The following is a 72089-nucleotide window of genomic DNA, read 5'->3' as shown; positions in this document are numbered from 1 at the left end:
GATGATTCAAGCACCGATGCATTGTGGTATTTAGTGCACAATGTTTTTTTATTTTATAAAAAACAAATTTTCCATGGTTCACCATGTTATATGCAACATCGATGCTTGTATGGATAGTAAAGCATCATGTGTTTGCATATTTTAGACAAACCATCCAAAAAGCATATGCTAAAACATCTTGCCACCCACCTCCGCTAGTGGCCTCCACTATAAATAGATTTTTTGGCTATTTTTATAAGGGCTTCCTTAAAAACCTCTACTAAAAGGTCTCCCCCTTATAGTGCATCCTTCTCTTCCTTGTGTGGATGGAATCCTACTTTAGGGCCTAAGGTGCATGTTTCTTCCCTTGGATTATGTCTACAACATTGAGAGCCATGTTTAGGGTGAAATTATTAACCTTCAATGCCTAAAATATTTCTTTAGTGCTTAATGATAGTTTTAGGTGTGAAGTAATGTCTAAGGCAACCTGACCTAGGTCTACTTTTAAAAAACATATAATAGAGCCCATATCCCATCTTAAAGATTAAATAAAGCATATAAAGGTCCAATCTAATGGTTCATGTCCACATCCCTTCAGCCTAAGAAGCTCCATGTAGGCCTTGATGCCTCAATTTCCTCCCAAAACCATGGTTAAGGTAATGAGATTCATACTAGTGTTCAAAACCTTCTAATAGTTACATTATTCCATGTAATAGGGAGGTGTTACTATCATGACAATATGTGTGGTTCTTTGAGGCACTATTCTTGGAATTGGGTGCCTGCACGATTTCTTTACGTACTAAGGCTAAATTTTCCTCCCTTGACAATTTTTAATGCCCCATGACCTACACTCTATGCTCAAAGCCTTATAATAATGTCCATATTGGAAATTGAAGGACGCATATCGCATAGAGATATCATAAGTCTTGGTTTGATAACTCATTGATGGCTCTTGAGCCTTAGAAGTTATTTTCAGGCATAATGAGAAAATTTCTTCACGTGACCTTGATCCATTTATTCAAATTAATATTTACTTCCCCAATAATCTAATTGATTCTAGGATTATGACTAAGAGGAAAAGGATACACATGTGAGGTCATTTGTGTGGGTTCATGGTGTAGTTTGTAGCTACAGATGCATGACATCTCCCTTAAACACTAAAGCGTAGGTTTCTTCTTACAACCATTTTGAGGAATGATTGACCCATAAATTGTGCTAAAAAATTGTAGTGGTGAACATAACTCCACTTAAAGGCCAAATATCCCCTTGATATGTCATTTTCTTTTCTTATATCTTAATTCTTATAATATTAACTTATGACACAAGACCTAGTTTTCCACTTGCTATATATAGGAAATTGAGACCTATATCTAATTATAAATACTTGATATCATAAATATCCCCACTAAGATGGTAAGGATATGTTTAGGAGCTCATTTTTAGTGGATCTAGGTGTCATTCCTGAACTTTGATGCTTTGAAGCTTCCATTATAATGTAAGGTATATATTTCCTCCTTCATAAATGTCTAAAGAATAAATAATCATTTACATATTATTGAAGTCCCTTAACGGAAACCATATCAATAATATAAGGAAGATATAACCTTGTTAGATATTGTGTGGTATATTGAAGTGTTTTTCATAGCCATTTATTCCAAAAGTATTAATTTCGGGTGCAATCATTACACTTGTAACACCCTCCTCCCACATCTACCCAAGAAGCTGGCCTGTCAGGGTAAACATGCGATGAGAGGCCACTATAATATGATTCGATCTCCTAAGTCACATTAAGGAAGTGGAACTCATGAAAACACACCATACAAACATCCAACATCATTAACAGAACCCTTAAAAGACAATTCAGCCACTCAGATAGCATGTCCCTAGGTCCCACTATTGTTTTTGGTCTCTTGGGCCATACTCACTCTCATGCTATGGTTAAGGAAGTGGCCATCAACCCAAGGTCTCTCTCATAGGCCTACCTACTAGTGACTATGGAACAAAATGGTCAGTGCTATTCTAGGGACTCCAAGATTTGAGCCACTTTTTCATACCCAGAGCCGAGGTCACTGCCCGAAATTGATCCATCTTTTCAATTCAGTAAAGTAATAGGAAAATGAATAGTAATAAAGAAAATACTTGTTCAAGACCTTGATTGGATCACTACTATCCATGTCAGACATTTCGTCAAACATATCCTCAACATGTAACCTACAAGTGTAAGCAATAGAATTAAGTGTAGGGATCTCATACTTATCTGAGAATCACTATGAACCATTGTTCCCTCAAGCCATTTTTTGCATTATCATCTATTAGGTCATAGACACATTATCCATTCACATACAAGTAAAAACATGTTGAGATCCATACATAACTCTTGTCATAAAATGTGCATATAACCAGCATAATAGGAATCGAAATACAATAAACATGACAACTATCAAATCCATAAATACATCAACACATTTACACATGGAAATCAAGGAAATGATTCCTCAATGAATGGAATGAACCAAGTGGAGATGGGACTACCACATTCCACCCAACTATAGAATGGATGAGCCAAATCTTTCTTCAGCCATTCACCCTTATGTCATATTCCAAACATGAATGCGGGGTCTTATAGAACAAGTCAATAAAAACTCATCCAGGGCTTCCAGAGGCCATCCACCTCAACCCATCAAACAATTATTCAACCTCATGGTTGGACATCACCAAAACCATTATCAGATTGGTCTCCATCCAAGCCTTCGAGGACTTCCCGAGCATTTGTTCAAACCAAGGCTTCCAGGACTAGTAACTCAAACCATAACTGTCACAGGGCTTCTAGAGTGTTTGTCCAACCAAGGCTTATAAGACTAGTAACTCAACCCACCAAGGGCTTCCAGAGCATTTTTCCATCCAAGGCTTCTAGGACTAGTAACTCAACCCAAACTATTAGAGGGATTCGAGATCATTTTTCCAACCAGGGTTTCCAGGAACGAATAACTCAACCCAAGATAAGGAATCATGAGAACCAACCAAAAAAAATCATGAAAGTAAACCCAAAATCATGATGGTTATCCAGGAAATGGCAAGGCTAGGCAACCCACTATCAATCTAGGCAACCTCCATACCAATGACAGATCAAAACCAAAAATCCACATGCATATGCCATGCATGCTGGAATGAGTGAAGAACCCATACATGAAACTCGGTACCTACAATCAAATATGATGTAGCTACTTATCTCAATGCCCTTTTGCGCTTTCCTGCTCTTCCTTTTCCTTCTTGCTCCAAGAATACAAATATGACACACCCTCTAAGAGTGTTCCAAGAAAACTCTAAGTCTCTAAGAGTATGAGAGAGAGAGATCCAACACTGAACTGACCAAGCCTTGCCCACAGATATTCAGATGCCTTTTTATTAATGAGACCTCTATTTTCTTCTTTTTCCATTAATTTCCTTTAATTCCTCCTCACATGGAACATGTGACCTTTCACCTTCCTTTTCTCCTATTTTCCATTATTTTCATGAATACATGTGGTAAAATGCATTTTTTCCTCTTTAATTCCTTTGCCATTTCATTCACCAATTTCCTTAGCCATGAAGAACCAAATGAAAGAAACTAGGATGTCCTGCCCACTATTCATCTTGGAATATGTGTCCCATCATACGTAGTATTTATATATTTTTACATGGATCTTTCACTGGGGCTGTAATAGAACCCTCTCCATTGGGGGAACACTGTCCTCAATGTTCAATGACACCTATAATGAACAAGACTGTTGGAAGCAAAATACATTGCCCATGGAGCTTTATAACATATCTCGTTGTAGTATTTACAATGACCACTGTTGAAACATGACAAACATGTTTTTTACTGGAGCTTTATAGCACAACTCATTACAATATTTACAATCCACATATACACATGCACATTTGCTTCAACCAGCAAATAACCAAGTCTACGAAACCTTATAAATCTAGCTTGATACAATATTTACAATAATATACACGTATACACATTTTCTCAGCCAGCGAGTAAAAGATATGATGCTTGCATCCGCAACAAGGGAATCCATAGGATCACACGTCCACCCTCAAGTAGGACCAGGATTCACCTCCTTCGCAGGAAGTCCAGAATCCACTGCAAAGTCCTATTTTCATCCAATGTCCAATGCTATAATCCCGCGCCACTTGTACTCTCAGTGAATAGTTACCATCTCATTTTTCCAGGGTGCACCTCCAATGTGCATGTGATTCCATATGGAAATTCTAACGACCAAAACAAATTCATCTGTGACCTTCCTTTCTCTACTACACAGTCCCTTGGGAAATTGGTCACCCCTTCTATGTAGTTTTTCACCCTCCAAGTTCCACTGGCACCCCCATCTCAAGTAGTCCATCCCTTGGCAAGGCTTCCTCGCATCAGAATATGCCAAAGGAAAGGCATATACCTTCCTCAAAACCATCATATCACTCATAGCATGCCCATGGAAAGAAATGGACACTACTGGGTACCAATGTCCTATAATGGTCGTGTTCTTGAAGTCACTTACTAGCATACTACTACCTATATCAATTCTTTTGGTGCTGCTACTAATTCTTGTAGTCGATTTCAAGCACTCAACCGAATATGTTCATACATTCTTGTGCCAAGCACATAACTTCCATTAGATAAAAATAAATTGAAATAAATTCACATCATACCTCATTGGTATCTCGTCAATAAGGTACATTTGTGATCTTGTTTGCTTCCTATCACAACAAGTTAGACTAGCATATTTGACCGAATCAACATGTATAAAAATAACAAATCAGGTTAGCTCAAAACATATCCGTCAAAATCATGAATCACATGTAAGAATAATATACCAAAATCATAGATCAGATGTAATCATCATAAGTCATAATCATAAACCACATGTTCAATAAAGCTAAAATAAAATATCGATACTTATCCTTCATCGATCCTTACTTCTTCCTTTGTTATTTCTGTACACACACTAGATTAGTTGCCACACCCAACATATGCCTAGTGCCTTCTCCTCAACCAGGTGCACATATTCATAGTGTAAATCACACCCATACAACCACACACAATGTATACATCATGCAATACATGTGCCTACACCTGACCCACAACACATACACCTACAACCAGTTTATACAATACAATACACATGCCAACATCCAATGCATAAGACAATACACACACCTACACCTCATGTAAAACATAACACAAATACATGTCTAGAGTGCAACACAATGAATGCATATGCCACGATACCATGACTACACAATACACATACATAGTATCGCATGCTCGCAACACAACATGTACGACATGCACTCAATCCCACACATACACTAGTACCACATGTACCAAGAACCACCTGCACAATGTGTGCACAACATCACATGTACACAGCACCACCTCCACAACATGCACACAATTCCATATGCACATTGAACCACTGTAAAATGTGTACACAATATCACATGTATACAGTACCACACACATGATATGTACACAATGCCACATGCAAGTCATGTACACAACACCACCTACACACAACGCCACTTGTACAACATGTACACAACACCACATGCACACAACACAACTTGTAAAATCATGCACACCACACCATATGTACATAGCATCACATCTACAACATTCACACAACACCACTTATACATATAATTACATTTCCAACATGTACATAGCATCATTTGTACACAACACTCCATATCCAACATGTGCACAACACCATATGCACACAACAATGCATATCCATCTTGCACATAGTACAATATGTACACAATACCACATATCCAACATGTACATAGCACCATCTATACCCAACACTCAATATGCAACATTCATACAACACTATCTGTACTACACCATGTACATAACATTACATAATCAACATGTACAGACATTATATATACACAACACTACTTGCAACCAACATCACAGATGAAAAATGTACAACATATAAAACATATCCACAACAATACCACACATCCAAAACCACACCGTGTTTACCAAGAAACATTGCTTCCAGTGTCCTATCCATGCTTGTCCCAACATGCCGCATACCACACTACTTTCATTTTTCTGATGTATCCCTTGATATAACCTGTTCATAACATAGACATAATATAATCACATAATATCACCTCCTAACCATTGTAGGATTTTTATACATATCAGCTAGCTCTGATACGATGTAGAAATTCCCACTGTAGATTACCTGGTAATGCAATGTACTAAAGAAAAACACTTGATCTACTTCTACAAACAATTTAGCGGAAGCTTAATTGAATATGAGCAACATCAATAAGAACACATATAACTGACAAGAAGGAATGAATCACACATAACACAGAATATATGACCCGGGGAAAGCCTTAGCCTAAAACCCCACTATCTGTATTATCATACATAGGATTTATACAAAGCCTTAGCTCTCACACAGCTAGCCAGCTCTCAGTAAAATCCTCACAGATGAAGGTGGAAATACATCAGGATTACACAAAGCCTTAGCTCTCACAGCTAGCCAGCTCTCAGTGTAATCCTCCTGGATGCTCACAGGGAATCAAGACTTCTCCTAAGCCTTCTCCTCTTCCCTCCAAGCCTCCTATTTCCTTGCGCAGTTTTTCCTGGGTGATCCTCCTGTTACCAAATGTAACACTGATCTCTCACACCAATCTCACACCCTGTAAAACTACACAATCATGAAGGAACCTTAATCCTTCTGCTTGGATGATTTTCCTTTATAGGAAAAATATTCATCTAACTGATACAACATTGTCCCTTCTCTGATCTCAACTGGGTCTCTGTTTGAACTGACATGCATGCGTTATCCATGAGTGACTACTCGATTATTTGAAATACAGTAGTTACATGCATGCAAGCATTAGCTAACTGAATTATCACTAATTTAACAAACTGTTAAATTAATCTAACTAGACTTGACTCAGTTAACTGAGCCAACTAATTATAACTCAATATTACAACTCATCCTTATCTCTTTGACTAATGGATAAATTCCTCAATTAATAGATAAACTGTTGCATGTCCTCACATAGACTTCAAGTTTGTTTTTCCTTAACTAATTAACTCAAGATGAATTAATTAATTAATTTTCAAACTACTGTTAATATCAAATTCTAATTTTACTTCATATTTTAGTCCAGGGACTGACTAAAGTTGGAATCCATCCCAAACTACTAAAAATAGAATGTTATTTTTAGCACTTCCATTTTTCATTCCCTGTTGCCCAATCCAGCATTAGTACCCAAACTGCTATTTTTAGCACTCCTATTTTTATCATTTTTTGTTGCCATTTTTCAACAAGCATATGATACTAACCTCATATATTTGTCATGAATACTATTCCCAATTGATTCCTCATAAGACCAAGAACCTCTTCATGTCATTTTCTTATGTAAGCAACCATTCCTTCACAATAACAATTCCTGATGACCCTGTCGGATAGTGAGACGGACACATAGACACATACATACATATGCAAACACATTAGCATAAAACAATAATTATTCATGATCACCCTGTTAGACAACAACATACATATATACATGTATACACACATAGACATCAACATAATCATGATCCCAACATAATTACATAAGTTCAAGGTTAAGAGTACTTCTTTATTTGTGCATAGCATGCACAACATTGAGAACCACAGTTCCCAACATAGCCAAGGCAACTGACACCTCAGATCCATTTACTTTACTTTTTTCGGTTACCTTTCGCATGACTGTATTGCCACGATCCATTTACTGCAATGGAATGAACAAGTCTAACTGATTGTCATAGTCTTACATTTTGTTGTGCTTACTTGTTCATCGAGCTTCATTTGTGTTTTACATTACCTGTTGAGTAGCACATGTTTCTCCTTGATCTCCATTTACTTTCCTCTTTCCTAAACAATTCCCAAGATGCTCAAAAGATAAAATGCAAGACAATAAACAACCAAGAAGCAAGCAAAAGAAAACCATTGAAACCAATGACAATATGACACCACAAAAAAAGTGGTATGGCCATACTCTAAACATAAATAAAGCTACAAATCAAGCGCAAGAAAATCAAACAAGGCCAAAAGAACAAGACTAACAATAAACACCATGACTCAATCCCCATGGTTCCCTAGGAAACTCAACAAGGGCCTTCTTCAAGATTTCATGGTAATTTCTCTTCCCATACAACTCTTTGCATCATGTTGTCATTAACACATAACTATTAGTGCATAAATAAATATAACAATACACCAGTTACCTCATCTTGTTGTCCCAAGTACATTGCTTGCAACTAAACACATCCATGTTGTCTCTCAAGGGACTCCAATTCTTTGACAGGTCCACCTGTAACTAAATACTAACTAATATATATGTCAAATACATGTCCATGAATATAACATGTATCCACATAATGTTAGAAAAAATCAAGGTTAAGAAGAATTAGGGTAACCAAACATAGCAAAAAGAATTATTACCTAATTCCTTTCTTTTACCTTTTTGCTTGTTGCAATTGAGGCTTACTATGCGTTGTCGCATCACCAAACTGTTAGTTATATAAACACATAAACTATTACATTGTCACCCAGTAATACGAAACATGTTTCCTACAACTGCTAACACATGTGAACCACATGTTTCACATATCAATACAATCATATCTATCAATTCGAAATCAACCTTTATGAAGACTAACAATGATGGGGCCAGCCCACGTGGTCCCGTCGTTGACGTGCTGAGGTGTAAACGACCGTAGCGAATATAATATTATTGTGGTTCTGTTAGATATTTGTGTGGGTTGATTTGCAATCGGCGCAGTATGGATTTCGTTTTATGAGGGTTTGTACCTTGTTACCTTGCCCTTTGAACACCTGTCCCTCCTCGGGATCCCACGAATCCATTCAAGGTTTGGGGTTTTTACCCTTTCACGCTTATCTTGTTCTGGTTATTTTGCTTGGTCTTTCGCTCTGCAAGCTCTGTAACTCGGCGGTTTGTTTGCTCTGGATGCGGATACCTGCAACTTGTTTGCTCGGTTCATCGGTTATGACTCCTGGTTATCCCCTCGACTTCAATCGTTGATATCTGGTCCGATATGACTCTATTTCTCCGGCGGTTTATGAATAACTTGGTAAGTTTGAATGGCACTATTTCTCAGCCTGCATGTCGAACTCTACTGTGATTTGAGTTTTTGTTTTTCCTTAGGGGGTTTCTGTCTCTGTGTATGCTGTTTGTATCCTGTGAGTGATTTCAACTTTCCTCTGTTGAAAACTTCCGCCCCTGTGGCTGTTGTTTGCTTCCAGAGAGGGTTTAAGCTACACGGTGGTTGTATAACGTTTTTTGTTTGTTCCAACACTGGTTCAGCTTCTCTTCATGGTCCTTGGCAATTCGATGGCGGCGTCCACAGTTGGAAACTCTGCGTGCTCATGCGGTAAGTTTTTGGGTTCTATGCCGGAATTTTTGTATCCTTCTTTACCTGTATCTGATGTAGTGGCTCCTTTGTGAGCAGGGTCTTCTCGGGGTCGGCTGGAAGCTATGGTTCTCCGAACAGGTAGGGCATCATTGCCTTCTGTTCGCTTGCCCCTTTCAAACTTTCTTTACTTAGGTTAATATTGTTGCTTGGTCTAACCATTCTTATGCATGCCCTTGCAAGTGTGACTGTTCATGGGTTCCGGTGTTTTGAGGTTTCGGCGGTTCGGGCAAACACGGGTAGTTTCTATGATGTTTGGCAGCTTGTTTTAGGGGTGTTTCGACTTTACTTGTTGAACCTAGTTACTGGTCTTAGACTACTCTCTGTCTGTACTTGACTCCTCTTTAGCCGCTGGCACAACGTGGGTTATGAATCTGAGTCTTGCGAAAAGTCAGTTTCTTGTTTTACTATAGAGGTTAACGTCTCTTGACTGTGGTTTTAGTTCAGGCCTTTATTTCGGGCAGTATGTAAAGAAAAAGACTTCTATTGAAATGTTTTGTTGGGCCAATTGTGCAATGTATTCATATGAATTTGATTTTTGATGAATAGCTAAGTCTCGGTTGTTTTTCTCACATACCTGTTATGAGTTGTATGGACTTTTGCTGTTGCTTGTCGTTCAACTGGTTTCCTTTTTCTCTTCTGGGCACGGGCCCTATAGCAACACGTTCAGCAGTCTTGTATAATGAAATACTCACGCAATTACACAATTTCTGAGGACACGTTAGGAATATATAAGTGCAAAGAATGTTTTCTTATTATTATCTCGATTCTTTTCATACAAAGTGGAACCCCTGTAATGGTTTGTTTCACCCATTTTATAACACTGTGTACAAACAGTTTTGTAACTGCTGTTAGTTGTGTTGTTGGTTATATCAGTTATTTCATATACGGGCTTTTTCCATAGCTAGTTAGTACATTCTGTTTTACATACATTTACAACTATAATATAGCTGTTTGGAAAACAAGGAATTCTGCCTAATCACTACTGTTCCTAATTAAAATTAAAAATCATAACAGTATTTTTTTTTTGGCAATTTAAAGAGTAAAGTAAATAAAAAAAAACAAAGACAGATCTACTATCCATCCAACGAACTATGTCTTTTGTCCTTTTCAGAACTAATTCAACCTTTTTTTCCATCCTCGCCCTGTTAACTAGATGCTCCTGCATCAAACAATCACATCATAATCCATGGTCAACTCATAGTCGTTAGTCATAATACATAATACTACAACTATCACCTATCATACTCAAGTACATGTTAGCTATCTCAACTCATATGTATTAGCACAATCATCTTAAAACAAGATCATTTGAACACATCCTCATATTATGAAATTCATCAAACATTAAGCCAACTTGCAACATACAATGTTAAATCAATCCATTAGACGACATAATCAAATAGTCAAGAGCCAAATATACAACAGAAGCAAACTCATACCTTACTGTGTCTCGAGGGAGGAAATCTTGTCTTCACAATCAATCTAGTTAGCATGATATAACTTCACAACATATCAACTCAAAATTAAATAAGATCATGATATCCATAATATTCACTAGCTAACAAGTTTACATCATAACTCATACACAATTATCTTTCAATCTAGATTAGTAAAACACCATATCATAAATATGTCGGCTCATACCTGAATATCGTAACCATAACTATCTGCATAGGCCAATCCAATTTAGTATGATACACATGACATCAAGATCTTAATGAAATAATCCTAATCATCAAGTTACTAGCATATAACAACCATAAGCTACATATCATGTTCTTCGATAACATATAACCTAATCATCAAGATAATGATCATATAACAACAAGAAGTTAATCTATAACATACTCATCAATCAGCATATGACATAATAATCAGGTTATCTAATATAAGTCAATAGCAATTCATACAACTACAAGTTACTATCATCCTTGATTATCTGAAACGTGTGAATATAACTACAGTAATCAACTAACATCTATCATGAATATAACCATAACATCAAAAGACATCTACATAAACCTAATATATATAAACCTAATGCATATGGCAATCCTTAAGTGACATACCTACATGCCAAACATACAATACCTATATAATGATATGTGCCTACCCAAAAGTCTAATGTTGAAACCTCATTATGATGATTTGCATCTCCTGCTCTATCTGAGCCAACACATAAGCATCATAACAACCAATAGCATCATGATGACCTAAATTGCATACCATGATTTCACAAGCCATGTTTGACCTAGTATTTACACATAACTATAACCAAGACCATACATGCATAACAACAACATATATATGATGAGTCTTGGTATTGCAACAAGAATATTGCAGCTCCCAAGGATACTGACTTTAATTATCAACCTAGGGTTCATACAAACTTAAGGGGTGTCAACACAATATCTGTGGCATACAATGTGTCCTTCCGTTGCTGTCATGATGTAATCGAATGCATGTACTGAACTCAAATCCTAAACTAACTGCAGAAAATGAAATGTTTGAAATGGAATCTTAACCGATTGCAAGAAAGAAAGTACAAGAAAAGAGACAGAAATTCAATGCTAAATCACACAATTTCCTAATTAACTACCAAGAAACTATGCTTTGAAATAATGCTAAATTATCATGAGCCAAATGCTACTATCTAAGCATGGAAGTAAGAAGCATCAAAAATCACTAATGTGTAAGTAAAGGGACTAAAATAAATCTGTTTTTGTCTTTTTGCCTTTTCATGCAAAATCGAGTATGCAAACTAATTTCCTTTGGTGATGTGGCAGGCGAATTAAGGATGTTGGAGGTTGGATGGAAGGGTTAGGAGATGGTTGGATGGTGTAGGACACCCTTGGGAGGATTTTGGTGACTTCCTAGAGGCTTTATCTCAATTTGGCCTCAAAACAGACCATTTCAAGAAAACCTACAAGATGTACTAGAAACCTACAGGATGATCATGTAGGAATTACAATGAAACTATAGGATACAACAGAGAGAAAAATGTGAGGTGTTGAAGGCGATGGGAGGCCTAGGAAAGGTGTTTTATGGGTGGAATGGACTGGGAAAATTCCTAGGATCACTCAGAACTCAAAACCAAAGTTGGGAGATGAATGGATTTGCTCAAAAAACTTGGAGAAGTTTCCTTGTGAAATGATGAAATTGGTGAGAGTTGAATGACCAAGAAAATCAAATCCAAATTGTATGGAAAAATTTTTTTTAGTAAATAGGCTATATTAGGTCCCTATTCCAAGTGGCATCACTCAAAAAGACCTATGTTAACCCCTGCAAAAAAAAAAAAAAAAAACCATTACTAGTTGAAAATCTCAAAATTTGAGAACTAGTGAGCTAGTAAATCTAAGAAATGCCTAACCAAATCAAGTGCAAATGCAATGGGGTAATTTTTCCTATGAACTAGAATGTTTTCTGATCTGATGTAAATAGAACTAATTTGATTGAATCTCGTTAGCATGCTCTAAAGAAATAGTAGAAATTTATTGTTCTTCGCTAAAAAGGAGGTCCAACACTCTAGATTTGGTAATAAGAGGACTAATCCAAGAAACTCAATGATTATTATGAACTTCCAAAGATTTTCCAAGGATGAAATAATGCTTTTGATCCTACAAAATAACTTACATCAACCATTTAACTCAATCCTACAACAAGAAATCATTAACAATAAATGCAGAAATAGAAATAAACAAAAACTAGAGATGCATGTGAATAAGAAATGAAAAGAAGGAAATAAATGATACATAAGGGCTCTGAGGTTCTTGGGATGGCCAAGCCCATGGAAACTCAAAGACCTATGGAGGAGAACAAGATTTAGAACCTGAACATGACACCAATCGTCATTATTTTCATCAATAGAATTACATCCCTGCAAGAAAATACAATGGAGCTACAAGAATACAAGCTCTCTCCACAATAATACTATTGAAAATATTTCCCTATAGGAAAATTTGACTTGGTACTTATAAAAAATGATTAGGAATCATTCCCCATGAATGGAGGAAGCTTTCTCCACCAAAATCCCTTGATTAATAGATCTAGTCCCCAATATTAGGAATTTGCATTAAATGGCAGGGAACACATTCCTAGATTTTCTCAATCATTCCCTAGAGGAAAATTTGACTTGGTACTTATAAAAATGATTAATAATCATTCCCCATGGATGGAGGAAGCTTTCCCCATTGAAATCCCTTGATTAGTGGATATTCTCCCTTGATTGATAGATCTGCTCCCTTGATTAGTGGAACACATTCCTAGATTTTCTCAATCATTGGAGTTCCATAATTTATGCCATAATTCCATAATATCTTGTTGACTTATTATTTATTATTGATCCTCCAGTAATAGGGAACAAGTCCCTAAATTACCTCCTCCTCAAACTCTTCATAATCTACCCAATATTCTTATAATATTCCACAAAAAATAAATAATATTAGGCACAAATATTCAATTATTCATAAACTTTCCTAATGAATATATCAAAGTTAAAAATAAATTATCTAATGCAAAAAGAGAGGTTTAATGTGCTGAAGGATGGTCATAAGCCTTAATTTATGTTTTAAAATAGAGGCATGGGGCTTAATTTATGTCCAATTTAGAGGCCCATCATACCACCCTGCTGAAAGTGTTGCTCATCCTCTCATAAACTTAGTGACCTCATTGTGCCTCATCCATGGCCCTGGTGGCATCTTTATTGTGCATTAAGAATATTGGTTGTAAGCTCTGTAAGGACAAGCCCAAAAAAACATTTGTTCAAAGAAAAATCATTGTTTCTTGAGGCCATTTGCTTGCCTTCTTGTCCGTTATTCAAGATGGGTTCTTGAATATTTTTTAGTTTGGCAAGGTCTTCGACACCTTTATCAACCTTCTGCTACCTTGTTCTGCCATTTGGACACCTCTTGCAGGACTTCTGGGTCACTGTAATTCCTACATGATCATCCTATAGAAAACACAGCCCCTTTGTAAACTGAAGTAAAGTAGTGGAAAAAATTACAGATATGGTGGAGGAATGAATGGTAATGAGTTGTAAAATAAGAATGTGAGTGTCAGGGGTCTCTTTGTGATCCTCCTTTTCTCTTTTACTATCCTTCTTGTTGACCTGAAAATGAAAATTTCATGAAAATGGACAGGATGCTCTCTTTGTTTTTTTTTTTCAAGAATGAAATGGGATGGATAAATGATGAATAGATGGTGAATATGAAGTGGATGGAGTGCTTGGAGTGCTGTGCTGACCTTGGCCTTTGCAAAAATTTCTTCTTTTAACTATTTTCCTCATTCCTTGAAATCATCACCCTTCATAATTTGGCATTTTAATATTGCATGAGTGAAGGAGTGAGTTGCAATTATCTATATGAAGGCGGTTGAGACTATTGACCAATCCTTAGTTTATAAAAACTCATCTCTCATGCATTGACAACAAATTTCTAACTACAATATGCTTAAGAGAAGAGGTCAAGAATATTGCATACCTATACCTACTTGATGGTTGTTGGAGAGACATGCATGTTGTTGCTGAGTTGATGTTGATGTGTAGGTGTTGGATGGTGATGCTAATGATCCTGATGCTACTGCTAAGCTCTAAAGGATCTTCTTTGACCTCTGGATCTCCTTTAAAACTGCTCACTGCCAATCATGTAGGTGTTGTTCTGTATCATGTAGGTTTACAGGACAACGAATTGATTTGTCCATATCTCCCAAATGGTAGATAGAATTGAGCTGAAACTTATTGAGCATGTTTCCATAATCATTATACACCTCCCCATAGAAACTTTTCGTCAATGGATGCACGGATCTTGAGAAAAACTAAAAAATGATGAAGGTGATGGAGGCCAATTTCTTGCAAACCGTGCACTAGAATTTGCTGAAATTTCTTGGGCATGTTACCATCATCCATGTGCATCAGCCCATGAAGCATCTTTTTAAATGGATGCATGGATATCGAGAAAATGAAAAAATGGTTGAAGGTGATGGAGGCCAATTTCTTGCAAACCGTGCACTAGAATTTTCTGAAATTGCTTGAACATGTTACTATTATCCATATGCATCTCCCCCTGAGACAGCTTGGCAAATGGATGCATGGTTTTCAAGTTATGGAAAAAAAAAATTTCTGCTCTATGTATTTTTGTATCCTATAGTAAAACAGAGCATCCTATAGTTTTTTAGGAAAACATGGAAAATGAGTGGTAAAAGCTTGAGAATGATAGGTGAATGGTGAAAATAGATGAGGGTGATGGATTGGCATGGCCTGGGCCTTGTTGGATCATTTGAGCGAAGTAGGAGAAAGTCAAAATTTGACTTCTTTTTACTATGCTTGACCAATTTTCCTTTTGGTACCAACTTGTTCTTGTTTCTTGTAGATGTTGGAGAGTACATGCATGCATGGAGCAAGGATTATTTTGTTTTTTTACCTCTTTTTTCTTCTATGCCTACTAGCCATCTCAATGAGGTTTTCAACTAGGAGGTCTGCCTAGGCACATCAAAGGAGGTTTTCACCTAGGATTTTCTTTTCTTTTCTTCTTTCTTTTTTCAACCCATTGACTGCCTCATGGAGGTTTTCAATCAATGAGCCAATCTTAGGTGCCTCCAACGGGGTTTTCACCTTAGATTTTTTTCTCTTGTTTTTCATTTTGTTTTGTTTTGTTTTTTTTTTCCTTCTACCCTACCCTACTTGAAAAACAAAATCACTTTCAAGTATAAGAATACTTCCAATGGAGCCATGTGCACATCAAGATGACAGATAAAATGATGTGGAGGCTTGAAATGTATGTGTTGACATGTACCTGGATTTCAAAGAAAAAATGATTTGACCTCGAAAGGATCAAGCATAGTTGAGGAAGAGAGTGATGTTGCAACTTAGTGACTGTCTGGAACCATATTTCAATATAGTTGTGATGTCCTTGGTCCTTTTGCTGATCTGGATCATTCTTCATGTCTTATTCTACCATGATCTTCAAATCTTCCTCTTTTTGTTGATTTTTCTCTTGAATACATGGAGGATTTAATGGTAACCATGAGGGAGTTCTCTCGATCTCTGATTTTGATCTCTGCTCTTCATCAATCACAGTGCATGGTTTTGTGGTATTTTTATTTGAATCTTTTTCTTCTGGATGTGGTTCTTCAAGGATATCAATATAATCTCTTTTCTGCAATACTCTTCCCGAGCTATGGTGAATACCAGTGAGCTCAAGAGGATATTTTTGGAAGTGTTGTCCCTCAACGTTGTAAGTGAGTTGAGCTTCTTCAATGTGTGGGTTTGGAAATGGTGGTACAGGTAGTCGAGTGGGAGTGTATATTTGATATGGATTTGGATGGGGTTATGATTGTGGTGGAGATGAATGGTAGGAATAACATGGAGTTTGGTATGGAGGATATTGAGAGAAATACTGAGGATATTGTGGATGGCTCCCATAAGTTCCTTGCAAACCTTGTTGCCAAGATTAGTTTTGGGGTTGATATGGCCAATGTTGCCAAGGAAAGGGTGTGTTCCAATTACTTTAAGGTGGATATGCATAACCTTGAAATTGTGAATTAGTCTCTTCCATAATATCAGGCTGAATAGGCTGCCATGGTTCTCTTGGAGCTACATAGCATTGATGCATTGGCAATTGACTTGTTCCATTGTCCTCTTGTTGAACTTTATTCAACCTTGGTAATGATGGACAATGTTTAACATCCTGTGATTCTACAACACAAATATCAGCATTTTCTTTTCCTTCATCTTGCATTATTAACATTTCTACTTGTTTTGTTAGATTGCTAAGAATTTCTATTTTAAAATCATCAAACAAATTTCCAAGTTTAGCTTGACTTACCGATATTGATGTTGATTTACCTACTCTTGCTTTTCCTCTTGATATGTGTTTGCATGTTTCACAAATTTCTTCAAATGATAATTGATATACATCACCTCTACTCATGAAATTTAGGAGATCGATCCATTCATCCCTAATTGTTCTAAGTAAGAGGGTTTTTAGTGTGTCGGATCCTAAATGATGTAGTTTTCCCCTCTTAACATTATACATTCACCTTTCTATTAGATCCTCTAGACTCTCATCTTCTCTTTGATTCATTCTAAAGATTTCTTCTTTAAGATCATGATCTTTATATTTTTCTAGGAATATCTTTTGCATATCATTCCATGATCTTATTGAATTAGTCCCTAAACTCATGAACCATTTAAGAGCTTTATCCTTCAATGTTGCCAGAAACAATCTCAATTTTTGAGTTTTTAATAAGTAACCATAAGATCTACAAACAATCTCAAATTCAAAGAGAAAGGTTTCCGGATCCTTTGACCTTAGACCATGAAATTTTGGAAGAAAATATGGAGGGATGTTCTTCATGTGCACACTTCCATCAGTATCTTGAATTGGAAACCCAATAGGATCTTCCTCATTGTCATCATCGCCATCAATTTCTTCTACATTCTTCGCCATCTTCTTCTACCTACAAAAGTGAATGGTGATATGGCTCTTACTACACCATGTGATCAAATGGGTGGGTGGGTTGATGTTGGAGAATATATATTTTTTTTATTATTTTTTTTGTTATTGAATGAAAACTATAATGTAATGAAATTTTCTACTTTTGAAATTAAATATGCCAAATGAAAATATTTTTTTGTGTTTTGCAAAAATTCAAAAGAAATGAATCAACTAAGGGAGAAAACAATGCATATTTTGACACCTCCTCAGCAGCGACGCCAAAAAGTGATGAGCCACGGTATTGCAACAAGAATGTTGTAGCTCCCAAGTCTACCGACTTTAATTATCAACTTGGGGTTCATACAAACTTAAGGGGTGTCGACACTATATGTGCGGCATATAATGTGTCGTTCCTTTGCTGTCATGATGTAATGGAATGCATGTACTGAAGTCAAATCCTAAACTAATTACAAAAAATGAAATGTTTGAAATAGAATCTTAACCTATTGCAAGAAAGAAAGTACAAGGAAAGAGACGGAAATTCAATTCTAAATCACACCATTTCCTAATTAACTGCCAACAAACTATTCTTTGAAATAATGCTAAATTATCATGAACCAATTGTTACTATCTAAGCATGGAAGTAAGAAGCATCAAAAATCACTAATGTGCAAGTAAAGGGACTGAAATAAATCTGTTTTTGTCTTTTTTCCTTTTCATGCAAAATCAAGCATGCAAACTAATTTCCTTTAGTGATGTGGTACGTGAATTAAGGATGTCGGAGGTTGGATGGAAGGGTTAGGAGATGGTTGGATGGTGTGGGATACCCTTGGGAGGCTTTTAGTGACTTCCTAGAGGTTTTCTCTCAGTTCAGCCTCAAAACAGGCCATTTCAAGAAAACCTATAGGATGTACTAGAAACCTACATGATGATCCTGTAGGAATTACAGTGAACCTACAGGATACAACCGAGAGTAAAATGTGAGGTGTTGGAGGTGATGGGTGGAATGGAGTGGGAAAATTCCTAGGATCACGCAGAACTCAAAACCAAAAGTTGGGAGATTAATGGATTCGCTCAAAACCCTTGGAGAAGTTTCCTTGTGAAATGATGAAATTGGTGAGGGTTTAATGACCAAGAAAATCAAATCCAAATTGGATGGGACAGATTCTGTTATTAACTAATATTTCTTAGGTCCATATTCCAAATGGAATCACTCAAAAATACTTATGTTAACCCATGCAAAAAAAATAAAAATAAAAACATTACTAGTTGAAAATCTAGAAATTTGAGAAATAGTGAGCTAGTAAATCTAAGAAATGCCTAACCAAATCAAGTGCAAATGAAGTGGGTTAATTTTTGTTATGAACTAGAATGGTTTTGGATCTGATGTAAATGGAACTAATTTGATTGAAGCTCGTTAACATGCTCTTAAAAAATAGCAGAAATGTATTGTTCTTCGCTAAAAGGAAGGTCCAACAATCTAGATTTGGGAATAAGAAGACTAATCCAAGCAACTCAATGATTATTATGAACTGAAAAAGCTTTTCCAAGGATGAAATAATGATTTTTATCATGCAAAAGAACTTACATCAACCATTTAACTCAATCCAACAACAATAAATCATTAACACTGAATGCAGAAATAGAAAGAAATAAAAACTAGAGATGCATGTGAATAAGCAATGAAAGAAGGAAAGAAAATGATACAAAAGGGCTATGAGGTTCCTGTGATGGCCAAGACCAAGGAAAATCAAGACTTACAGAGGATAACATGATTTAGCAGCTGAACATGACACCAAACTTCATTACTTTAATTAATAGAATTACATCCCTGCAAGAAAATACAATGGAGCTGCAAGAATACAAGCTCTCTCCACAATAACACTAATGAAAATCTATCACTAGAGGCAAATTGGACTTGGTACTTATACAAAATTATTATGAATCATTCCTCATGAATGGAGGAATCTTTCCCCACCAAAATCCCTTTATTATTGGATCTAGTCCCCAATACGAGGAATTTGCATTAAATGGCAAGGAATACATTCCTAGATTTTCTCAATCATTACCTAGAGGAAAATTTGACTTGGTACTTATAAAAAATGATTAAGAATCATTCCCCATGGATGGAGGAAGCTTTCCCCACATAAATCTCTTGATTAGTGGATCTGCTCCCTTGATTGGTGGATCTGCTCCCTTGATTCGTGGAACACATTCCTAGAATTTCTCAATCATTGGAGTTCCACAATTTGTGCCATAATTCCATAATATCTTGTTGAATTATTATTTATCATTGATCCTCCAGTAGTAGGGAACAAGTCCCTAAATTATCTCCTCCTCCAACTCTTAATAATCTACCCAATATTCTCATAAGATTCCACAAACAATAAATAATATTAGCCACAAATATTCAATTATTCATAAACCTTCCTAATGAATATATTAAAGTTAAAAATAAATTATCTAATGCAAAAAGATAGGTTTAATGTGCGGAAGGATGGTCATAGGCCTTAATTTATGTTTTAAATTAGAGGCATGGGCTTTAATTTATGTCTAATTTAGAGGCCCATCAATATACATAATACAAGAAGGCATACTCCATGACAACACCTTCAACCTTCACATGGAGACATCATTACAACCATGATCAACACCATGCAAATGCAACAATCACATGGAATGCATGAATAAAGAACACATATGCAACCAACATGTAAGCATGATCAACACACAGTCCAAGGAGAGCGCAACTATTCTTTGATACCACTCTGTAACACCCTCCCACATCTAACCAAGAAATCGTCCAATTGGGGGAAACATGTGATTAGAAGCCACTCTGATATGATTCGACCTCCTAAGTCACATTAAGGAAGTGGAACCGATGGAAACACACCATAAAAGACATCTAAAATCATCAGCAGAACCCTCAGAAGATGAGACAGCCACTTAGACACCTAGTCCCTTGGTCCTACTATTGTTTTAGGTATCTTGGGCAATAGACTCTCTCACGGGCCTACCTATTAGCGATTGTGGACCAAAATTGTCAGTGCTATGCTAGCGAATCCGGGATTTGAGCAATTTTTTCACGCCCAGAGCTCGGGTCACTTCCCAGAACCAATCAATCTCTTCAATTCAGTAAAGTAACACATAAATGAAATTACTAGATAAAATACTTGTTCAAGACCTTGACTAGATATCTACTAGCCATGGAAAGCATTTCGTCAAAAATATCATCGTCATGTAACCTACAAATGTAAACAACATAATAAAGTGTAGGGATATCATACTTATCTTAGAATCATTATGAACAATTGTTCCCTCGTGCTACTTGTTGCATTATCATCTATTAGGTCATAAACACATTATCCATTCACATATGAGTGGAAACATGCTGACAACCATACATAAATGTTGTCATAAAATGTGCATATAACCAACATAATAGGAATAGAAATACAATAAATATGAGAGCCATCAAATCCATAAATACATCAATACCTTTACACATGGAAATCAAGGAAAGGATTCCTTATTAATGAATGCAATGAACCAACCAGAGATGGGACTACCATGTTCTACCCGACCATAGAATGGTTGAGCCAAATCTCTCTTCATCCATTCACCCCCATGCCATATTCCAAACATGAATGTGGGATCTCATAGAACACATCAACCAAAACTCATCCAGGGCTTCAAGAGGCCAGCCACATTAACCCATCAAATAGTGATTCCACCTGACATTCCGACATCACCAAAAACCATCATAAGATTGGTCTTCATTCAAGCCTTCTAGGGCTTCCAGAGTCTTTGTTATAACCAATGCTTCTAGGACTAGTAACTCAACCCACAACTTCCACTATTCCAGAGTGTTTGTCCAACCAAGGTTTATAGGACTAGTAACTCAACCCACCAAGGGCTTCCAAAGCATTTGTCCAACCAAGGCTTCGAGGACTAGTAACTCAACCCAAGTTGTTATAGGGCTTCCAAAGCATTTGTCCAACTAGGGTTTCCAGGAACTAATAACTCAACCCACGCTAAGAAATCATGAGAACCAACCAAAAAAAAATCATGAAAGTAAACCCACAATCACAATGACTATTCAAGAAATGGAAAGGCTATGCAACCCACTGTCAATCTAGGCAAACTCCATGCTAATGACAGATCACAACCAAAAATCCACATGCATGTGTCACGCACGCTAGAACTAGTGAAGAAATCATATATGCAACTTGGTACCTACACACAAATATGATGTAGCTGTTGATCACAATGCATTTTGCACTTTCCTTCTCTTCCTTTGCCTTCTTCCTCCAAGAATCCAAATATGCCACACCCCCCAAGAATATTCCAAGAAAACTCCAAGTCTCCAAGAGTATGAGAAAGAGAGAGAATAATGAGAGAACGCGCCAAAACTGAACTGACCAAGTCTTACCCAATGATCCTCAAAAGCCTTTTTATTAATGAGTCCTCTATTTTCTCCATTTTCGATTATTTTCCTTCAATTTCCTCCTCACATGCAACGTGTGACCTTTCACCTTCCTTTTCTCCTAATTTCCATTACTTTCATAAATAAATGTGCCAAAATACATTTTTGCCTCTATAATGCCTTAACCATTTCCTTCACTAAGTTTCTTAAGTAGTAACAACCAAATCAACAACCATTAGGATTTCCTGCCCACCATTCAGCTTGGAATATGTGTCCCATCATCCATGGTATTTATATATTTTTACATGGAATTTTCACCAAGGTTGTTACAACACTTCCTCTCATGACCATGTCAATGACCTTGAGTCTCATAATTAGTGCTCAAAATATTTTAACAATGTAAGTATCCTTACTTGGTAGAGAAGGATACCCTTGGGATGCCAACTGTGGTGGTTAAATGAGTTGGTTTGAGACATAGATACCTAGAAGTAACCTTTATAGCCCAAGGTTCAATTTTTCTTTCCTTACCAGGTCAAGAACTGTAGTACCCATACTTAATGATCAACTCCTCTAATGTCACTAATATCCCCACTATGAGGTGAAAGAAATGCATTAGGAAAAATAAGTTACTCGTGAAAGTGTAAACGTGTTGTTAGGAAAACATGCATTACTAAGAATGTGTACTCCCTCTACAGTGCCTGCACATTCTTCCCATTATTTTTTTTTAATGGGAGTGGAAATTTTAACATGCTAGTTTTCTAGTTTAGTTGCCTCAAATTAAGGTTTTGGTTTGGGTTACAAATACATGAAAACCTCAATTTTTCTTAAAGGCTCTGAATATGTATATTTTTCACTTTGTTTCTATAAGCTATACAAATCCATCATCTACGAAACTACACACATGTATAGAGTCAACTATATAAAATTAGTATGGCCAACTCTATAAATGTGTGTAATTTGATGGATGATGGTTCTATGTAGCCTATACAAAAGAAAAAAAGGTGAAATGTGTGTGTGTGTGTGCATGCACGTGCATTTTCCCATTGACATCTATGAAAATCTTGAAATACATACATCTTGTATTTTAACATTATTTTTTATTACGTCATTCATTTTATGAATGAGTGATACATTGAACTAGCATAGTTTGAGATCTAGAAGAAAACATTATGTGATTGTTATAAGGCCCTAGTACTTTTCACTAATGCAAGGCCCTCTAGTCTCAAGTATATGATGAATTTTGTAATTTAAAATAAATATAAATTAACATTATAAAATTTGGAAAAATATCTATACACTATAATTATACAATTTTTAAAAGAATTTTAATTATTGAAGTACTCAATCCCCACATTAGTAGAAAGACATGCATTATATTTTGCATGTTAAATAACATACCACTATTAGAAAAGATCAAATTTCATGTAGTGATATATAAATCCTTTAATTAAAAATTATATATTTGGAATCTAAATTGCTATATTGATCAAAATTGCTATATCATATATATTTCTCTAAAATGTTATTATTCTAAGTTTTCATTGCCACTAATGCATCATGTGAAACCATAATCTTTTTGCACCCACCCCTTAGATCTACTCATATTTCCTTGTCTTGTAATAAGTAATTAGTAATTGCATTACTATAGAAATTGAGTATCACATTGTTGTTATAGTGAATAGGTCTTTGGCCTCCATCATTAATAAAAAAAATTGACACTCACTGGAATGGTCTCTCTAGTCTTTGGTGTGATATTCAAAGCATCATACATGTTTCTCACAACTTAGTTGAGCATTACAGAAAGGAACAAATTAAAATGTATATGCATTTCATTGGCTATGTCATACAATATGGGAGGTGAAAGAAATACATTAGGAAAAATAAGTTACTCGTGAAAGTGTAGACATGTCATTAAGAAAACACACATTACTAAGAATGTGTACACCCTCTAGAGTGCATGCACATTCTTTCCATTAATTTCTTTTTGGTGGGAGTGACAATTTTAACATACCGGTTTCCTAGTTTAGTTGCCTCAAATTGATGTTTTAATATGAGTTACAAATACGTGATAACCTCTATTTTTCTGAAAGGCTCTCAAATATGTCTATTTTTCACTTTGTTTCTATAAGCTAAGAAAATCCATCATTTGTGAAACTACACACATGTAGAGAGTAAAGTATGTAAAATTAACATATGCAAATCTATACATGTGCGTACTTTCATGGATGATGGACCTATGTAGCCTATATAGAAAAAAAATGTGAAATATATATGTGTGTGTGCCCTCTAGTCTCAAGTATATGATGACTTTTATAATTTAGAATAAATATAAATTAACATCAAGAAATTTAATTATTTGAGTACACACCCCACATTAATAGAAAGACATGTTGTTGAGATTAATGTATGTGTGATTTATATTCTTCATGTAATGAATGGAGGTAGAGCATGTACTGCAGAGGCAATCTTACAGGTGGTGTTTCCCACCTGTACGCTGCTTAGTTGATTAATAAAGTTGATTCTGTCTACGTGACCTTCATTGTTGCCTGTGCCTTCTTGGGAGAACGGATGGTCGACTATGTAGTAAACAAAATATGGGAATACAACAACGTTGGGAATAGATACCAGTTCTCCACGACGTTGGGAATAGAAAATAGGGAATAATGTGCATGGCTTCAAATATGGAAAAGTGTCATTTTTTTTAATCCCTGCCCCGCAGCGAATATGTTTATGGTATTCATGTTTTTGTTAATCCGGTTTTTGGTGGCCCGCATGGAATTTGAAAGGAACTTGAAAGTTCTAGTTGAATTTCAAATTATGCTTTTAATTAAAGTTTGTTTTATTCTTGAATTAAAAAAAGGGGATGGTTTTTCATTTTGATAAAGAGGAGGTGATTAATTTTTTTTTGAAAAGGGAATTGAAGTAACCTTTTTTTCTTGAAGAAAACAAGGGGGGCAATTGAAAAAAGGGGATCTGGGTTCATTTTTTCTTATCAGGCATTTGAGGCAGTTGTTTTTTAGAAGATACAGGGTTGTTTTTTTTAATTGTTGGGGTTGAAGTTTTGTATTATTCATTCAAGATGAATAACCAATTAACAGAAGCTTACCTCAATGAAAAAAACAAGCTAGATGGGTCCAATTACTTTGGTTGGAAATTCAAGTTGCAAACCCTGCTTGAGGGACACAATGCATGGACAATTGTGAACAATGATGAGGTGAACCCAAACCTCATTACAGGAGGAACAACAATAACAATCCAAGACTGGGACAAGCAGGAGACTAAGGCGAGAATGCTCCTGAAATTGTCAGTCAAATATTGCACTATTCCCCATATCCGTGATTGCAAGATTGCACCAAAGATCTGGAAGGCACTCAAGGATCTCTATGAGGTCAAGAACACCAATCGATTGTTGTTATTAAAGAGCTAGATTCTGTCCATCAAGATGGAGCAGAATGAGAAAGTTGTAGCACTCATTTCGCAGATCAAGGAGCTCAAGAACAAGTTGGGTGATATCGGTGAAGCTATGTTAGATACAGATCTGGTCACAATTAGCATGAATGGTATGACTGATGAGTAACAGATGTTCATGACTGGCTTGAATGGAAGAGAAAATACCCCGTGTTTGAAGAATTGATACGGATCCTCATGCAAGAGAAGGAAAGGCGACTGACTCATAAACTTCAAAGTTCAGATCTGGCGTTAATGGCCAAGAAGAAGCCCTTCAGGGGAAAGCCAAATGCAACACAGAAGAGTAGTGCAACCCCATAGAGAAAGATGCACTCACCTCAAGGTACATCTTTCAGAAACATGACACAAACTTGGATCTGTTCAGGGACTAAGGTTTTGCAGAAGTGCGATCAGAAGTAGCAATGGCGGCAGCACTAGTTTTAGGCGGGGGGTGCCTCTCAGACGTGGACACAGCCATCTTGACCGCGATTGACAATCTGGACATGATCGTCCTCTCATCCTGCGATAAGCTGATCCGCCTGTGGAACATAACCAGGAAGCCTGTGAAGCACGATATCCCTCGGCGTCGTCTGTCTGGCCAGATCGCGGCCACTTCCTCCGATGGCCAGCCCCCCTTCGGCTCCTGGGATGATGAGATCATGCTTTCTGCTAGCCACACCAAGGCCGCCGCAAACGTCGTTTTCCTCTGGCGATCTCTGGGCACATTTGTATTCCTGAGCACAATGAACCCCATGGGTGGGAAGACTATGGAACATCGCATCGAGGGGCGGCGACGAGATGCAGAGATGCGGCGCTCCAAGTGAGGGCCTCTCTTGCCATTCTCCAAATCAGCAGCGAGGAAGGGGTTTTCATGATGCAAAGGTTCATTCGGACCATCCACAGATCCACAGGCCCATCCTTAGCAAGGGATCAGGGCTGCAGCATTAGCTTCCATCTGTAGAAGCCTTTTCCTCTGCCACCACCTTCAGTTCGTCAGGAAACGGAAAACCCAAAAGATTCAAGCATGGTGTTGATCCAGAAAGCGTTTAAAAACTTCTCTACCCCCTTTCAGGTTCAAATCTCATAGATCTCAGGCAAGACCATTCTGTAATGGGTCTCCCCTTCAGACCTTGTGTAGGAACTCAAGGTAAAACTGGAACACCGATTTGGGATCCCCTCTACCCTTCAGAGACTTCTATTTTCAGGTAAACAACTTGATGATCCTCTTCCCCTCTCTTCTTACAACATTAAAAACAATAGCTCTTTACTGTTTTCCCTTCGCTTAAGAGGCGGCGCTGCAGGTCGATCTTCTTTTGCTCCTCGCTTCTCCTACAAAGCTACTGTACACTCTGAGATTCCTTTTTCCCCTGAGGCTCCCAAACCCAAGCCTTTCCTGGTTGACAAGTTAGAGGAGGTTCCCTCTATTGAGATCTCCCACCCTGGCCTTGCAGATTACCTTCAAAAATTTGCAGAAAGGGCCATCATCTGCAGATTCAATGGGCTTTGGCCACACTCTAAGGACCTCTATGACTAGATCCATGACAACTGGACTCACCATTGCAAGGTCATCTTCTGCTCAAAAGAATATTTTATAGTTCTGTTTGACAATCCTAAGCATTATGAATAGGCCTTAGAAGAAGGTCCTTGGTTTATGGGTACAGCAGGACTCTTCTTAACTCCTTGGTTCCCAGATTTTGACCCAGCAACTGTAGTCATCACCAAAGCGCCTGTCTGGATCAGACTTCCAAATTTACCAGCTCACCTGTGGCATTTAGCAGTTTATAGGTGTATAGGTAACACCTTGGGCTGCTTTTTAATGGGATATTCTATGCGGGAACATCAAGGTCTCTACACATATGCCAGAATATGTGTGGAGCTAGACCTAAGCAAGGGTCTGCCAGATAAAATCAATCTTAAGATCAACGATTTTGTTTGGACCCAGAACCTGGACTACGAAAACACTGCCTTCCGTTGCCGCCATTGTCACCTAACAAGGCACCTACAGAATTCTTTCCCATCGCTCCCTGCAAAAGCGAAAAAGGGAAACATTATAAAGACCAAACCCAAACGCTGGGCCCCTTGTCCTCCGCCTCCAGCAGTGAGCTCTGATTCCTCAAGTTTGGACGATGAAGAGAGCAATGCAGAACCGGACCAAGCGCCTCAATCGATGGATCCACCCACTGATACTCCTGCGCAACCCTCTGTCTCAGCAATTTCCCAGAAATGCATCCATGAGACCTCCTCTTCTAAATCAGATAAGGAGATCTCCCTGATGGAAAATTCTAGTCTTCAAGTTGCTTTAGCTCATTCTCCCCAGGATGGTTGGACAAAAGTCAATAAAAAGAAAGGGAAAAAACATCGTGTTGAGAATTTTTCCCCTCTGGGGTAAAAATTAGTCTTTGGTCTGAAGTTAACAGCTGTAGCTCTTTGTATGGTTCATTCCTTTTCCGAAACCGAGGTTGATAGTTTCATCATTTCCGGTCGGCCGGTTTCTTGTCTCTCTTGATTGTACTATATTTTACTCAATACAAATAGTTTAATTTTACTGAGAAAAAAAAAAGTTACATCTTTCAATAGAATTGACTCTACGACCAAATGTTTTTATTGTGGTAGAACCGACCATATAGCCAAATATTGCATGAAGAAGAAGTTTGATGAAGTCCATAAGAGACATAAGCAGCATGCAAGTCATTTTGTTAATGAGGAATAGAGTCAGAACATCAGATTGTTCATATCTGACTCTGCACTTTCAGCTAAGGAGGATGTAGCAGATACCTGGTTTGTCGACTCAGGTGCATCCATCCACATGGTAGGGAACAGACAATGGTTTGAAGACTTCAAAGAAACCAATAGTGGAGCAAACATCTATCTTGGTAATGATAAAGGGTACCAAATCAAAGGTTATGGTAATATTCTTGTTGTTTTGCATGATGGAAATATTAGACATATCCATAATGTGATGTATGTACTAGGGATAAAAGAGAATCTGATCTCTATTTATACTATAACCTATCAGAATCTCAAGGTAGAGTTTTATAAATCATATTGTGTCATTAAATACCTATTGGATTGTATGAAACCTATTGCATCAGGTATTCGTGTGGGAGGATTGTACAAGCTAAATGTCAAAAGCGCACCACATCAGGCATTGGCATCATCTGCCATGACTATAGTGGGCTTATGGCACCAGAGGTTCAGCCATATTAGCTTCAATGATCTTCTACTATTACAGAAAAGAGGTATGGTCGAAGGTCTTCATGTTTTAAAATCTACTCATATTGATTATGATGCATGTGCACTTGGAAAGTTGCACAGAGATGAATTTTCGGTGAATTGTGATAGAAAGAAGAGAGATATACTCGAGTTTGTACACACAGATCTATGTGAGCCTATGCAGACAAGATCGTTAGGTGGTGCATACGATTTTTTACTGTTTATTAATGATTGTCCTAGATTTACTTGGGTGTATTTCCTGAGGAACAAGAGCAACGCTTTTGAATACTTCAAGGAGTTCAGAAGTATGGTTGAAAATAAAACAGGTAAATGCATCAGGATTCTCCACTGGATCAAGGGGGAGAGTATAAGAAAACTTGTGTACTCAAATACTACAAAGATAAGGGGATATAGTAGTAGTTTACAGTACCCCACACTCCTCAACAAAACGAGATTACAGAGAGGAAAAATAGAACCCTTGTGGAGTGTGCTCGCAGTATGTTAAAAGGTTAGAATCTTTCTAACGGATTTTGGGCTGAAGCGATTAATACTACAATATATCTATAGAATATGACTCCAACTAGACGTTTAGATTTTAAAAACTCATTTTGAAGCTTTATTTGGTTGTAAGCCTGCAGTTAAGCATTTGAGAGTTTTTGGCAGCAAAGCCTTTACCCGTATCCCAAAGGAAGATAGAAAGAAACTTGACTCAAAGGCCATCAAATGTATTTTTGTTGGGTGTTTTATAGAATTTAAGGCTTACAAACTATTTAATCCCTCTACTCATAAAGTTTTTGTAAGCAGACGTGTAATGTTTCATGAGGAGGTTAATGATGGAAGCCATGAGAGTGCTAATGAAGAATGACACATGCCCTTGTTGGTGGAAGAAGGATGTGATGAATCAGGTGACAACAATGAGCAGATGCAATAGCAGGAAGGGAAAGAAGATGATGTAGCTATCAAGCCAAGTCTAGAAAACAATGATCAAACAAGGTTTGAAGCGACCCCACTACTTAGGAGACCAGGTTGGAAATCTCAGTTACCACCAAGATATAGGGAAAATGCTTTTATAACTAGTATGATGAATGTTACTGAACCCTCTAGTTATAAAGAAGCCAATCAATATAGTGAATGGAGGGCTGCTATGGAAGAGGAATATGAATCATTTCTCAAAATCAAATATTGGCATTTAGTTAAAATACCTAAAGGAAAACAGCCCATAGGATGCAAAGGTTGTATAAGCCTAAACTTAAGGCAGATGGGAGCAAAGATAAGTATAAAGCTAGGCTGGTTGCAAAGGGGCACTCACAGCAAGAAGGCATAGATTATGATGAAACATTTGCCCCTGTAGCTAAACTAAACACAATCAGAATGATAATTGCTTTAGCTACCAAACACCATTGGATGATTCACTAGCTAGATGTTAAATCTACATTTTTAAATGGGGACTTAAAAGAAGAAGTCTACTTGGTGCAACCTGAGGGGTTTGTCAAATAGGGTAAGAACATTTAGTATGCAGATTGAAGAAAGCGTTGTATGCTCTAAAACAGGCACCCAGGTCATGGTATGACAAAATTGATTCATTTTTCTTGCAGCATGGTTATAAAAGAAGCAAAAATGACCCTAATCTTTATACCGTGTTTGATAAAGATGGAAGGATTTTTTTGATTTTTTTATATGTAGATGATCTAATCATCACTGGGAATGCTGATGATCTCATTAAAGAAATCAAAGAGCAGATGTGAAAAGTTTTTGAGATGAAAGACCTTGGAGAGCTACACTACTCTTTGGGTTTGGAAGTCTGGAGGGATTCTGGACAAAAAAATTTGCCACAAAGTAAGTATGTAAGGAGCTTACTGGAAAAGTTCAAAATGGATTAGTGCAACGCTGCAGCAGTTCCTTTACAACAAAATTTAAAACTTCAGAATCATGATGGATCTAAGGAGGCAAATGCGACGTTGTATAGATAGCTGGTTGGTAGTCTTATTTACTTGACTACAACTAAGCCTCATTTGGCTTATGCAGTCAGTGCATTGAGCCAATTTATGTCAAAGCCCCTTGAGAGCCATTGGGTTGCAACTAAATGTGTTTTAAGATATCTCAAGGGAACCTTAGATTTTGGTATTGTTTATACTGATTCATGTGATTTTAGATTGATAGGTTTTTCAAACTCCAATTGGGCTAGAAATGTAGATGACAGATGATCCATAACAGGCTATGCATTCAACATTGGATCCGGGGTCATTACATGGAGTAGCAAAAAGTAAAACACAATATCCTTGTCTTCTGCAGAAGCTGAATATCAAGCTATGTGTGCAGCGACATGTGAAGCAGTTTGGTTGAGGAGACTTCTCCTTGATGCTGGAGAAGAATAGAAGGTTGCAACAGTGATCAAATGCGACAACCAGAGCTTCATCAAACTTGTAAATAATCCAATATTTCATAAGAACACAAAGAGTAGTGGTACACAGTTTCATTTTGTCAGGGAGAAAGTTCAGTCAAATGAAATCCATATTGAGTATTGTAATAGTCGTGACAATGCTGCTGACATTTTTACCAAACCTCTTGGTAGAATCAAATTTGAGTTGTTTAGGGAAGTTTTAGGCATATATGTGAATCCATTTCTCCATTAAGGGGGAGTGTTGAGATTAATGTAGAAACAGTTCAAACCGAAACCTAGTTTAGGATTCTTTACCTATTCTCTAGGAGCCTATTCAACTTCCCTAAATGTGTATTTGTTATATATATTCTTCATGTAATGAATGGAGGTAGAGCGTATACTACAGAGGCAGTCTTACAGGTGGTGTTTCACACCTTGTAAGCTGCTTAGTTGGTTAATAAAGTTGATTCATATTTTTAACACATGCATTATATTTTGCATGTGAAATAACATACCACTATTATAAAATCTTAAATTTCATATAATGATATACAAATTTTCTGAAAAAAAATTATATATATTTGGAATCTAAATTCTATATCTAGGGTAAATCATATATATTTATCTAAAATGTTATTTTTCCATGATTTGTTTGAGACTAATGCATCCTGTTGAACCATAACTTGTCTGCACCCACCCCTTGGATCAACTCATATTTCTTTGTCCTATAATAAACAATTAGTAATTGCAATATTGTAGAACTTGAGTATCACATTGTTGTTCTTGGTAATATGCTCTTTGGCTTCCATCATTAATAAAAGAAAATTGACAATGGTCTCTAATTTTTGGTGTGATAATCAAAGCATCATACATATTTCTCACAACTTAGTTGGATCTATATAGATTTCATTGGCCATAACATCCCATATAGGATTCTTAATTTGAAGATTCTTAATTTGAAATATTTTCATTGAAGAGAAATTTACTAATATCTTTAGTAAACTTTTGGCATCACCAAGTTTTCAGTTACAATCTGTATTTGAAGTGAAAATAGTTATTAATTAGAGGGCTATCTCTGGTCTTCTTCCCTTCACATGTTTTTATCAGTTATGTGAATGAAAATTTTCCCGAGGATGAATTTTAACCTTTTTCTTCTCTTGTGAAAACTAAACTTTCTTGCCAAATATCATTTAAGAAAGAAATTTCTAAACTAAATATCCACAATTGCCAGTCTGGGATAAACCACAATCATTACAAATTCCTGAATATATTGTCAATGAGAAATAAACCACAATATTTATATGGATTACAAATTCCTCCATATCTGAAATGACAGAAGTGAAGTCAATTATTTCACTTCAGCCCTATTCACTCTGTTTTCCTTCCCTAAAATTTTCTGAACCTTTCAAAATTCTGTAATAAAATTAATCAAGTTAATTTCAACAAGGATAAAGAAGCCATTAACATGTCTTTCCAACTACTGGCGAACTATCCTTCTTAAATGTTATAACAAAGAGCAATCATACGGAGATAAACATCTGACGGTCCAATTCATGGGCAGTGGTTTCGGCCCTCGGGTTTCCAATGGACCGGGATGATGGTACACCCCAGCGCGGGCACATTATAAGAACTTGGTGTGTTTCCGGTGGAGCCCAGCCGACCCATACGCAAGTGAGTGCAGCCAAAACGACGCAGGGTTTTCTTCGACTACCTATCCAAGTAAAAAATGTAGAATTAGCTCCGAAGGCATGGATTCATGTATTGTTTTGGTGGTCCCTTTTCCCATTGGTATTGAAGAAGACGGGCCATGTATGTAATTTCCACTGCTTTTATATGTTAGTGCTGGTTCTTTTCCCAGTCTTGTGAGGGTTCTTGGATTTTGTCTATGTAATGAGATTGTACTTTTTGGTGAACAAAAGTATGTTTCTCAGTGGAAAATACATTCCCACACTGTTTTTACAGACTGTGATGGAAAGTAGAGGAGGAAAACACACAAGTCACACGACATAAACTTCTGTTAATAAATATTTTTCACATTACATTTACTGAACTGCAGTTGGTTTTCTCACACTACATCTACTGAACTGCTATTGGTTTCTCTTCTTGTTTCTGGGCTTTAACGCTATATATTTCACATTACATTTATTGAACTGCAGTTGTTTTTCTCACATTACATCTACTGAACTGTGGTTGGCTTCACTTCTTGCTTCTTGGCTTTAACACGTTATAGTGACCCAATCACGGATATATATATAAAGACTCTAACCAACCTTTTGCCTTTTCTCCAGCTAACTACTCTACTCTCTGCCGACACACGCTCTACTTTAAGTTTAAACTCATCACATTGCATGTATACGGAAGTAATTTGCTATTTCTATATGGAAGTAATTTACGATGATTGGGATTAATTTTGGCGCACCGAATGTAGTCAGCAGTGGCCGGTCCTATCGCTGCAGTGTGACACCGCAATGATATAGATCACAAGCATACTCTTTGATTTCTGCTATCTCTCTCCTGAAATACCAATCTTTTATTTATATCACTGAAAGTCTACCACTTCCGGAGCCCCACGCGCGCAGAAGTCAGAGATGTTTGATTATTCACTGCGTATACAACAAAAACAAAAGTACTCATTTCCCCACTAAGCCCCATGTAGTGCAGACAAACGGCCGATATCAAAATCCAAATCATCATCAATCCTCCGGGCCGACGCAGGAAGCTGATGATACATCTATTGCACTTGTTTTATATGGCTGGACATAACATGTCACGCACAATCAATCATAATTGTTACACAACAGTGGGGTCGCCATTAACAGAACACGTCCCCTCGGTTTAGTGGATGATCGTATAACTTGGGCTCTGACCATTCCATCGATCCGCATCTCTTTCAGTCAATCGAATCAAAGAGAAGAAAAGGAGGACCATCACCAAAACTTTCCGAAATTTTTTACCGTCTGTCCGGTCTTCTCTTATCATTCGGTGGACCCGCTCCCAAGCCCTGCAATAATTCACCGACCGACTTCAATTCCTCCACAAAATATTACTATCAATCTGCTCTGCGCTACATCCTAGCCTGTCTCTATGCTTGAGTTCTAAGACAGATTTGAAAACAGTGGCGACATAATGAAATTCTGTGTTCAAAAGCAGATGACCCACTCCTCCAAATTCCTGACAAATTGAGTGGCCCTCTATAACAATGACTCTGTTCGCCATAGTTGGATGTGCAAGCTACTATAGTTGAAAACACACGATACGGTAAAGGAAAACAACCTGATAAAATGAGTGGCCAGGCCCTATATAACAACTACTGTATCGGCTAGAGACTTGCAAGCTCTTACTCTGATTGAAAAGACACGATACGGAGAGAGAAAAGCAAAGTACAGCTGAGAAAACAGTTCGCCACTCTCACTACTCAATTTCTGGTTGAAGAGACACAATACGGAGAGAGAAAAACAAAGTACAGCTGACAATACATTTTGCCACTCTCACTACTCAAGATAAAAAGGAATACTGCCTTCAAATCGATTATCGGAAAATTATATCCTCAAATTAACCAGCTCATATTTAAAAGTTCGAAAATTTATTGAATTATATCCTCAAATTAACCAGTGTCATATGTAAAAGTTCGCAAATTTATTTTAAAGCTTGTCAAATAAGAAAGTTCTACATATCACTTCGAATTGAAATTTGAACAAGTGGGAAACAGGTACTCACTTCGAATTGAAATATCAACAAGTGGGGAAAAGGTGAGAAAAGCAAAGTACAGCTGAGAAAACAGTTTGCCACTCTCACTACTCAATTTCTGGTTGAAGAGACACAATACGGAGAGAGAAAAACAAAGTACAGCTGACAATACATTTTGCCACTCTCACTACTCAAGATAAAAAGGAATACTGCCTTCAAATCGATTATCGGAAAATTATATCCTCAAATTAACCAGCTCATATTTAAAAGTTCGAAAATTTATTGAATTATATCCTCAAATTAACCAGGTCATATGTAAAAGTTCGCAAATTATTTTAAAGCTTATCAAATAAGAAAGTTCTACATATCACTTCGAATTGAAATTTGAACAAGTGGGAAACAGGTACTCACTTCGAATTGAAATATCAACAAGTGGGGAAAAGGTACCAGTCCTTGTCTCTTTGGATTGGGATAACAAGAGAATATTGTACAGTGTGACATGTTGTTTACAACTTGGGAAACTTTTATTGATTTGGAGTTGCAGGTAGTTTGCACAGAATTACTTCCACTCGTCAACTTGGTAAATCACATATGTTCTGATTTACAATAACAATAAACTTTTTCTGCACCCTTTTTCTGCTTATAAATACTCTTCATTTTGTTAGGAATGAATTCTGAAATTTAAGTGACATGATGATGATGTGTCGCTAATTATATTCATTATTTCGAGATCTTTGCTAGATCACGCGAGTCAGTCCTCCACAAAAGCCATCTTAGGCCCTTTCTAGTTTTGTGCTCCCCTTCTTTGTTCCTTTCAAGTTTTCGGATAGGGACCTCACTATGAATCTTGAAAGTTGATCTCCAACCTGCGGAATTTGATTACCATAGATGTTGGTGTACATGCACCTAGATTAGCTCCAGTTGTTGGTGTACATGCACTTAGACTAGCTGTGTTGGTGTACATGCACCTAGATTAGCTCCAGTTAACTTATTGCTTGCATGTGGCACATGTACACATTAACATAAGATAAAGCACACTTAGCTTTTGTTAGCTCTAGTTATTGCATGTACAACTAAGCTTAACTTAGTTGTTTTTATGTATTTATTCTAAAACTAATATTGTAGAATCAATTTTATTCTTTTCTCAATTCTTGCTCGCTTCCTTCTTCTCTTGCAAGCTTGTTTATTGTTTTGCAGATCTAGATCTATGTATCTCAAAAATCTTACATGGTATCAGAGCACAGGGATTTTTAATCAGTGCACAAGCAATTTTATTTGCAGGTTCAGAAGATTGAAGCAACAACAAAGAATGGAGTCTAAATTGGAGTTTCCACAATCGGCAATTCTCACTCCATATAATTATTTCGAATGGAAGCCAAAGATTCAACTTCATCTCAGAAGTAGAGGCTTATTTCGAATAACCATGGAAACGGAAGTTGAACCAACATCAGCAATGGAGAAAACAAGATATTTCAATCGCATGGACGAGGCCTTTGGCATCCTATGTTTATCTATTTCTCCGGAACTGCTATTTCATGGTGAATCATGTTCAACTCCAAATGAAGTATGGAAAATTTTGGAAGGATTGTTTGGAAAACAGGATGAAATGCAAGGTCACATTCTCGAAAATGAGTTAAACTCATTAGATCCGAGAAACTTTGAGAACATTCAAGATTTTTTCACAAGGTATAAAGCCTTGTTGTTTCAGCTGAAAGGATGCGGGATCGACAAATCCAAGCAAGAAAATCAATTCATTCTTTCCATTTTATCAAAACTTGGTCCAAAGTATGCAGTATTCGTCTCTACATTCCACACAGTCAGATCTGCAACTGGTGCAGCTTGGAAGATGCCCTCACTGGATTCTTTTATTCAGTCTTTGATGCATGAGCAAGATAAGCTCGTCAAAATGGGCACACTTAAAAATTCCAAAGCGCATGCACTTACTGTGCATGCAAAAGGAAAGGCAAATTCCAAAGACCATTAGAAAGGAAAAGGGAAGAAGGATCCTGATCCAAGAAAGGGAGGACATCCCAAACCCCTTGATGAATCATCTGGCTCAAAGGAAAGGAAAGGAACGAAAGGGCAATCAATGTGCAATTATTGCCACCGTGGTTTTCATCTTGAATATGCATGCATGAAGAAGACTATAGATCTTATGGCGCAGACACTCCAGCAACACATTCTTGGAGACCACATTCCTGAGAATGCTAAGAAGAAGTCTGGAGAAAAGCACCAGATCCAAGAGGTAACGGGCATGCTTTGATTGCTCTTCATTCTGCACCACAAGAATGGATCATTGATTCAGGAGCTTCACATCATATGGCTTCTTCAAAGGAATCCTTTTCTTCTCTACATGCATACTTAGGTCCTCCCATTCTCATGGGGGATAATTCTGCAGTTGCAGCAACTGGACAAGGAAGAGTGCAATTCGAAGATGGAAGTTTTGAAAATGTCTTGCATGTTCCAAGGCTTTCTGTGAATCTTCTCTCAGTGTATCAGATGACACACACAGGCAGCGGAAGGAAAGTGGAATTTACCCCAGATTCCATGAGCATTTATGATATGCAAACCAATGTGAAGATTGCATCTGGCAAGGTAAATGATCAATCTCGTCTGTATACATTTTCTGATTTTGTTCCTCAATCAGATTCTATTTTGCTACTTACGCATGCAAATGAAGATGTGGATTTGGCACGGAGAATCCGTGACAACAAGAGGGATTCTTCTGATCAGAGACCGCCTCGTGGGAGGCCACCGGGAACCAGTATTCCCAAGCAACAGCAACCCATGGGCGAAATAGTGGAAGTGGAAGGCGGTCACATTGTTCGCTCCACCGGAAGAAAAGATCGCCACAACAAAGTTTACACTGCGAAAGGTCCCCGAGACCGACGAGTTCGGCTCTCGGCGCTAACCGCCATTCAATTTTACGACGTCCAAGACAGGCTCGGCTTCGACCGTCCAAGCAAAGCCGTGGATTGGCTGATCAAGAAAGCAAAGACCTCCATTGACGAACTCAACCAGCTTCCACGCCGATCGACCCCAAATATTCCAAATCAACAACCCAAAGCTGAAGACGAGGGTATTAAAGATCAGGCGGAGCAGGAAATAGAGTTGGAAAACGAGGCTAGTGTCAAAGGCGCAGGAGCGAGGGCAGCAGATTCTCGAGCAATAGCAAGAGAACACGCGAGGGAACGGGCTAAAGAACGAACTCAAGAATGATCAGATGGAGTTGCCAAGGCTCAAACTTATCTTTGTCCTCGAAGCCAGCTATTTTCTTTAAATCCGGCATCTACAAGCCCTGCTGTGCCTAATTACCACCTGAAAAATGGGCCAGCGTCAGAAAACTTGGGAACGGGCTCCAACGCGGCTAATCCACAAATGGGTATGCGCAACAATAACAATATAAGTAGTACTTCATCAGATTCGATCTCGAGAACTTTCAATCTTGAGGCCTTACAGCAGCAGCCATTTTATCAATACTTATTTTCGCATACAAACAATCAAGCTGCCTTACATAATTACTCTACAGTCACACAGTTCGATGGAGCAGCAGCGACGGCGCCCTTGCATTATATTTTGAGGGGGAGTTTTCCTCCCACTGGGTTTTCCCTCTTTCCTCCTTTTTATGCATTGTATATGGGTACCTAAAATGGTCGTGTTGCCGGGACTCATTCATTTTGCATCACACTCACCTAAGTTATGCTTAAGGGGGGGGTATTGGTGTACATGCACCTAGATTAGCTCCAGTTGTTGGTGTACATGCACTTAGACTAGCTGTGTTGGTGTACATGCACCTGGATTAGCTCCAGTTAACTTATTGCTTGCATGTGGCACATGTACACATTAACATAAGATAAAGCACACTTAGCTTTAGTTAGCTCTAGTTATTGCATGTACAACTAAGCTTAACTTAGTTGCTTTTATGTATTTATTCTAAAACTAATATTGTAGAATCAATTTTATTCTTTTCTCAATTCTTGCTCGCTTCCTTCCTTCTCTTGCAAGCTTGTTTATTGTTTTGCAGATCTAGATCTGTGTATCTCAAAAATCTTACAATAGATTCCCAGCATTAGATCACACAACCCTGCTCATTTTTCCAGCATTAGATCATGCACCCCATAGATGAGCGATAACGTAGGATTTTAATACACTAATCAATTTCACTTTAATCGAGATTGTAACCTTGAAACATCAATTGAAAATGTTGAGAATATAGAAATATGGGCGTTTAGTGTTGTGTCGTTCCTCCATTGGAACCTCAAGAGTTGACAAGGCTTATAAGAGTCTAAGAAACACTGCAAAGTATGATAAGAAATCTAAAGGTCAGATCTGTTGTTCGAGAGAGAGAAATGACAAACAATGAATTCTCAGTTACTTGTCAGAACATCTCTGAATCTCGAAGTCTTAGGATCATTTACGTTCTCAAGAATTTCTTTAATAAATAATCATGATCGGAAGGCCATCTCACGATTCGAAGAGAGGCTTGGGCCTTTTGACTTGGGTGTTGGTGATAGTACCAAGTCATGGCAAGTGTTTCTCTTAACACATGCACCTAAGAACATTTGGGGTTGTACTCTAAAATGTTTGCGTGTAGCTTAAAAGAAACTTGGGTTTGCAAATTTGGGAAATCATGTCTACATCATAGCTTATCGAAATCCCCATGTCCTAGTTCATGATCTCTTGAAGTAGACATGGCAATGGATCTCATTTGATCTATTCTTCCCAAGGAGACATGACAACCATATATTTTTGAGATAGAATAATAGGGACATTGACTTGATTAAGGAACGCCACTGGAATGTAGGTAGAAAGCGATGTTGAGACTCTAGCAAAAACAAAATTAGAGCAGGAAAATATAGCAAAGGCTAGTACATACTTACAGGAAAAGAATATCACTTTGTTAATTTTTTTTTATTGTCAACAACAAACTAACAAGCATTCCACCCTGTTCTATCCTAGATACAATTCTTAACTAGGAAATCAATGTCTAGGCATAATTATAATAAGTGATTTTAGAAAAATGTGTTGTCAGAAAGCAAAATAAATTGGCAATTTGTCTTAGTTATCCAAAACTTCATTTTGGGTACTCAAGAGGCTAGCTTCTGAGTTTACAAATCAAATACTTATAAAAAATGACAAAATATATGGAGGAAGTTTTAACTTTTCAGGAAATTAAAAGTCGAATAAATCCAAAGTGGAAGCATGAACATTAATGCTTAAGACATTAGAAAAAGGTCAATATGTTCATTTAATATTTAAAGAGATGCTGTTTGAAAATCATATAAAGTTGCAAGTGTATTTGAAACATATTGAATCTCGTACAAATCTATAACTGCAATGTCAAGAAGATTCAATTCCAAAGACAACTTGTAGGTTTTTCTAGATTTTATTAATTTTTTTCAAATTAATTAGAACATATAATGGAAGAAAAAAGATTGTGAAAAAAGAAAACATACATACATAATAGACTGTAAATGATAAAAAACTATAATATTTATTGATTTCTTGAGAGTAGTTTTAGTACATCTAGCACAATAAGTCAAAAATTCCAAGCTTCGAACACTCTTCTCTGATATCTTTCTTCTTTTTACACACAAATAAATTACAATTGTTATAGTTTCTTCTAGTAACCCTCAAATTTAAGCAATTATAACACAAACATTGTTATACAATAGATCCTTGGTGATTTGGGCATAACGCATTGACGAAGACTTTCTAAAGTTTGTCTGGAATATATCTCCAAAATTGGACTGCAATTGTACTAGGTTATTCCACTACTCACCTATTGGATAATGACATCTGAACATTCTCCTTAAGGTTGGATCTACTTTGGTATATTGTTGATGATTTGGTTTTATCAAAACCGATTTCTTTTATTGCCACCTAAGGTGAAACTATCTATGTAGTTTTTCAAAGATTACTTCTACTTTTAACTAGCCTAATTCACAACATGTCATCTTGTTTTCTTTGCAATCTGAATATACATTTCTAGCCATTAGGTTATCCTATTGATCCCAACATGAGTGTAAACCTAATTGTACTAGTTTTTGGAACTTATTTGAAAACATGTTAATACACTTTTACATGGATTTGCAAGTTTCTTGAGTTTGATTTGTCAATTATATCTTTGTCAATACTTGACTAATTTTATCTGATCCTCTTCACCATTCTCATTTAACTGGTCCAAAATTTTTGCATTGATAAACTTTACAATTTTTGTCGCATCTTGGCGCATATCAGCTAGGTCCCCTTTAATCTTTCTAATGGCATCCTCAATCTTGTGAACCATGTATTTTTCATCTCCAATTAATGTGATTGAATCCTATATTCCATTATATTGGATATCACTTTATCCCATATTAGTTATTTTTCCTCAGTAAGTGGCGATTTTCCTGTTGAGTGAGCCTTTAGCTAGTTAATTTCATTGTGTAGTTTTATTTTTCTTCCTTTGTTGTTTTACATGAAATTTCTTTTTGTTAGAGCTATTGTCTCAATATCATTAGTTCATCAAATTGTAATTGATAAACCTTTCTCTATCTAAGCATTTCCACTTCTATTAGGTTTAGGTTGGATAATTCTTTGGCTAATTCATCAGAAGCATATCTAGGTAATGTCAAATGCTCAGTGGGCTGATCAATAGAAGGATGATGGAACAAAGAATATCTCACTTAGATTCACATGTGTTAATTTCTGAATTTGTTCTCGGAGTTGTTGATTTTCTCTATTACTTTATATTATAATTGATAGTAGAAATTAATTTTCTCTTTCAACTTGGACCAACTAAAGAGTTTGCACATGCTCTATAGTGGGCACCTTTAATATTTTCTTCAAAGCTTGCATTTCTACTTCCTTTGAATGTAGAAGGGATTTAAATAACTCTACGTCTTTGGGATCTACTCCCAATTTGATGATCCACCCATGCAATTATTATATCCTCATCTATTTTTCCCTAAAATAAGCTCTCTCTTGGTTCAACTAATTCATCGTTGATGGTAGTCTACATAGGATCACTTTAATTGTGTTGGGTGTGGAGCTTGATTATCTTCCTAATTGTTCTGAGGTTTTTTTATTCCAGCTTCGTTGGATCCCTGTTCTTAACGGGGTGACAACACTGCCTGTTTAATCATCGTCAGGGGGGTACAGGGGGTGATGATGACTTTTATGAGCCCCCCCTCGAAGGGGTTCAGGGGAAGCGCCCTCGCAACTAAAAATAGATGAAAATTTTCCTTGTAAGATATTTTAATTTCGTAGTCAATTCGGGTCGTTCATTAGGCGAATGATTTGATTTGAGGGTAGAAGTTATGTTAGTTTAGAGTGTTTTGCAATAGAAGGCAACTATCTATTTATATAAGGTAATTGTATTGCAGTTGTGCATTATGATTCTAAGCGAGAGAGAGAGAGGAGACTGTGTGAGAGAGAAGAGAAAATTACAATGGATTGGGTGTAGGTTTTATCTCTTCATTTTAGTGGATAATATAAAAGGAAGGACTGGTCGATTCTCCATGGATGTAGCCCAAACTGGGTGAACGACGTATATTTTTGTCTCTCTTCTTTTATGTGTTTCTGTATTTGATGTTCTATAATATTTTGTGTACCTTATTGCTCCATTAAGTAATTTCTAACAATTTGGTCAAACTAATAAATCAGTTAATGGATACTTGTTTTTTTCTTTTGGAAGAACAATAAACTTATTTTCTACCATTTTTTCTTATCAATTTGCTTCATTTAGTTAGGCACAAAATTTGAAATTTTTTGTTACATCAACATTGTCATCATGTTGATGTGTTTCTAACTAGAACCTCCATGTTGTCCTACCACATAAGATTCTATGATAGTTCTCTTGACTCCATTGACTATCACATGGTCCACCATGGCCATTTATTCATCTATGAGATCCTTTTCACATAACTTGGTATTGTATTCAAGAAAAACCACTTTAGAACCTTTACGACTTTGTACCCCCCTTTGTCGATTTTGGGTTTTGGGGTACGTGGCCCCATGCGAATCATGTCTATTGATCTTTGATCAACATAATTTGATTTTCACTTTTGTGCCACTCCATCGCCTGCCTCATAAAATTGTACATATAAGAGGGGGGCCGCGCTCATATCCCCACCCTCAGATTACACACCTCATAGATCAATGATAGCATTGGATTTAAATTTGTGCCCTTTATCAATATTTATTTTACTATATTTACTTGTTCTCTATTGAATTGTCTCATCATTTGATATAAAAATTATACAAAAAGGAAAAGGAGGAAAAAGGACAGAAACATTTCAATTTCTCATAACTGTTAGACAAAATATGAAGTTCTAGAAACAGAGTCATATGATTTAAAAAATAGAGTACGTCAAGCCAAAAAGGAGAAAATTACAAAATTAGTGTTAAAGTAGGAAACAAATGGAACTATTAGAAAATGTAATATATTTAAAAAAAATAATTCATATGAATATCATTTATGATATGCATATATATTTTATCTTGATACTCAATGCTCATAAGATTCACAGAATGATTCATAAAAATGACATTTATTGTAGAGATTAAACTTTAAAAAAATTATCCCTTGGTTTGAATTTTGAAAAGTATGAGGCTACAAGGTTTACAAAGACTACTATTTATCTTTTGAAGTTAATATTTATTCACTTGAAATTTAGAGGGCTTGGTTAGTAGATTGTATTCTACAAATGGCCTAAAAATTATGTACTCGTCAGACACAATCACAAGATATAAATATAAGAGAGGAAAGTGTGTCTATTGAAGTAACAAAACCGTGGAAAACAATAAAAGAATCAAAGGTCAAGTTATTATTTAGTAAGCACTCAGAAAACTTATCTCTTAGTTATGAAAAGTAAAAACAAGTTTGAAGGAAAACTACAAATGATGTACGCCATAAGGTAGTTTCAAGGTTGTAGTTAAAACTTGAAACCAGGTTGTCTTATAATATGAAGACAACGATCCCATATTTTATGCATCATTATTTCTAAATCATAAAATATGAAAGGAAACAATTTGGAAGAAAGAATAGGTTTTATTTTGAGCTATGTGACAAAGATTTATATACACAATAAGATATAGTAGAGTTTAAAAAGAAATGGTTACAATTGGATATATACAATATATAATGTATATATATTTGAAAATATTTAAATGTAGGTCGTAATTGAGATAGAATGCAAGTGGAATAATTTAGTGACTAGATTTCTTAAAACCATATAGGAAGCTAGTGCATAGCGTGGCTATGGACCAATAGTTACAAAAATTGTGCAATAACATGATTGAAGAGATACTAAGCAAAAGAGTTGTAACATATATCGCATGTTATCCCTAGTTTTGTAATGTCAAAATTGTGGTTGTATAACATTATTGTGAAGGCCATGGCTAGCTAAGACATTATGTTCTAAACATAAAATAAACTAAATGTGAATTTTAATTGGTTTGATTGAATGGAGGGGCACATAGATCCAATGCTTTGAGTAGGTTTTCTATTGCATGCCTATTGATTTTCAGTTATGTTCCTATTGGGGGAGGCCCATACTGACATAATTTAACCTCTTTAATGTTTCCCTGACCAAACACCAACCTTTTTTGACTGAACTAAACTACACTGTACCTTGGGTTGAAACCCCGTGATTGAGCTCAAAGGAGAGAGGAGGTCAATACAATGCTTACTTCTAGAGAGAAAAAAATAACTCTCCTGGGTATTGGAATCAACCTATTGAGTGTGTGACTCTATCCTTCATATGATTCCCTTGAACAAGCATCCCCTTAGACTTTGGATTCAATCTGAAGGTGGTTAGCTGCAAGAAATATGTCAGTGTATCTAGTCCATGATTGTGTGGATAATTTAAGTCCCTCCTTTAGTTTCCATATCTTCCATGACAATCAGATAAGTAAAATGGCTTATACGTATTTGCAAAATGGTGATGATTGTGTTTTTTATGTTGTTGATTGATGTATGGTCTTATTTCATTCATAAAATAATGCTGAAGTCTCTATGTATTCATGGTAGACAAGATATCCTTTCCATCCATGGTGTTAATGAATACTTGAACTATGTTGTTAGTTCCATCTTAACAAATTTCACATTGTTTAATATGTTTATGACTGGTTGTATGAGAATTACTCATGATCAATATATCATATTATAAGTTCTTTGTTATCTCATATGTTTATGAATGGGAAAGATCATTTCCATACTCATGATTATGAGTTATCTTGCATATTATGAGTTTCATGTATATGAAAGTTGTTAAAGGAGTAGAATCCACATTCATGCCTCAACCTTTTTATACAAAAATTTAGCATTCTAGGCAGATGCCCTTTCCCTTAAGAAAATCCTTGTAATTTCCTTGGTTTCCTAATTCCTAAAAGCATCTGTATAAATTTGGTGATCTAAAGTCTTAGAGTAATATGTTGTAGTTGCCTCATGCTCAGCACAAATCACATTCAAATCCAGCCTATTGTTCTATTGTAAATCATATCTATGGATCTGGGGCGTGGCGAGGATTGGCATTACATTGAAATGTCAGAATGGGATCAAATTTGGATACAACAATGATATAATACAAAGAAACTAAGGGGAATGCACGTTGGCCCCACACCAATTCAACGTGGCAGTGGCCACATGGAAACCTACCATTTCATCTATGCTGGAAACAAGTGTCCCTAAAACAACCACTACAGCATCAACATCATCTTCAACAATGCTTCCCACATCAGTTTTGGATGACTCAGTGAAGTTAGCTCATTCTATGGAAAATATCTCAATACATGAAGAAAAGCTAAAGAAATTGAAGCTAGAGATAAAGGTTTTATAGGACAAGAGTACAAGGTTTTAAAATGCTTACTTGACAAAAGCACAAAATTCCGAGACATTGTCTCATAGATTGCAAAAAAATGGAAAGAGACTGTGCCATGGGCACTACATTGGCACAGGTGAAGGAAAATATCTGGAAAAGGATTAATGAAGACATGGGGGAAATTCGGCTTTCAATCCAAATCATATTTGAACAACAGGAGCTTATTGAATGGTCAAATGAAGGCATTGAGCAAGTCAGAAAGAAACTAGGATATAAACCAAATGAAGCCATTGCGCTTTTAAAATTTCTAAATTCCAATAATAGTCATGAATTGGAAGAGTTAGAAATTGAAGATAGGACTGAAATTATTTTGGAAGTCAAGAAGGTGCTAACTAAAAGGAATCTAATGAGACGGCTTGAAGAGAGAGGTCATAATATGAACACAGATATACATAGATTCTTTGCCAAGATGGAGCCTCTCTACAAGAAAGGAGTCCAACCTGTTAGTAATTAATGACAAGATCAGCACGTGGCAAGATTACAGTGAGCAGATTATGAACAAGGCAAGAGATAGTTCAAAGGTTATGGCCGAAAAGCTTAGCATGACCAGAAAAACATTCCTCAAAGCACTGCCATATGATCTTGATATCCAGTATGCAATTCCGAACTTGTTCATCACCCAACCAACATTTTCCAAATATACGGAAGTCGACAAAGTATACATGAAGTTGATGAGGATGAATATCCTAAGTGAACGATGCTAGGATAAACTCTGAGTTACTAGAGTAAAAGATAATTTCAGTCCCACAGCGCAACGTTGTAGCACATACAAGATTTCAGCGCCAGAGAGCCAGATGTTCCCTCATTTCAGTGCCACCACTTTAGACAGATCGATTTTCCTAATTTCATTGTAATAAGTTAGCTTAAGTCAGTCCTATTATTTTGTAGATACATCCTCATCATATTGACAGGATATTTTTGTAAATTAGTTATAAATACTTCAATTGTTGAAGTAATAGAGGTTGGGTTTTGTACGAAGAAACTCTATTGTATTTCTCTCTGAAGCAACAACAGATTTTCCAAGTAATATAAAATCTCTTTCACAGGATTCATGTGTCAAGTTGGTGGTGAAGTACATATATATGTCTTATGTGTTTATACTTCTCTGTCTATAGAACATATTTGTTTTCTAAATATGAAGTATTCAATAGATAAATAAAGGGTAGAATTTTTTTAAATCTACACACTGCACCTAGCTATGAATAATTTCTATGTTTTTTTTTAATCTTTGAATATAAAATTCAAGTAAAAATGCTCTATATTTTAAAGTGAACCTTAATTTGTTCTTCTTCTCCATTTCACTGACCTTAAAGAATCCATTCAATTTGACTACCTTGCCTTGTGAGATCTTTCTGTAAATACTATAGTCAATCTATATTTTATGTAACAGACTCCATAGCCCAATGGAAATCTAAGTTATCAACCAACCATTAAAATGAAAATCAAACCTTAATCTTCATAATTAGCCTAATATTCAATCAAACAAATTTAAATCTTATAGAGAGATCCCTCTATGAAGTTGGCAGGGCTAGATCCCAGCTTCCAAAGTTGGTTTGTGGCTAGCTTAGTGATTTTCTTCTGCAACCTTAGAAAATTACTAAGTCCTAACAACTAGAATATAACAACAACAAGTTATATATAATTCTCATCAACAACATATAACCTAATCATCAAGCTAACTATCATTTAATAACAAAAAGTTAACCTATAACATACCCATTGACAACATATAACATAGTCATCGATTTTACTATCATATAAAAATAACAATGCATACAACCACAGGTTACTATCATTCATGAATATCAGATACCTCTGCATATGTCTACACCAATCAACTAGCATATATCATGTATGTAACCATAACCTCAATAGAATGAAATGCATACACATAATGATAATGCACATAAAAATTCTTAACCTACATACATGCATGGCCAACATACAAATCTGTGTGACGATGTGATTTTGCCTTGAGGCCCAATGTTGCAACTTCACTTTGATGATTTCCATCTCCTGTTATATCTCAATTAGCACATTAGCATCATAACATACTGTTGTATTGGCTTCAACACCCTCCAAAATTTTGGCCTGAATCAAAATTTCAGAGCCTTCCTTGGCTTTTTTACTTGATGGCTGCAAACACTCAGACTCATTCCATGAGCTCTTATCGAGTCTTTACGCTATTTTTTCATGACTAACCATGAGTCGTCTTTTGGCATGTTGATTGATATGTCATGCTTACAAGTTTGTTAATGCAATTTTGAATGTTTACCTTTGTGTGCATGATTTTTTTTTGCTCTGTAAACATAGGTCGTACTCACACACAATTTTTCATGTATTGTCGCGCAAGTGTCATCACGGTCATTCAAAGATCTATCTCAAGTATCACACTTGTCGCTCTTAACCTCTAAGCAGGTCTCACTGCGCATATGTTTTTCTCGTTAGTTTGAGGAGTTCTGTCATCAAGTCATGATAAGTGTGTGATCATAATGCCATGTATGCATAAGTTCAACCAGAAAACCATCCTTTAGCTAGACCCCGACTGAGTTGTACTGTGCATTCTCAGATCTCAATGACCCTTCTCTGCTGCCCTGAACTGTGTAGATCTTGAGGCTATCCTCTGGGGCAGCCTGCACTACGCAATCCTAGAAGTGAGCCAACCGAATGTCTCTTAGAACTGTGTAGAAGTTATCCCCAAGACTGATCCACTCCGTGCTTCCTGCAACATCACTCATTGAGTTTCCCTCTAGTCTATCGTAAAAGCTGAACTTCACCATGACCTGGTGCTGAGCTACTCCCAAAAACTACGCAGAAGTTATGCAACCATCTGCTCTGTATTGTCTGCAGAAACTGCACAATGGTGTGAGGTAGGCCTCTTCTTCCTATCACTATATTGTTCCAACAAATTATTTAGATTTGGATGGTAGGCCCCCTTACTGACCTGCCCTGCTCTCCCTCTGAGAATTGCATAGGTTTGACTGGAAAACCCCTTGCCAGCTTGTCCTGTTCTTCCTCTGAAAATTGTGCATTTTTGACTGGAAACTGCCCTACTGCCCTACTCTGCACTCATCTCAGAAACTACGCAGAAACATTTTGTTAGAAATTGTCTCTCAGAAATGCGCAGTTATGACCAACAGCTCCTGGTAGCCCGATCCAACCTTTATTTAAGAAACTACACAGAAATGTATGTTAGTGCCTCCTACTACCCGCTCGGTCTTCCTCATTGAAACTGCACAGATTCCTAGCTAGACCCTCGAATAACCTGCCCAGTCCTAACCTTGAAAACTGTGCAGAATTTCCCAACAGTTCCTCCGGACAACCTACCTTGTCTTCCTCCTGGGAACTGCACAATTATACCTCTGAGTTGAGTTTTACCTTGATGTTGTTGTTGCTATCCTGGATTGCACAAATATGCCTCCCAGTGACATCTATGCAGTTTTTCCCGAAAGTGCTCTGGAGCCTTGCATCTCGGCATGAGCTACGCTCGATGCATTTTGAAAGCCTTGTCCCTCGCCTAGTCACCTGCATCGAAATGGAAAAAAATGCATCATGTTAGACTAGGATTTTTTTGCATCTGATGTTGTATCATCATGAATGATTGTAGGAACAGATACATTGATGAAACATGGCATGATGATGAATGGGATGAAGAAGGAGCGCATGCTAGAAGACTTTATCACATTTGAACAAAGGCATAAAGCACATCGAGTAGCAAGCGAAAGGGACACATACACAAGCACCATTAGGCAAGACCAAGACTGTCGAAGACACCGCACACTTTTCCATGCTGAGGTGAAGACATGTTACACTATGAGCACACCCATCAATCATGCAACATAGTATCTCCACACGGACACCACAGTCAGCTAGTACATGTCAACAGTGTCATGTCGAGTTGTGTTATGAGTTGTCTCAACCACATCACTACTATGGTCCATACTAGTTGTAATCAAATGTAATGTAATGTGAAATTCCAAGAGACACACATATAAAGTTGAAGAGTCATGTCAGTTGAAAAGTCATAGGAAGTCAAAAACTTATGAGGGAATTCTAAGAGTCACAAGGATCAGTTATCCCTGTTGGCTATATATACCCCCTCATTGTATGAGCAAACATATTTTCACCTTGGATCCTGCCACATATCCTTGATACTTTGTAGTCTATTCTATGAGGAGCGAGGAGTGGCTCCGATGTCCCACTACTGGGGCTAGTGATGTATGGTGTACAATTGTGTCTTGGGACTTTTGCTTGATTCAGAAGCCTATCTTAGGCCATCATGCCTTCACACATGTTTTGTATTCATTTGTAAGACTGGCCTCTAAATGTTTGTAATGCATGTTTGCCTAACCTGTACTAAGATAGTTGAACTACTTCAGTTATTTTAGTACTTACATTGTTGAAGATGTGTTGTATTGGTTATCACTATTGTCTCGCCCATGTGGACAACTCCTTTGGACACTAGACAAGCCATCCTTGTGCTTTCTTGGTTTTAACAACTGTCATCACCATGTAGATTAGTCCAATGGATGGTGTACATGTTTTCCCTTGAATTTTCGTTTCCATGACTAGCGCATCTACTATGGACTATTCCACTAGATGTTGGATAGACCCTTGTTGTTTTCTCGTGTGTCTCTCCCTGGGTGGCACTACTACCTTTCATCTAGAGGCTCACTTTTACCCTCTCCCTTAGAGTAAGAGAGCCCAAACACAAGGTTACATTACACACTCATCGGGCATACTCACCTTGCTTTCTTGAAGTTGCAAGCATAACACTATCATGTGCTAAACAACAAGAGCTAAGGAAAATCTCTAAGATAATGGAAATCGGGCCATCATACCATATGGGACTCCTACACCAAACGGTGTGAGGTCTAGTTGTGACTTCATAGTAGGGAGATCCCTTGAATGTTGGTGGGTCCAACACTGTCAACATTTCTTGCGCTAGAAGTAGGGACGCCGCTAGTATTTTATGGATGAATAACCTCTCAACCACATATCCATTATCTGGTCAAGGTAGTAACATGAAATCCCTCTCTCCTACTTTGCTACCCTGAATCTTGTTGAGCTTGAGGCTATCCTCCAAGGCAGCTTGCATTGCATAATCCTAGAAGTGATCCAGCCGACTATCTCCCAGAACTTTATAGAAGTTGTCCCCAAGTCCAATCCACTCCATGCTTCCCGCAACATCAGTCATTAAGCCTCCCTTTGTTCTACTGGAAAACCTAAAATGCACCATGAATCGGGGCTACACTACTCCCCAAAACTGCGCAGAAGTTGTTCAATTGTCTTCCCTGTATTGTTTGCAGAAACTACGCAATCATCTGAGTCAGGGCCCTACTGCCTCTCACTGCACTATTGTAAAGAATTGCATAGATTTGGTTGGGAGGACCCCTTGCTGACTTTCCCTTCTCTCCCTCTAATAATTGTGTAGATCTGATTGGCAGGGCCCCTAATGGCTTATCCCGCTCTCCTTCTAAACATTGTCCAGTTTTGACTGGAAACCTCCCTATTGCCCCACTCTGCACTTGGTAGAGAAACTGCACAGAAATTGCGTGTAAAAAATTGTCTCTCAAAAATGCATAGTTATGACCAACAATTCCCTGCAGCCCGATCCAGCCTTTATTTGAGAAACTGACCAGAAATGGCTGCCAATGCCTCCTGTTTCCCACTCTATCTTCCTTGGAGAAACTACATAGATTCTTAGTCGGACCACCGGATGACCTGTTGAGTCCTCACATTGAGAATGCGTAGAATTTCCCAGTAGTTCCCCCGAACACCTTTCCTTATCTTCCTCCCATGAACTGCACAATTCTGCCTCCCATCTAGGTTTTACCTTGCAGTTATCATTGTTGTACCGGATTGTGCAAATCTTCTTCCCAATGACATCTATCCAATTTTTTCTTAAATTTCTCCATAGCCTTGCATCTTGGCCTTTGCCATGATCTATGAATTTTTAGAGCCTATTCCCTCTCCCAGTCACCTACACCAAAATGGAAAACAATGCATCAGTTACATTAGGATATTTTTAGATGTCATGTTGTCTCATCATGAATGATTGCAGGAATAGGTATATTGATGAAACATGCCATGATGATGAACAGGATGAAGAAGGAGCACATGCTAGAAGACTTTCTCACAGTTGAACGAACTCACAAAGCACATCGAGCAACAACTGAAAGAGACACATACATGAGCACCATCAAGCAAGACCAAGACCATCGAAGACCCCACACACTTTTCCATGTGGAGGTGAAGACATGTTACACTGAGAGGACACCCATCACTTACCAACATAGCAACTCAAGACAGACTCGATAGTGAGCTAGTACATGTCAATGGTGTCATGTCGCATTTTGTCATGAGTTGTATCGACCTCACTACCATAGGCCATACTTGTTGTAATCACATGTAATGTAATGTGAAAGTCCAGGAGATGCACATATGAAGTTGAAGAGTCATGTCAGTTGAAAAGTCATAGGAAGTCAAACAGTCATGAGGGAATTCGATGAGTCATAAGGGTAAGTTATCCCGCTTGGCTATATATACCCCCTCATTTTATGAACAAAGGACGTTTCACCTTGGATCCTCCCACATAGCCTTGAGAGTCTATAGTCTATTTTCTAAGAAGCGAGGAGTGGCTCCAATGTCCCGCTACTAGGGCTAGTGATGTATCGTGTATAATTATGTCTTGGAACTTTTGCTTAATTCAGAAGCCTATCTCACGCCAGCACGTTTTTAGGCCTGTTTTGTATCCATTTGTAAGACTATTCTTTAAACATTTGTAATGCATGTTTTCTTAACTTGTACTAAGATAGTTGAACTACTTCGGTTATTTTAGTACTTACCTTATTGAAGATGTGTTGTATTGTTTATCACTGTTGTCTCGCTCATGTGGACTACTTTGTCGGACACTAGATAGACCATCCTTTTGTTTTCATGGTTTTAATGACCATCACCCCCATGTGGACTACTCCATTGGATGGTGTATGTGTCTTCCCTTGAACATTGGTTTTCATGACTACCACATCCACTATGGACTATTCCACTGGATGTTGGACAAACCCTTCTTGTTTTCGCATGTGTCTCTCCCTCGTTGATACTACTACCTCTCATTTAGAGGCTCACTTTTAAGCTCTCCCTTAGAGTAAGAGAACCTGAACACAAATTTACATTACGCACTCACCAAGCATACTCACCTCGCTTTCTTGAAGTCACAAACATAACACTCTATGTCTTGAACAACAAGAGCAAACAAAAATCTCTAAGATAATGGCAACTAGGCCATCATACCGGATCAGAATACTACACCAAATGGTGTGAGTTCTAGTTGTGACTTTATACCTGGGATATCGCATGAATGTTGGTGGCTCCAGCACTGTCAACATTCTTGCACTAGAAGGAGGGCCTACACAAGTAGTTTATGGCTGAATTTCTTTTGAACCCCACATATCCATCATCTGGTAAAGGAAGTAACATGAACTCCCTCTCTCCCATGCGCAACTCTGGAGTTTGTTAATCCTCACCTCCCAAACCAGAACACGAAATTTCATATAACCTTTGTGTTGTCTGTCCCATCACCCGTCATTTTTCCAAAGTTGTTGGACTGATTCCAGAAGTTCACAATCTTCCCTCTTCATAGAGGAAGGAAAATACTACACCCACAGGAGTGCTAGTCTTGTCTATTGAAGAAGTAATCCTCGCCCCTCTTAAAGAGCTAGCAGAAGTTGTTGCGAATGAAGAGGAACCTTATGTTTTCTTAGAAGGGGAAAAAATTAACAACGCACTTTTGGGCTCAAGTTTCAGTAGAGGCAACGGAGGTGAAGGTAGCAGAGGAGGCGAAGGGGGAGAAGAACCAACAAATTTGGAGGTTGAACCATCTAATTCAGAAGAAGAGGAGGAGGACGAAGAAGAGGACAATATGGATGATCAAAATATGGAATGGAAGACACAGGGTCCATTGACACTCTAGGGTGCCTTGCATAAGACGCCAAGACATGTAGATAAGTTGTTAATGAAGTATGACCCTGGTAGAGTAGTGAAGGCATAAGAACATCTAGACATGTTCTACCTACATAGGCAGACACATGAGGTACGTTATGACGATGTTGCATGTTGATTGTTTCGATGTGCCTTGGGTCACAGAGGAGTTGTATGGTACCATAGCCTTCCTTTCAACTCCATTTAGAACTAAGGGATGTTCAAAAGAATTTTCCTTGAGAAATTTGCTAAGGACAAAACCCTTGCGATGTTGTTAGAAGAGTTGGGTAGTCTAAAGATGGAGAAGAAAGAAAAAGTGAAAGATTTTAACCAGAGGTTTAACCATATCCTGAGCAAGTTCACTGCATGCACTAAACCTCATAACTCCATCACAGTCAACTACTACACATCCGAATTGTTGACTAGCATTACACACTTCATCAAGCGAGCTATGAAACCAACACTTTCAAAAAATTTCCAACAAGCAATTGATATGGAAAAAGACTTGTGCGTGATTGGAGTCATTATAGATGATGAACCAGCTAAGGAATCCAAAGACACAGGTAGGAGGTCTCAAATTGTTGTGAGTAAGGTAAAGGAAAAATAAATAATGGAAATTGAGACCCTTAATCATCTCCTCAAGTCCTTGACAACCGAAGCAACAAAACTCAAGAAATGGACAACTGAGATACCAGTGAGTAGCACACCTCCCAGATCGACACGGAGGAAGAATGTGACATCAGGTAGCAAAAAAGGTCACCCAAATAAATCTGTGCAGAGCTCCAATGTTGTGTTCTAAGTGGACAGGTTTGTGAAAAATAACTTTTGTGCAGTCCATGAAGAATGACATTTAGAGAAGTCCTGTCCAGAATGGAACCAATTTGTGAGCACTATGGCTTCAAGGATGAATGAACATTTTAAAGTCAGTGAGCAGGTTCAGCTGGAAGCTGAAGACGATGAAGAGGATGTTGCATCTAGTGAAGCTCCAAGTTCTGGGCACATAGTTAACATGTACCAATGTCTTAATGTTGCTGACAAGAAAACAACCACCAAGAAGGAGACCCAAAGTAGAGCAATTGATACAACTTGAGAAGTCAAGGGCCTCCTGCTGTGATTGAGATACCGAAAGAAAAATTCAAACAACTGCTCAGAATAGTTGATCCATCGGCATCCTCAACAAATATAACAAAAAGCAATTATGGGAATATAGCTACAATGAAAGATACGTCCATCAGAAACAAACTCCAAAACACTCCACCACACAATACAAACACAAGTCTTCCCCCAGAAAACTCGGTTAGTCTTCCTGATTTGGATTACAATATTGTTGAAGATATGAAGAAGACCCGTGTAATAATTTCTATGTATGAGCTTACCAAACTCACGGGTTGGCGGAATATTATTTTATGAGTATAGGGGAAAACCTCCACATACAATGTTTCCTCTTCGAGCAAGGGACCAAGCAAGTCTCCTAGATCACATGAAGCTGTACCATACACATTTCACATGGAAGAAGCGAACTCTCTTTTCCAACCATTTTTGTTATCTTTCAAAATATTCAACTTCAATGTCCATAACTGTTTGGTTGACTCTAGCGCACCAGTCAATGTCATGCCACTCTCCATTTCTAAATAGATCAATGCACAATGGAGCATTACAACTACGTAGATCATCCAAATTGACTGAACATGTGTACCAACCATTAGTTAACTCCAGGATGTGATCATCTATTTATCGTCTGACGAATGAGCTCACAAGTGCATTAACATTGTGATCGTGGACATCATGGAATCATATGGCTTATTTTTCAGCAGAGACTGGTCCAGTAAGTTGCAAGGATATTTTTCTACAGACTAGTCACACTTATGCTTTCTGTACCAAGGTAGAAACAACTAGATTCCGGTGTTGTCGGAGAGATATAAGAAACACAACATTACTCCCTTGAATTTTCAAAATGAACCATTGACTTTCATAGAGCTTTCTTTTGACAATTTCTTTCTAGAAACACAGTTCGGGTGTTATCTTACACAACCAAGCGCTAGACCACCAGATACATAATTGGGTCTCCTTCATTGCCCAACTAGTGGAAATGAAACTTGTCTAGTACTTTGTAACAATAGTATCAGTAGTGTTAGAAATACTAGTGTGGCAAGCCATCCTTGTAAAAATGACTTGTGGACCTTGTATTTTGATGGATCCAAAACACAATATCGCTCTGGAGTCCAGTATATTTTGATTGACCCAAGGCAAAGGAAAAACTTAGTCTCAAGCCACTTGGAGTTTTAGTGCATGAACAATACTATCGAATATGAAGCACTCATCTTGGGTTTACAGAAAGCCCTTAGCCTCAACGTTTCTATGCTGAAAGTGGTAGGTGATTCAGATATTGTGGTATATAGGTATGTAACGCGATACACAGTGTCTCACCTCATATTAAGGGTTAACAAAAAGAAGTATGGCAACTTACTTTTAATTTTCAAGATTTTAACATCATCTTTGTACCAAGAATGCGTAATGCAGCTGCAGATGCTATAGAAAATGGAGTTACTAGGATGACACCACTTAGGGATAGATTTACTGTTTAATTTTTTATAAGCCATCTATCCCTGAAAACATCACTAATTTCTGTGTTTTTGATGATGATGAATAGATACTGCATTTCATGGCCAATGCTGACATCTTCAAGGATGTAGTGATAGATGAAGACATGCATGAGTAGTCTTTGTAAGAAACAATTGATGATAGCAAAGGAAACCGCATCCCCAAGGGTGTGGTTTCACTCAATAATCTATATGACTTGTAGAACCGCTTCAAAGGGACCAGGAACACTAAAACCCATTGTTCCATACTGGTGCATCAACAAATTAACTTGGGAACAAATAGAGATCTGAAGTTCGTGAATCTCTATAAGTATTGCACATTGAAAGAGAGACAAGCCTTTGTTCACCTGTTCAAACAGTACCTTGATGTATTCGTGTGGACATACGATGACTTGAAAACATATGACATGTGAAAAATCCAAAAAAATATTCTGATCAAAGAAGGGATCAAGGAATTTCAGCAGAAGCTCAGAAAAATTCATCCGTCACTTGAACCCCTCATACAGAAGGATTTAACTAAGTTGTTGGATGCTCGGATCATTTATAAAGTTCATCATTCTATTTGGGTTTCAAACTTAGTTCCTATCATGAGGAAGTCCGTGGAGATCCACCGTCCATGGATTTCTAAAATCTGAATCAGATTTCGAACAAAGCCAATTACCCTGTGTCGTCTATGGAGCACATCTTTCAGATAGTATCTGGAGCAGAAATTTTTTCTCTACTCGACAGTTTTTCCAGATATTACTTGGTTCTGGTAGCAGAACCTGATAGACTTAAAACTACATTCCATACCAAGTGGGGTATGTTCTCTTATCGAAGAATGTTGTTTGGGCTAGTAAATGCCTTTCGTGGACTCATCAGATAGAGCGTAGTGGTTACCTTGATGATGTGTCAGTCTTTTCTAGAAAATGGTCAGACCAACTCCACCATCTTAAGAAGATCTCAAGGTTGATCTGGACCAAGTTCAGACTATCATGTAGATTCCTCACCCAGTCAACAAGAAAGCTATACAGTCCTTCTTGGGGAAGATCAACTTCCTTCGGAAGTTCATCTCAGATTATGCAGAGATTGTTAAACCTATCCAAGACAAGATCAAGAAGGAGGTTGTCTACAACTGGGGGAAGAAGGAAAAGTAATCATTTTCCCATATGAAGTATGAAATATCAAAAGCACCTGCACTGTACAACTTAGATTTCTACAAATATTTCTTTGTTTATACTTTCGCTTCCGAAAATTTACTTGCTATAGTTCTCATACAGAAGGATGAGTTGAACAATGAATGTCCCATCTCCTCCATGAGCGCGAGCATGTAGGGACCCGAGCTCAACTATCATGCCATGGATAAACAACCATATGTTGTATACAAGACGGTGAAACATTTCAAACCCTACCTATTGAAAACCCATTGCATAGTCTTTGTGCCATACCTAGCAGTTAGATCGTTGCTTATTCAACAAGAGTTGGGTGACAGGTGTGCGAACTGGATGACAGGAATACAAGAGTATGATCTTGAAATCATGCCAATTGACACTATCAAGGTTCACGGTCTCTGCAGAGTAGAAAAAGAAGTAGTACACATGCAAGAAGAAGAAGAAGAGCTCGTTGGATGGGAGCAAGAAATCAACATGTACAATGCGAATCAAGCACCACCCACTTCGCACAAAAAATGTTGGTATGAAGAAGTGCACTAGTACCTTGATCACAACACGATTTCCTCTCACTTTTCCATGTGGCAAAAGAGGGCACTTCAACTCAAAGCCTTACCTTACCAATTGGTGCATGGAGTTCTTTATGGAAAGCACAATAATGGAGTTTTGCTCAGGTGCCTAGAGGCACAAGACTCAGAGAGTGTTACATGATTTGCATGACGGACAATCCAAGGGTCACCTTGTAGTTAACACAACTATGCATAAAATCATGAGAGTCGGTTTCTACTCACACTCATTGTTTAAATATTCACATGCTTATGCCTGCAAGTGCCCAATCTATTAGCGATGCGCTAACAGAATTCGAAGGTTAGTAGCCCCGCTGCAGCCTCCTGTAGTGGAAAAACCATTATAATAGTGGGGCTTAGACATAATTTGGGAAATATTCCCATATTCATCAAAGCAACACTACCACATCCTAAATACCTACACATTACTTCACGCAGTGGATAGAAGAAGTTCCACTCAAACAAGTGAACGACCAAGAAGTCATCAGCTTCCTTGAGAAGAACACCATTTTGAAGTTTGGCATTCCTGTGTCACTTGTTTTAACATTGCAACTTACTTATCTTCATTAAAACTTTATAATTTTTCATTGCAATATGGTATTGTGCTTAAACATTCAACTAACTGCTACTCGTAGGGAAATGGTCTTGCCCAATCTACAAACAAGAATCTCATTCGCATCATAAAAAATACCATTTACTCTGAGGAGTGAAACTAGCATTCTGATATCATGAACGCACTTAGGGCTAACCAAGTTACACCCAAGCCCTCTCTGAGCACATCTCCATACTTCCTTTTATACAGAAAGGAAGCCATCCTTTCGCCAAATATATATTTTCCTGCTCTTCAATTATCCCAAGAATCCAGAGGCAAGTCATGTCTATTGGTTTAGCATAGGATGGACACATTACAGAAGTTACAAGAAGAACACATGAAATAAAAATAAAAATTATCACTCCACCATAATTGTATCAAGAGATGGTTTAATTGAAAGTCTACACAGAACGCTACCTTCTCTTTGGGTGACTTGGTCTTGAATTGCAATAAACCCACGAAGACAAAGGCAAACAAATGAAGTTCTAGTCCCTGTGGATTGGTCCTTTCACAGTGTACAAAAAACTTGGCCAACACACATATCATCTACAATCACTTGATGGGAGGATTGAAAACCTTCTTTCAATGGCCAAGATTTAAAATGTTATTCTCAATGATTTGGGGTTGCACCCCACCCTATGTACATAGCCTTTTCATTATTTGTTCTATTTTTTTACTTTGTTATTTTCAATTCTCTTCGCTTTTCTTTTATTTCTTGTCATTTTCATTTTATAAATAAGTGTTTTCTATACTGTGTTCTAGCTTTTGAATATGTATGTGGCTGAAGTTGAAGAGTCTTGTGACAATGCAGCACTTGACCAGTCCTGTGTCTGTCTTCTTTGTGCTGGGCTGCAACTTTTGGCCAATGAAGCCTAGACGAAAAATACGATCCATCTATAAGGGAAACTCTAGTCAAAACATGAACCTATGTCCAAACTGGGAACCCCTTTCTTGTACTCAGTCTTCTTCTATGTGTGTTCAAGCTTATCCAACTAGTAGAAATGAGGAAGGGGAGAAATCTAAATGAGAAAACCTAAATTAGAGGTCTTACATGCTTCTATGAAGGAACAACCTCTTATGATATCAATAAGTTAGCATCCCTCTTCCGTCCAAAATAAATAAGTGGCTATGCACAATCCTCTTCTAAGACCAAAGATGAAAACTTATACTGTAGAAATCTTAAGCTTTTGAACCAAACTAACCTTCTCAATTTTGAAACACTGTGATCTAGCTCAAAATTTTGTTGTGTTTGAATGAGTTGGTACAAGGTGAACTGTGTATGTCCATGGGGTGAGTGGGGAAGCTAAAATAACTTGTACAACAAATCAATACTCCCTGAAAGGCCAAGGGCTTGTGCTGAAAATGAACCAAAACAAAGAAGCTGGTATTCAACTAGTGTGTTTCCAAGTGTTGTACTCGCTGCAACAGCCTCCAAAATTTTGGCCTGCATCCAAATTTTAGAGCCTTCCATGGTTTTTTCCCTAATGGTTACAAACACTCAGACTCATTCCATGAGCTCTTGTTGAGTCTTTACGTCCTTTTTACTTGACCAACCACCAATCTTCTTTTGGCATGTTGATTTCTATGTCATTCTTGCGAGTTTGTTCTAGTGATTTTGAAGGTTTGTCTCTATGTGCATGAGTTGTTTTCACTCTGTAAACATTGGTCGTACACACACACAAAGTTTCACATACGTTTGTGCAAATGTCATCATGGTCGTTCAAATATCTACCTCAAGTGTCACACTTATCACTCTTAACCTCTAAAGCAATGTCACTGAGAACATGTTTTCTCTTTGGTTTGAGGAGTCCCATCATCGAGTCATGGTAAGTGTATCATCACAATGTCATGTATGCACAAGTTCACTTTCTCTCACACTTAGCCATTTTTCCTGAGAATCTGTCGACCTAACAACCCTCCTTCAATCAGACCATGATTGAGCTATAATATGAGGTCTCAGCTATCAGTGACACTCCTTTACTACCCAGAACTGTGCAGAGCTTGAGGCTATCCTCTAGGGTAGCCTATACTGTGCAATCCTAGAAGTGAGCCAGTCAACTATCTCCCAGAAATGTGCAAAATTTTTCCCCAAGTCTCATCCACTCGGTGCTTCCTGCAACATCACTCATCAAGCTTCCCTCTGATCTACTAGAAAACCTGAACTACACCATGATTCGAGGCTGCACTACTCCCCAAAAATATGCAAAAGTTGCCCAGCTTCCTGCCTTGTACTGTCTGCAGAAAATGTGGAATCATGTGAGTTGGGCCTCTACTTCATGTCACTACATTGTTCCAAGGAGTAATGAAGATTTCGCTGGTAGGCCCGCTTGCTGACTTGCCATGATCTCTGTTTGAGAATTGCGTAGATCTGATTGACAGGCCCCTTGCTGGCTTGTCCTTCTCTCCCTTTGAAAATTGTACAGTTTTTACTAGCAACCTCCCTACTACCCCGCTCTGCACTCATCTCGGAAACTTTGTAGAAACTATATGTTAGACACTGTCTCTCAGAAATGTGTAGTTATGACCAGAAGCTCCCCCGAGCCAGATCCAAGCTTTCTTTAAGAAATTGTACATAAATGACTGTCGCGCCTCCTGTTTCCCACTCTGTCTTCCTCGGAGAAACTACACAGATTCCCAGCTGGACCCTCAGATGACCTACCCAGTCCTGACCTTGAAAACTACGTAGAATTTCCCAATAGTTCCTCCTAACACCCTACCTTGTCTTCCTCCCAAAAACTACACAACTCTTCCTCCCCAGCTAGGTTTTACCTTGTAGCTGTCACTAATGTCCTGGATTGCGAAAATTTTCCTCCTAGTGACATCTACATAGTTTTTCCCAACATTTCTTTGGAGCCTCACATCTCGGCTTGAGCTGTGCTCAGCGCAGTTTTAGTGCCTTATCCATCTTCCAGTCACTTGCACTGAAACGGAAAACAATCTATCATGTTAGACTAGAATATTTTTGAATCTAATTTCTTCTTGTCATGAGTGATTGCAGGAACATGTACATTGATGAAACATGGTGCGATGACGAACATGATGAAGAAGGAGCGCATGCTAAAAGATTTCCTCATAGTTGAACGAATGCACAAAGCACATCGAGCAACAAGAAAAAGGGAAACATACACAAGCACCATCAAGCAAGGCGAAGACCATTGAAGACCTTGCACATTTTTCCATGCAGAGGTGAAGAAATGTTACACCAAGAGAACACCCATCACTCAACAAAACAACATCTCAACATAAACACCAGAGTCAGTGAGTACATGTCAGTAGTGTCATGTCGAGTTGCATCATGAATTCTCTCAGCCACATCACTATATGGGCAAGACTTGTTGTAATCAAATGTAATGTAATATGAAAGTCCAAGAGACACACATATGAATTTGAAGAGTCACATTAGTGGAAACTTCATAGGATGTCGAACAATCATGAGGGAATTTGAAGAGTCACACGGGTCAGTTATCCCCCTTGGCTATATATACCCCCTCATTGTATGAGCAAAGGACTTTTCACCTTGGCTCCTCCCACATATCCTTGACAGTTTGTAGTTTGTTCTTTGAGGAGAGAGGAGTGGCTCCAATGTCCCACTACTAGGGCTCCAATGTCCACTAAAGTTGTGTGTTGGAATTTTTTCTTAATTCAGAAGCCCATCTCAAGCCAGCACGTTTTCACGCATGTTTTGTATCCGTTTGTAAGACTATTGTTTAAACATTTGTAATGCATGTTTTCTTAACCTATACTAATATAGTTGAACTAATTCGGTTATTTTAGTACTTACATTGTTGAACATGTGTTGTATTGTTTATCACTTTTATATCACCCATGTTGACTACTCCTCCAGGCACTAGATAGATCATATTTATGTTTTCTTGGTTTAAACGATTATCACCCGTGTGTGAACTACTCCGCTGGACGGTGTACATGTTTTCCCTTGAAATTTGGTTTTCATGACTACCGCATCCGTTCTGGACTATTTTTTTGGATGTTGGACAAACCCTTGTTGTTTTTGTGTGTGTATCTCTCTGGGTGGTACTACTACCTCTCATCTAGAGGCTCACTTTTACTCTCTCCCTTACAGTAAGAGAACTCAGACACAAAGTTACATTACGCGCTCACCAGACATACTCACCTCACTTTCGTGAAGTTACAAGCATAACACTCTCATGTGCTAAACAACAAGAGCTAAGGAGAATATCTATGATAATGGCAACCAGGCCATCATACTAGATGGGACTCCTACACCAAACAGTGTGAGGTGTAGTTGGGACATGATACCTGGGAGATCCCCTTAATGTTGGTGGGTCCATTACTGTCAACACATACCAATAGCATCACGATGACCTAATTGCATTCAATGACCTCACAATACATGTCTAACCTAACATGCATGCATAACCATAACCATGACAATGCATGTATGTAGACACTGACACACATAACAATGCATATACAACCATACTCATGATGGAACATACAACAACAACACCTTCAATCTTCACATGGCAACATCACTACAACCATGATCAAAACCACACAAATGCAACATGAACATGGACTACAAGAATAAGGAAGACATCTGCAACCACCATGAATGCATGATGAACACATAAACAATCGAGTGTGAGGGGTGAACCATGCTCTGATGCCAGTCTGTAACACCATCCTCTCACACCTACTTAAGAAACTGAATAGTCGGGGTGAACATGTGATGAGAGGCCACTATGATATGATTCGACCACCTAGGTCATGGTAAGGAAGTCGAACTAATGGAAACACACCATACAGACATTCAACATTAACATTAGCACCCTTAGGAACCAACCCAACATTTCTTCCAACTAACCCCTGGGTTCCACTGACATTTTTGACCACTTTACCTTTGAGCACTCTCATGCTATGGGAATGCCAGTGTCTAAGGACCTCTAGACATTCTCACAGACCTACAAGCTAGCATCCAGGTAATATTTTGCTCAGTTCTGTGCTACTGTCCCTGAGATTTAAGCCACATTTACAAGTTTGGAGCCCAGGTCATTTCCTAGAATTGAATGACACCTTCAAAACAGTAAGATATAATGGAAATAAGAGTACTAATGCAATTAGTTGAATAAGACCTTAACTCGATCCCTACTAGCCATGACAAGCATTTCATCAAACATATCACGAATATGTAATCTACAGGTATAAATAAGAGATCTAATCATAGGCGTCTCATACTTATTTGAGAATCACTAAGAGACATTGATGTGTCAACACATTAACTACCATTTCATCCATTAGGTCATAGATACATTATTCATTCATTTTTCAGTAGAAACATGACGAGATCCATACATAGATACTGCCATAAAACATATATATAACCAACATAATAGCAACAAAAATACCAATGAAATGACAATCATATAAACAAAATATAAACTAGTATAATACTCATAGAAATACAAGGAGAAATAGCATCATATTGATGATGCAAAATCCAAACCTAGGATGGGACTGCCACATTTCACCGGACAATAGAATGGCTAAGACAAATCTCTCTTCAGCCATTCACCCCTATGTCGTATCCATGCATGAAGGGGATCTCATAGAGCACATCAATCCAAAACCATCCAGAGCTTCTAGAGGCCATCCACCTCAACCCCTGAAACAATGATTCCACCTCACAATTGAACATTACCAACACCATCATTAGATCAACCTTTATCCTTATCATCTAGGGCTCTAGGGAGTTTGTTCCAACCAAGGCTCTAGGACTAGTAACTCAACCCATAACTACAACTAGGGTCCAGAGCGTTTGTCCAACCAAGGCTCCAGGAACTCAACCCACCAAGGGCTCTAGAGAGTTTGTACAACTAAGGCTATGTGACTAGTAACTCAACCAAAGTTGTTATAGGGATCCAAAGAATTTTTACAACAAAGTCTATGGGACTAGTAACTTAACCCAAGCTAAGGAAACATGAGAACCAACCAAAACAAAAGAACGAAAATAAACCCACAATATCCATGACTATCTATGAAATCGAAAGACTAGGCAAATCCACTATCAACAGGGAAATCCTCCATGCCAATGACATATCATAACCAAGAAACCATTTGCATGTGCCATGCATGCCAAAACTAGTGAGGAAAACATACATGCATCTCAGTACCTACAAGCAAAACCCACTATAGCTATTGATCTTGATGTCTTCTTGTGTTCTCCTTTTCTTCCTTTGGCTTCGTGAAACAAAAACTCCAAGTATGCCACATTCTCCAAGATTACTCCTAGAAAACTCTAAGTATCGAAGAGTATAAGAGAAAGAGAATAATTTGAGAGATCCAAAACTAAACTGACAAAAGGTTACACTGACCAAGCCTTCCCACTAATCCTCAAAAGATTTTTTATCAATGAGGCCTCTATTTTCTTCAGTTTCCATTATTTTCCTTCATTTTCCACCTCACATGCAACCTGTGACCTTTCACCTTCCTTTTCTCCTAATTTCCTTTATTTCATAAATAAAATGCCAATTAATGCCTCTTTCCTTTCCAAAGCCTTTTTCATTACCTTTGGTAATTTCCTTTAGCCATAATAAATGAAATGAACACCCAGTAGGATGTTTTTCCCACCATTCAGAGTAGAATATGTGTCCCCATCACCATGGCCTGGACACCCTCTCCAATCAATCCCCACATAGGGAAACTCCGAAGTGATAAACACATGGTCATCCTCATTAGCCAGTAGTGCCAATGCCTTGGGAGAAATCCTGGCCAAATACTCGACCACGCCCCTTTTGGGCATCATCTTCTGCCAAATGTGCATACGAACCTCAAATAATCAGCCTAGGAGGGTGACAATAAAATTTAGGCCTTGTCTTTGGAAACCTCTCAAAAAATAAACAAAAAATATCAAAAGTGAAAGGGAATGTCTCCCTCCCATGTCTCAACACACGACATCTATCTAAATCCATGCAAAATTACCTCAAAAAAATGGCAGAGCATATGATGCACATGAATCAACGAATTGACATAATATAAAAGAGGGAAACTATTGCACTGACCATCACTACTAGAGTTTGCAATGGTGGTAACTAATAACGAGAGGCACCTAACCTCATTTGCAACAAAAGAATAAATTTGTAGTTGTCCACCACAAATCTAAAAATCTAATGGATGGACCACTTGAGGCCCAACATATCTCTAAGTGTAGGCAAGTTGAATCTCAATTACATCCCCATGGGGGACATCAGGGAACTCGGGAAATTCCTCCCCTTCCATGGATAGGCCTGTGATAAAGTATATGTCCTCCTCAGTGGGCCTATACCATGCCACATGAATGAGACATAAAACCTGCTGATAGGCACTTCAGTAGTGGATCACATTCACCAACAAGACAATGTGCCTTTGGGATTTTAGCCTCCTCATAATAGTTGAGGAGCCCTACATTCCTCCAAAGTGCATGGGTCGTTGTAGTAATATGGATAGGGTATAAATCCCTCTCCATTTCTCTACCTTGCCATGTTCAGACCATATTGTAATCATCTTCCTATTGCTCCTGCTCCCTCTACTGAAGTCTCTGCTACACGATTTACATATAAAATACATCATCCTCATACATAAAATAATTTTTTTTTTATTAAATGAAACATGTATTTATAAATATGGGAACATGGCTTTTAATTAAGAAAAAAGAAAAATCATCGGTGTGCTCAAAACACAGTGTTGCACTAGCATAGTTGTGCTTTAAACTATAATCGTATCGATATTGATGCGCATATAAGTATGATGCATGGTTGTTGGTTAACATATTTAACTTTTGACAGTGGTGTGGAACACTTGTTCCTCGATGCATTTTCATTTACAAAACACACAACAACAATGAATGTGTGTTATGTTCATGCAGAGAAATGTGGTGCACCCTGTACAGTTACAAGGCACAAGGCTATTGGTGCAAGCCAAACATATCGAGCACACCATGCGGTGAAATTCTTTTCTTTCAATAGAAGTGGTAATTTAACCTAATTTACAATTCTAATCTGCTAAAAAGTTAAATTAGAAAAAAACATATACATTACCTGCACATTTGGTTGCCACGGAGGCATTGTTGACATGTAAGAGAGAAAATAACATTGTAGGATGGTTTGAAAAAAAATGGAAACTCATATAAAGACGATGGTGTGGAAGGATGTGAGTAACAGAAACACCGACATTAGGGCACTTGCACGTGGCAAGAGTGGTACCTGTGCTTCAAAGCTCTCCCGCACTATACATGGTCAAAATTATGTCTGGGAGGGAATTTTTTATTTAACCCTCGTCCAAAGTGTTTCTCTAATAGCAACGCCACATTTCTTTAACAACACCGAATATAACCAAAAGCACCACGTGTTTTTACTATAACACTACTCTTCTTTTAGAAATTAAAAACAACCTAGCATTATGCTTTATAAGATTCCCTGGGGCATTTTGATAAGTTTACCACATTGGAGCATTCTTGGAAAATAACACTTCATTTTTTGAAATTTAAAAATATAGTAGTGCTGCTTAATAGTATGCATTGGGATGTTTGACTATATGAAGGACACTTGTGCTATCAATGATTCAAGCATCGATGAGTTGCGGTATTTAGCGAACAATGTTTTTATTTTATTTTATAAAATCGAATTTTCCATGGTTCACCATGTTATATGCAACATCGATGCTTGTATGGATAGTAAAGCATCGGTGTGTTTGTATATTGTAGACATACCATCCAAAAAGCATCTTCTAAAACATCTACCTACCAACCTCTATTATTGACCTCCGCTACAAATGGATTTTTTGGCTATTTTTATAGGGGCTTCCATAAAAACCTCTGCTAAAAGATCATTTCCTTGTATTGCATCCTTCTCTTCCTTATGTGGATGGAAACATACTTTAGGGCCTAAGGTTCATGTTTCTCCCCTTAGATCACGCCTACAACGTTGACAGCCATGTTTAGGGACATTATTAACCTTCAATGCCTGAAATATTTATTTCGGGCTTAAAGATAGTTTTAGTCTCTAGGTAATGTCTAAGGCAACCTGATCTAGGTCTACTTTTAAAAAACATATAATAGATCCCATATCCCATCTTAAATATTAAATAAAGCATATAAAGGTCAAATATGATGGTTCATGTCTTCATCCCTTCAGCCTAAGAAGCTCCATGTAGGCCTTGATGCCTCAATTTCATCCTAAAACCATGGTTAAGTTAATGAGATTGATACTAATGTTCAAAACCTTCTAATAATTACATTATTCCAAGTAATAGGGAGGTGTTACTATCATGACAATATGTGTGGTGCTTTCAGGCATTGTTCCTAGAATTGGGTGCCTGCACGATTTCTTTACATACGAAGGCTAAATTTTCCTCCCTTAACAGTGTTTAATGCTCCATGACCTACACTTTGTGCTCAAAGCCTTATAATAATATCCATATTGAAAATTGAAGGATGTATATCCCATAGAGATATCATAAGTCTTGGCTTGATAACTCATTGATGGCTCTTGAGCCTTAGAAATTACTGTGTAGGCATAATGAGAAAATTTCTTCATGTGACCTTGATCCATTTATTCAAATTAATATTTACTTTCCCAATAATCTAATTGTTTCTAGGATTGTGACTAAGAGGAAAATGATACACATGTGAGGTCATGTGTGTGGTAGGGAAAATTTTAAGGATGGAAGTTTATCTTAAAGTTTAGAAACCTTGGCGAATCTTACTTGTCCCTAATATGAAAATTGTAAAAATTTTGTTGATATTTTTGTAGAGATATTTAGATTTCCAATGATTTTTTATTAGTTGATATAATATCTTTATGATTTTTAAGGTAAAATAATGGTGTACTATAAAATTTGGGTGAATCATGTTAGAAAAAAATGGAAATTGGCAAATCTTTTTTTTGGAAAAAGCATGGAAAATTAGCCCACCTGCGAATATTAGCCCCTAAAATTTGCCCTGGTGTGTGGGTTCATGGTGCAGTTCGTAGCTATAGATGCATGAAATCTTCCTTAAACACTAAAGCATATGTTTCTTCTTACAACAATTTTGAGGAATGATTGACCCATATATTGTGCTAAAAAATTGTAGTGGTGAACATAACTCCACTTAAAGGCCAAATATCCCCTTGATATGTCATTTCATTTTATTATATCTTAATTCTTATAATATTAATTAAGACATAATACCTAGTTTTCTCCTTGGCTATATATAGGAAATTGAGACCTATATCTAATTATAAATACTTAATATCATAAATATCCCCACTAAGATGGTAAGGATATGCTTAGGAACTCATTTGTAGTGGATCTAGGTGTCATTCCTAAAATTTTATGCTTTGAAGCTTCCATTATAGTGTAAGGTATATTTTTCCTCCTTCATAGATGTCTAAAGCATAAATAATCATGTATATATTATTCAAGTCCCTTAGCAGAAACCATATCAATAATCTAAGGAAGATATAACCTTGTTAGGTATTATGTGGTATTTTGGAGTGTTTTTCATAGCCATGTATTCCAAATGTACTACTTTCGGGTGCAATCATTACACTTGTAACAACCTCCTCCCACATCTACCCAAGAAACTGGCTAGTTGGGGTAAACGTGCAATGAGAGGACACTATGATATGATTCTACCTACTAATTCACATTAAGGAAGTTGAATCAATGAAAATACACCACACAAAAATCCAGCATCATCAACAAAACCCTTAGAAGACAATCTAGCCACTCAACAAGCTTGTCCCTAGGTCCCACTATTGTTTTAGGTCTCTTGGGCCATACCCACTCTCATGCTATGGGAAAGGGAGCGACCAACAACATAAAGTCACTCTCACAGGCCTGCCTACTAGCGACTGTGGACCAAAATTGTAAGTGCTATGTCAACAACTCTGGGATTTGAGCCACTTTTTCATACCAAGAGTCGAGATCACTGCCCATAACTAATCCATCTCTTCAATTAAGTAAAGTAATATGGAAATGAATAGTACTAAATAAAATACGTGTTCAAGACCTTGACTAGATCCCTACTAGCCATGACAGACATTTTGTCAAACATATCATTAACATGTAACCTACAGGTGTAAACAATAGAATTAAGTGTAGGGATATCATACTTATCTAAGAATCACTATTAACCATTATTCCCTCAAGCCATTTGTTGCATTATCATCTATTAGGTCATAGACACATTATCCATTCACATACAAGTAAAAACATGTTGAGATCCATACATAACTGTTTTCATAAAATGTACATATAACTAACATAATAGGAACTGAAATAGAATAAACATGAAAATAGTAACATCCATAAATACATCAGTACCTTTACACATGGAAATCAAGGAAAGGATTCCTCAGTGAATGCAATGAACCAACAGGAGATGGGACTACCATGTTCCACCCAACTGTAGAATGGCTGGGCGAAATCTCTCTTCAACCATTCACCCCTATGTTGTATTCCAAGCATGAATGTGGGATCTCATAGAACACATCAATAAAAACTCATCTAGGGCATCCAGAGGCCATCCACCTCAACCCATCAAACAATGATTCCACCTCATGGTTAGACATTACCAAAACCATCATCAAACTAGTCTCCATCCAAGCCTTCAAGGGCTTCTAGAGCATTTGTTCCAACCAAGGCTTCCAGGACTATTAACTTAACCCATAGCTACGACCGGGCTTCTAGAGCATTTTTCCAACAAAGGATTATAGGACTAGTAACTCAAAACAATAAGGGATTCTAGAGCGTTTTTCCATCCAAGGCTTCTAAGACTAGTAACTCAACCCAAACTATTAGATAACTTCTCGAGAATTTTTCCAACCAGGGCTTCCAGGAACTAATAACTCAACCCAAGCTAAGGAATCATGAGAACTAACCAAAAAAAAATCATGAAAGTAAACCCACAATCACGATGGCTATCTAGGAAATGGCAAGGCTAGGCAACCCACTATCAATCTAGGCAACCTACATATGAATGATAGATCAAAACCAAAAATCCACATGCATTTGCCATGCATGCTGGAATTAGTGAAGAAATCATACATGCAACTCAGTACCTACAATCAAATATGATGTAGCTACTGATCCCAATGCCTTTTTGTGCTTTCTTGTTCTTCCTTTGCCATCTTGCTCCAAGAATCCAAATATACCACACCCTCTAGGAGTGTTCCAAGAAAAATCTAAGTCTCTAAGAGTACAAGAGAGATAGAGAATAATGAAAAAGAGCTCCAACACTGAACTGACCAAGTCTTCCCCACACATCCTCAAATGCCTTTTTATTAATGAGGCCTTTATTTTCTTCCTTTTCCATTATTTTTCTTTAATTCCTCCTCACATGCAACCTGTGACCTTTCACCTTCCTTTTCTCCTAATTTCCATTATTTTCAACAATAAACATGCCAAAATACATTTTTTCCTCTTTAATGCCTTTGCCATTTCCTTAGCCAAGAATCAAATGAAACCCACTAGGATGTCCTGCTCACTATTCATCTTGGATTATTTGTCCCATCATCTATAGTATTTATATATTTTTACATGGAATTTTCACCAGGGCTATTACAGAACCCTCCCCCTTGGGGGAACACCATCCTCAATGTCCAATGACACCTGTAATGATTAAGACTATTGAAAAAAAAACATACTGCTCGTGGAGCTTTATAACATAGCTCATTGCAATATTTAGAATGACCACTATTGAAACATGTCAAACATACCGTTTACTAAATCTTTATAACACAACTCATTATGATATCAAATACACATGCACATTTGCTTCAACTAGAAAATAACCATAATGTCTATAGAGCCTTATAAATCTAGCTCGATACAATATTTACAATAATATACACATATACACATTTTCTCAACCAACAAATAAAAAGATATGATGCTTGCATCCGAAACAAGTGAATCTGGAGGATCACACCTCCACCCTCAAGTAATACTAGGATTCACATTCACCTCCTTCCCAGGAAGTCCAGAATCCACTACAAAGTCAGATCTGCATCCAATGTCTAGCGTTGTAATCACGTGCCACTTGTACTCTCAGTGAATAATTACCATCTCATTGTTCCAGGGTGCACTTTTAATGTGCATGTTATTCCATCTGGAAATGCTAATGACCAAAACAAATCCATCTGTGACCTTCCCTTCTCTACTACATAGTCCTTCGGGAAATCTAGTCACCCCTTCTCTTCAGTTTTTCATCTTCCAAGTCCCACTGGCACCCCCATCTCGAGCAGTCCATCCCTTGGAAAGGCTTCCTCGCAT

General features: G+C 37.5%; 1 protein-coding gene across 1 annotated transcript; it reads left to right on the top strand.

Annotated features, from left to right (window-relative positions):
* Positions 1-37565: 37565 nt before the first annotated feature.
* On the top strand, positions 37566-38285 carry LOC149181611 (uncharacterized). Its single transcript, XM_089414265.1, has one exon. It carries the CDS (start codon positions 37566-37568, stop codon positions 38283-38285), a length of 720 nt encoding a protein of 239 aa, XP_089270391.1.
* The last annotated feature ends 33804 nt before the right edge of the window (positions 38286-72089 follow it).

This window comes from Pinus tabuliformis, chromosome 3_2, assembly GCF_031772625.1.
Source record: "Pinus tabuliformis cultivar Carrire ecotype Pingquan chromosome 3_2, CPIR1, whole genome shotgun sequence".
In the NCBI taxonomy this organism is placed as follows: domain Eukaryota; kingdom Viridiplantae; phylum Streptophyta; class Pinopsida; order Pinales; family Pinaceae; genus Pinus; species Pinus tabuliformis.
This window is presented reverse-complemented; position numbering and strand designations above follow the sequence as displayed.

Coding starts and splice junctions, on each gene's coding strand:
- LOC149181611 (XM_089414265.1), top strand. CDS start 37,566: ATGACACACACAGGCAGCGGAAGGAAAGTGGAATTTACCCCAGATTCC.